The 65,355-nt window shown below is 31.4% G+C and overlaps 7 protein-coding genes across 7 annotated transcripts; 4 read left to right on the top strand and 3 right to left on the bottom strand.

Moving 5' to 3' along the window:
• Nucleotides 1–18,662: 18,662 nt before the first annotated feature.
• On the bottom strand, nucleotides 18,663–22,152 carry LOC126685884 (protein transport protein SFT2-like). Its single transcript, XM_050379870.2, has 4 exons — nucleotides 21,871–22,152; nucleotides 19,486–19,753; nucleotides 19,259–19,363; nucleotides 18,663–18,930 (listed from the first exon to the last, which is right to left on the bottom strand). Exons 1-4 carry the CDS (start codon nucleotides 22,071–22,073, stop codon nucleotides 18,820–18,822), a joined length of 687 nt encoding a protein of 228 aa, XP_050235827.1. The 5' UTR covers nucleotides 22,074–22,152; the 3' UTR covers nucleotides 18,663–18,819.
• Nucleotides 22,153–22,485: 333 nt separating this feature from the next.
• Nucleotides 22,486–23,870, top strand: LOC126688311 (agamous-like MADS-box protein AGL14). Its single transcript, XM_050382964.2, has one exon. The coding sequence runs from the start codon at nucleotides 22,627–22,629 to the stop codon at nucleotides 23,698–23,700; it is 1,074 nt and encodes a 357-aa protein (XP_050238921.1). The 5' UTR covers nucleotides 22,486–22,626; the 3' UTR covers nucleotides 23,701–23,870.
• Nucleotides 23,871–35,713: 11,843 nt separating this feature from the next.
• LOC126688236 (uncharacterized) lies at nucleotides 35,714–37,290 on the top strand. Its single transcript, XM_050382866.2, has 3 exons — nucleotides 35,714–36,189; nucleotides 36,278–36,347; nucleotides 36,562–37,290. Exons 2-3 carry the CDS (start codon nucleotides 36,290–36,292, stop codon nucleotides 37,161–37,163), a joined length of 660 nt encoding a protein of 219 aa, XP_050238823.1. The 5' UTR covers nucleotides 35,714–36,189; nucleotides 36,278–36,289; the 3' UTR covers nucleotides 37,164–37,290.
• Nucleotides 37,291–39,819: 2,529 nt separating this feature from the next.
• Nucleotides 39,820–40,906, top strand: LOC126654081 (uncharacterized protein At4g04775-like). Its single transcript, XM_050348136.2, has 2 exons — nucleotides 39,820–40,311; nucleotides 40,505–40,906. The coding sequence occupies exons 1-2, from the start codon at nucleotides 40,162–40,164 to the stop codon at nucleotides 40,856–40,858; spliced, it is 504 nt and encodes a 167-aa protein (XP_050204093.1). The 5' UTR covers nucleotides 39,820–40,161; the 3' UTR covers nucleotides 40,859–40,906.
• A 30-nt stretch (nucleotides 40,907–40,936) lies between these two features.
• LOC126654080 (uncharacterized) lies at nucleotides 40,937–46,119 on the bottom strand. Its single transcript, XM_050348134.2, has 5 exons — nucleotides 45,615–46,119; nucleotides 45,391–45,525; nucleotides 42,768–45,136; nucleotides 41,522–42,634; nucleotides 40,937–41,434 (listed from the first exon to the last, which is right to left on the bottom strand). Exons 2-5 carry the CDS (start codon nucleotides 45,497–45,499, stop codon nucleotides 41,147–41,149), a joined length of 3,879 nt encoding a protein of 1,292 aa, XP_050204091.1. The 5' UTR covers nucleotides 45,500–45,525; nucleotides 45,615–46,119; the 3' UTR covers nucleotides 40,937–41,146.
• Nucleotides 46,120–47,911: 1,792 nt separating this feature from the next.
• Nucleotides 47,912–50,793, top strand: LOC126653970 (heat shock cognate protein 80). The gene is made up of 3 exons (XM_050347979.2): nucleotides 47,912–48,167; nucleotides 48,594–48,735; nucleotides 48,837–50,793. The coding sequence occupies exons 1-3, from the start codon at nucleotides 48,045–48,047 to the stop codon at nucleotides 50,669–50,671; spliced, it is 2,100 nt and encodes a 699-aa protein (XP_050203936.1). The 5' UTR covers nucleotides 47,912–48,044; the 3' UTR covers nucleotides 50,672–50,793.
• Nucleotides 50,794–52,593: 1,800 nt separating this feature from the next.
• On the bottom strand, nucleotides 52,594–57,543 carry LOC126688196 (calcineurin B-like protein 3). Its single transcript, XM_050382812.2, has 10 exons — nucleotides 57,424–57,543; nucleotides 56,058–56,132; nucleotides 55,822–55,967; nucleotides 55,482–55,564; nucleotides 54,002–54,061; nucleotides 53,769–53,877; nucleotides 53,540–53,592; nucleotides 53,348–53,428; nucleotides 53,080–53,192; nucleotides 52,594–52,914 (listed from the first exon to the last, which is right to left on the bottom strand). Exons 3-10 carry the CDS (start codon nucleotides 55,934–55,936, stop codon nucleotides 52,857–52,859), a joined length of 672 nt encoding a protein of 223 aa, XP_050238769.1. The 5' UTR covers nucleotides 55,937–55,967; nucleotides 56,058–56,132; nucleotides 57,424–57,543; the 3' UTR covers nucleotides 52,594–52,856.
• Between the last annotated feature and the right edge of the window lie 7,812 nt (nucleotides 57,544–65,355).

Raw genomic sequence — 65,355 nt, 5'->3', positions numbered from 1 at the left:
TCAAAAAAATTAAAAAATATTATGGGCTTTAATGTTTTCACGAACTGGCCGGAAAAAAATTCGGACAATCCGCAGCTGGCAGAAACGGAACTAGAAATTTTAGAACGAAGTGTGTAGTTGGTACAAACTTATTTTTAGGAGGTAAATTGTATAGAAATTAAACTATAATAACTATTATAAAAATGCTTAAAAGTTGAAGTATTAAATTTTACTTTTTAAAAGGTTTGAGGAGGCGGTCGCCACCTCAGTTACAAGGCTAGATCGGCCCCTGTCAAATAGATTTGTTCTTTTTTTTCAAGAATATACCTGATAGGTCTGTTTCTCTTTAAACTGACACAGGATCTGTTCTACAACGAGGAGCAGATTTGCTCCTTGCCCACGGGTCTGTTTTTTTTGTGAAGAACAGACCGGTGGGTCTGTTCTTCAATGAGGAGCAAATCTAGTCTTTATTTTTGCGAGGAGTAGATCTGCTCTTCGAAAAAATGAGGAATCGCTCCTCACTGCAGCAGCAGCTCCTCTTCTCAGGCGAGGAGGAGGAGGAACTCTTCTTCGCCTAAAAACAAAAAAAAACTGAGTTGTTTTTTGTGAAAAATTTCAAAAAAAGTCTTTTACATTTTTTTAATTGATATTAATTTTATATAAAAAAATTAAATTATTTTTTAAAAAATAATTATGAGTTAATTTAAAAATAATAAAAGACTATTTTAAAAAATTTACCATTAAAAATCACTTTACCAAAAAGTAATAAAGAACTTTAGAGGAATTTTTTTCATTTCAATCGATAAAAATGTTGTTTAATTAAGTAAATTAGATAATAATAATAATATATTTATTTTAAAATAACTATAGCATTTTATTAGAACACTAGAAGTTGCATTACAACCTCAAACATATAGCTTGATTGTGAATATATTAATAAATAAATAAAAATAAATTGTTACAAACCTACAAATGATGAAATCAGAAATTCCCGATAATAACAAACTAGAATCGAAAAATTGTAAATCATTGACTAAATATCACAATATCTTCTGCAATCAACTACTGTATATTCAATTAATCGATAATTGAGTATTAGATTCAAAGTGCACTTTATTAAAATATACAGTCTACATTTATGACAGCTTTAATCTGAATTACTCAACTGGATTTTGAAAATTTATATTTTTGTTCTTCAGGCGTTTTGACGGAATTCTTTTGATGTGCATCTTGAGAGTTTGTCCCTTTCAATCAGTATTCTGAATAAACCACATATGAATTTTTTATCTTTAAATAAATTTAGTTGAAAACTAAAACCAACAATTTTAGTAGAAACAACATATATCATTGATTTCTTTTATATATATAATTGAAAAAAATCGTAAAAAAAATTAACTCATAATTTTAACAGAATTTTATCCAACCCTTATATAAAATTAGATTTGCTTTCATAGTTTCCCCCAAATAGAAAATAAGGAATCCGGTGGAAACGTAGTGAAATGCATATGCAATAAATGAAATGAAATTAGGTTTGTTGAATAAATTATAAGCTGCAAATCTGGGAATGCTGTCGGAGGGTACTTTCTGCAAAGAATTAAATTTAGTATAAAAATGGAAATTGGCCTTTCATTTCAGGGACATTATCACATCATCTTGTTACACTTTCTATTGTTAATTTGTTGGTACTAGTCTCTAGCATTCAACATCATCACTTAAAGGCAAATTTATGATTTATTTAACTATTACTAATTTGTTAAAAAATAAAAATTGGTTAATGATATTGTCAAGTTTTAAAATTCATATTATTGTAAATTAGTGTAAATTTCGTGATTTAATTTGCAATTAACCCTATGAAATAATCAGTTTTTGAATTTAGACTTTAATTTTGCCATCATATTAATTTCTGTACAAAGCAATGAAGCATTTATAGGCTAAAGCATCAATATAGTTACCTTTGAAATGCATGCATTCTATTTTATGCAGAAAATATAGGAAATCTTTTCAGGAAGCAAATTTATTATGCTCTATTTAGAAATAATTTCTAAAAATATGTTACAAAAACAACCATATTTAATATTGGGTACTAATAATTTACAGAAAATAATGTAAACAAAACAGTTGCTGAATTAAAGATTGACCATGATAAGTCCTTAGAAATTTATTGAACAAGTTTGATGCTAAGCTTTTATCAATGAATCCTGATGATAATAAATTCACAATCATGTGATGATTTTGTGATCTGGTTTGAAGACTCTTACCGCCATAGCAAAAAGAATTTCAGCCAATTTCTTTTGTAAGAGTTAATGTTTTAGAAATATAAAATCTTTATTTTTTTTTGTTCAATTATAATCCAACCTTTTAAAATGCCATGACCTACTTTCATAGATCGCGAGCGGCGTTAGGATATGGATATTGGTTATATTAAAATTCATAGCAAGTCTTGCGGGTAACAAACAATAATCATATAAAACAATATACCTGCATTAAATCACATTCTCGGGAGCAATCGAGATTTCAGCCTTCTAACAATATATAGAAGCAGTAAAAATCCAAAGCATAATCGTCTCAAATCATAAACTCCAATAGTATGCCAATATGTATAAATACCATAAACAATGTGAACATGATGATAGTAATAAATAAACATTTGAACCAGTACTCCAACAAAGTATCAGTCTAACCAATAACATAAGTCTAAAACATAAGACATCTAGTACTACTGCGGTCTAAGAATTTAAAACAGTTTGACAATTTATTCAAAAAATATAAAGAACCTCTGAAGAATGAACGAATCGGAGATCAACCAAAACTCAAATCATAAACCTGAAAAATTGGAAAAATAACGGATCATATACACTGAGATGAGTTCATATAACCATTTACATTTATTTAATTATAAAAATTTTAAAAATATTTATAAAACATTCATTCATTAGGGATAAACATCGAAACTCTAAACCACAATTCTAAATCCATTTGTCATGTTGGTGAGACGTGTCTCCATAGCCGATATCCGACTGTCACTTAAGAAACAAGCGAGTCTAAGGAGACGTATCTTCCATCGGTACTCTCACTAAGGCGAGACGTATCGCTAACCTACCTCAATACCATATGATCATATACCGGTGCGCACGCAGTCTCGATGATGCGCATCGAGTAGCTTGTTCTAAATCAAATCCATAATGTCGAAAACAGTTCGAAAGCTGTTTATATAATATACGTACAAAATATATAGTTTACTTAATAGAGCGGTAAATAGAGATATAAACTCACTTCTTGATAATTCACGTGATAACCTGGCAAGCAATTTAATCCTGGTTCGTCTCCGAAGCACGAACGGTCGACGGGACTAAATAAGGTATACATAATAATTATAAACAGACCCTAACTTTAAAGAGTATTAGACACCACATAGGACTAGCACAAACGACAAGTTAAGATAAAGCATTCAGAGTAATCACAATACTCAAATAATAATAAAGCCATAAACAATCAAGTCTATTGAGTTCTCGCTTTAAATATATTTAGAAAAATATAATTTAAATGAATATTAAATAATAAATCAATTTAAATTTCGAAATAGTGGTTAGCCCAGTTATCGATAACTACCAAGCTAGCCTCACATGTCGGGCGACCCAAGTCTAACCCGACCCACATATTTAATCAAATTATAAACCATAGTTTATAATTAAAAAACAATATGATAAAATAATAATCAAAATGAAAACGGAACCCAATAACTTTAAATTCAAGTAATCCAAATTACAACCAAATACTTAACTAAAATAAGTGAAGAAAACGTTTTAAAAGTTAAAACGTAACTTTAGCCAAAATGGCATGTAAAGCCAACATTTAAAATCAACTATAATTACCCAAGTAATTATATGAATTTAGGTTATATAATAATTCGAATTATAATCAAAAACAATATTATTTTCAGTTTTAAGCAATGCTAGCAAATTGCAATTTAACGATCGAATCAACAATTAGATGTTCGACCAAGTGCTCGGAAATAATTACAACATAAAATTTCATATTTGAATAACATTAACAATATTGGGTAGTTTAGGAATCAAAACGAAAACAATTAACTAAACACAAATCCCTATCAAATCTCACATACTATAGCAATTGAACTAAGAAATTTCAATAGTCACAACATGAACATCCATGTTGACAATACAAAGCCATAAAATGAATTTGGTAAGCATTAACCAAACCCAAGTCACATAACATTTAAAATCAAGCATTCCCGCCAACACCTATCCCATGAAAAGTGAAACAAAAGAATGGCGGTGACCCTAAACAAGAATTCGGCAATTCTCATGAAGAACAAAAAGATTGATTGAAGAATCTCCATAACAATCTCAAACAATTCAGTCATCAAATCATAACCTAATCAGTTTATAGCCTCAAGAACAATAACTACCAAAGGCAAAGAAACAAATAGATGGCAGCAACAATATACAACGACAGAATCAAGAAATCGACTTATCGTTCGAAGGTAGCGAAGCTAGGTAATCTCATAGGTGAAAGTTCAGATTGGACGCGAGATATAGGGCATAACGACAACAAGATTCATGCCTACCATAAATCAGAATCGCGGCAGTAACATAAACCAAATGATAAACTGTAGCGTCGTCTAAACGGATAAAACTTATGTACCGAATTAAGGTTTAGCGCTTAAGGATTGAAGGGAATGGGATTTAGTGGTGTAACGTGAAGACCCACTTCAGATTGATACGAAAACGATAGAGATATGAGTTAGAAACGGCAACGAGATATCTAATGAAATAATGGTGAAGGAGACGTGAATTACTTACCGGATGCGAGAGCGAATGAAAGGAATGAATGATGTGATGTGTCATAGTGTTTTTATCAGTAAGAGTCAGCTAGAGTTTGATAGAAAACAATAGAATGAAATAGGGTTTGGAAAAGAAACGTAACAGGTCTATTTACATACCTGTTACCATCACCAGAATAGTGCACGATCGTGCACACAAGTGCACGTTCGTGCACTAAGACAAAACAAGTGCACGGTCGTGCACCTGAACTGCACGATCGTGCACTCCATATCAAGTGCACGCTCGTGCACTTGAGGAACACGGTCGTGCCCTGATGGCAAGCACACTTGTGCTTGCTTCAGGTGCACGGGATGGGCCAAACAAAACTTCTTTAAACATGGGCCACAAGGTCAACCCGAACCTGCAAACGAAACACAAATCTTACCGGAAATTCATCGTAAAACGACGGAAAAACACGGGATATTACACAAAGTCATCTCATTTAGCACGTGTTAGGAGTTTGCGTGTTAATTATAGCCAATTTTGAAAATAATTAGATTCTTTGTCAAATTGAGGTCTTTCAAGTGGCTGTCACATTGACAAAAAAAGAATTAATTATTATCGAAATTGGCTATAATTAACACACATATCTCCAAAACGGGATAAATGAGGTGATTTCGAAAGGTCTGATTAGAATTGACCTCAAACATAAAAGTTTGGTCATTTTAAGATACTAAGCATTCCTTAATTATGATAAAAGGAAAAGAGATTCGAACTTAATTAAAAATGATATAATTAGGGGAGTAATTGAGTCGAAATTTTATCAAATATGAGTTCAATTTATACTCTAAAAAATTTAAAATTTGAGACTCGGCTCGTATTCAATTGAATTACATTTTTAGAGTTTGAATTCGAACTCGACGTAATAATGAGACATTCAGTCTCGATTACGTTCAACTTAATTCAATTTAGTTTTTAAAAATAAAAATTTTAATTCAGTTCTGTTCTCTTCTGTTCAAAGTTTAAACCAATGACAACCCTGATAACAACTTTATAGTACAATTTTCTAGTTGGTATTAAGTGGAGCCAAATTTATGTATGGACCCCTAAAGAGAGAAGTAGTCATATTTTGAAGGGGGAGACAAACCTTTTTATCTTCAAATGGACCACCATATATGATAGATAGATACTACACATGAATATAAATGGTAGAATACTGTCTATGAAATAAATAATGTAAATTAATAAAATTTTGGAAAATGCAAAATATCTTACTTTTCATAAATGTAATTACTTATGAGTTTTTTTAACTTTTAAAAACAATTACTTTATCAATCTGATGGTATATTATTGATGATTTAAGGATTTCATCCTCCATAATTATTTTTGAGAAATCTCATCAATTATCTTTTATTATTTTAATGGCAAAGTTTGATGGAAAAAAATATATCTTTTTATCATGTAATTCAATAATCAATATTATATCGGATCCTTTGGTTCTCGTTTTAATTTTAAAACAGTAATTAACTCGATATCTATATAATGATCGGATAAAAATTCCAACTAATTCAATTAAATAAAAAAATTATAGTTTAAATGTTTAATAGTTTGATTTTCATTTGATTTTTTTAAAATTGAATTATTAGTTATTTTACCGGTTCATGATAACTTAATTCCAAATAAATATTATTTAGGTAATTTTATTTTTCAAAAAAAAATTATGTAATTAAATAGTAAGATATTATAATATAAAATTTATACAGTTTATTTATATGTTAGTTATTACGACTATTTTTCTCGAAAAAAATTATAAGTGTTATATTTTAAGTATATTTTATACGATAAATAAAATAATTTTACACAATTTTATCTAAACTTTCAATGTAAATTCTAATATATAATTATTATTTATTAAATTATTGTTCAACTTTAATTTAAAGAAATTTATCAAATCAAACTACTCTAGATGTATTTACTTAACATCTTTTTACTTTGAAAATTAACAAATATATCATCCAGACTTTGATAAAGAAAGAGACAAGAACAACATTAAAATAAGAGACAAGGACACCAAATATAAAAAATAATATCATTGGATGGTCCCTCTTTCTCAATAAAAGGAGGCTTAAAAGAAAGCCTGTATGTTCTGTTGCCTTTAGATACAAAGGGTACATTTGTATGACATTGAAACTCTTAAATACAAGTGGAGGGGCTTTTATGTCACCTTTTGAAAACTTTTGCAGTCATAGTATCTTTTTCAGTTTTTTACAGTATTAGTAAATTAGTAAGTTCAATTTAGTTTTGCTGCTGTTACTTATTGAACATTTACATTGGTATGTTTAGGGTTTTTGAGTTTTTCATCTGCATTTAAATGGCTGAATATTCATCATTGTTTCATTGGCAAGTTATTATTATTACTGTGAATATCTAAGGTTCTTTTTAATTTTACCATGCCCATAATTACATAAAGGTGCCTACAAGAACATGGAATTTTTATCAAGGATTTCAACCAGGATTTCCATAAAAATGGATCATATAGGGCTGATGTGGAGTCATGTTGGAGGTCACGTGACATCGTATAGGCGTATAGCCTTTAAAGGCAATATAATTTAAAAAATATTAATAATTTATTTTTTTGTGTTAGAATCGCATTCAACGTCACATCATCCATTTTTAACGGATACTGAACTAAATTGAAATAAGAGATTTTGAGTTAAAAAGTAAAATTGAGGGAGATTATTGTTGCACATCATCGAAAAGGGACTACGATGGAAAGTAAAAAAAAAGTTGAAGGACTATTAATACAAATCATCCCATAATTTCTTTTAGAACAATATATTTTAATCATAATCAAATCTTTTCAATGTGTCAAATTTTTCCTAAACAAAATCTCAAAACCAAATTGGTCTTACATTTAATATCTCATCTCACATGATTATGATTTCAAGGACATGATGCTAAAGATTTGTTAATTAAATTCATTTAGCTTGACAAACATGAAACATAGATATGAATCAATTAAATTTGGAAGAGCACATGGAAATGATTACAAAATTAGCACAAGTAGTGGAAGGTAACAAGCATTTGTTTTAAGCTAAAATTAAACCTATTTTTGAATTTTTCTAATTATTTTAAGCCTCTCATATTCCCCAAAACATGTTCCTTAGTCATGCAAGATTAAATTTTATAGTTGCTTCTCATTATGTCATGTTTATTTTTGGAATGGAGAATTGCACATGAAAGAGAAAATGCATCAAGTGAAAGAGGATCCACCTACTTTGCCATATTAAGGGATAAATTAAATATACATATTGAAACAATACCTACTTTGCTACATTTGAACAGTCATTTGAACTACCTACTTGATAAAAATACAACAAAAAATTAAATATAAACAATCCACTTAATAAAAGATATAATAAATAGTTAACATAATTTTAACTAAAAAGGTAGTGTTTTTAATATATGCAAATCAAATAAACCTACAAATGAAATATTAATTAATCTCTTTTGATTAAATAGAAAGATGTGGTAGTATAAAGGTTTGAGTTTCAAAATTTTATAAATTCTAACAAAATGATTTTGGTACATTAAAATAGTTTTAGGTATTATCCTAAACTGCTAAAAGATATGAGATTTTTCATTTTTTAAGGGATATTTGCATAATACTCCATTTTTTTAAATTCAATTACAACATTTTAGATCATCTTTTATAATTCCGAGTTACCTTATTCTAAAATATAATCTAAGAATACTTTTTTAAATTAGGGTTTCATTCTCATTTCTCTCATTTTTATTTCTCATTTCACGGCTGTCACTCTCATTCTCATTTCTCTCAAACCTCTCTCTTCTTCTTTCCTTCTCTTCATCCTAAAATCTCTAGCTTTTAATCCATGGTGTCGATCACATTAGAGTCATCATCGTCGTCTCTCTTCCGCTACAAACAGAAAAAAGGGGAGTTCTACCCGTCCTCTCATGGAGAATGGTAGCAGGTCCCATAATGGACGAGGTTGGTGGTGGGTACGAGGGAGGTTGAAACGATGGCCAAACATTAGGGGTTTAACTTACTCAAAGAATGTTACTGAGTCCATGATGGCAATTCAAGCTGGAAATTAATGAATTCCTAATGGCAAAAATAGGCGGAGATCGAAACGGTGTTTAGAATAAGGGCTTATATGATACGATTTACTAGCGTTAGGAGTTTAGTTGCATATTTCCGAACATTAAGAGTTTACTTGGCACATTGGTCAAATGATAGAGGCTTAACTGACCCTTTTCCCCTGTGATTCATAAGAAATAATTACAAAATTGTTAAGAAACATATATGAAAATAATATAAATCGGATGAGATTTTAACCGTGTAGTTGTAATATCTTTTAATATAATTTATTGTTTATTTATGTAAAAATTTAAAAACAATTATAAAATTCTTATGAAATTCATATAAAATTATATTTTATAAAACTATTCTTCATTTTCTATGACTCTTTATGAAACAATTAGAAAAGTGTTATACATAAGTATGAAATTGTTACGAAATTGTTGTCCTAGCTTTTTTGGAGAGTAATTTATACGCGTTTCATAAAACATCATAAGAATTTCTCACAGATTTTACCCACAAATCATAAAAATATTCTAATATATTATGTAGAACTTTAAAAAAATTCAAATAAGTTTCATTTGAATTTTGTAATAGACTTTAAAAGTTTAGATCAATTTTAAATAATATGATGCGAATTTTTATAAGTTTCATATTGGTTTGAAGATATATAAAAAATTATAAGTTAAATGGAAAATAAATAAATTAATTTGACCTTCTTTTTATTGGCTATAGTATTATTTTAATTATATTTTAATTAAATAAAAAATATTAATTCAAGTCTATTTTTAATAATTAAACTAATAATTTGATTCTTTTGTTGAGTTCGTGTGAGCCATAAAGTATGAAATTGATGAAGTATAAACCAAAATAGAAAAAAACATGAAAGTAAAATATTTTACTTTTTTTAGTGTGATTTATTTTTCTAGTAAATTTTAATATTGCCAATTTCTTACTATTTTTATGTTTTTTTATGAAAACCATTTTTATGTGTTAATAATAAGCTTAATCACCAAAAAAATCCTTCAACTTTCGGCCTTTTTTCAGTTTCATCCCGACGTTGTAGTTTTGTTCAATTCACCTAAAAATTCATACTTTTGGTTTCCAATTTCACCCTCAAAATCAAATTGGACTCTTTTTCACTCGAAAAAATTTACAAAAATCCTTATAAAATATTTGTTTGAACTTTTTTTCTCACAAGAAGTTAAAAATGAATGACTTATTTCAACGTTTTTCAAACGGGAGAAGCGATCAATTTAGTACTTGAGGATGGAATTGAAACCCAATAGCCAAAAGTGCGAATTTGGGTGAATTTGACAAAATTATAATGTCAGAATGCAACTGAAAAGGAGCTAAAAGTTGGGGTGAGAGTTTGGTGATTAAGCCGTTAATAATATAAAAAATAACAAATGAGCTGTAGCTCAAATGGTATAAGCGCTAGACAGCAAACTGCTAGATCGTGGGTTCGTTTCCTCCCACAAGCGCTACCCCCCTCCCTAATTATCAAAAAAAAATATAAAAAGTATGGGATAATTTTTATCAACAGTGTCTAAATTTTTTTACATCCAACCGACATCTTTAATCTAATTCGTACCCTAACTGGATCAGATCACAAAAAGGGAATATTTTATCCGATGATTGTTTTTTTAATGATTTGATTATAAAATGTCTTGAACGGATTTCTACTAAAAATTGATTTCTCATTTTTTGTTGTCATAAAAAAATTGCAAAAATGCTTGCGTACCCCCAAAAAATAAAAAAGAGAAGTTAAGTTTGCAGAAAATAGTGGACCCAAATGGTAGACAATGGATCAATAACTAAACTTTCTTATTGAATGTGTTGCTACACGTGCACTGAAGTTGTAAATGTTTTTTGAGAGAACTCTAAGATGTGAAATTGAATGTTCTCTCTCTTGTATACATTTTGTACTATCATTATCCTCTTTAATAAATTGTTATTATTATAAATCCAAGATAGATCCCATTATTTTGATTAATTAAAACCCCATCATTTGAAACCATAGGCTTTCTTTACAACCCACACAAACTTGCCATCTAATCAGAAGGATTAGCTGCCTAATTTAATGCTAATTCACACTTAGCTACTAATTAGAGGTCACAAAATGGGCACACGCATTAGGTGTGAGAAAAAATCAAACCAAACTGCAAAATTAAACCGAATCAAATTTTAAAGTGGAGTAGTTAAGACGGTTTTATTTGGTTCCGGAATTTTAAAAATTAACTAACCCGAGTTCACCCTGATATGTGTCGTTCATCAACATTCTTTAAGGCAAATTTTGGTTTGTCCTACTAATAATTCGGCTAATTTCAATCTTAGACAATGTTGAATTATAATTCTACATTTTTTACAAAATTTATATTTTTCTAAAATTTTAAAAATACTTATTCTATTTTTAATGAATTGTTATTTTATACATTGACTATTTCATTAGTGAACCATTATATCTGTAAAGAAAAAAAAATATCGGAGAAACAAAAAAATCTTTCAAATTATTTAAAATAGTACATAAGTTTGTTTTTTTTCTTTTGTTTTTTTAAACTTCAATTGTCTTAAAATGGTAGAAATAAACATCGGCATTTGAAACAAACCACATAAATAACTAAAAAGATGATGGGTTAAGTGTCAAAAAAAAACTAAATTAAAGAGTTCAGATTGTTTTCCAAAAAAAAAAAAATTAACAAATTTTCACCGTTTAAAATAATTAGGGCACAAGTGACCAAAAAGAACTAAAAGAGTTTATATGCTTTTATGAATAACATGAAGGATCTTTTTATACTTTTCACCAGAAAAATCTTTAACAATAGAAAAAATACCATTTATATTAGAAAGTGCGACCATGTGGTAGGAGCTACTGATCACAAGTTAACTAATAATTAAAGTTGTTTAGTGATTAAGACATGAAAATTATTTATTCGTGTAGATTTTGAATAATAAAAGAGCAACCCATCACTAATGATTCTTTTAATTTGGAGATTAGGACAAGCAAACATCACAATTTATATATTATAGACTTTGAATCAAAAAGCACATTCTCTATCTTTTATTCAATTGTCACTTCAATTACATCTATGATATAACATTTGTATTATTTAATTGTATAACCATCATGATATTTAATTATTATATTATATGCTCATTAATTTGAATTTTGTTTTTATACACTATATAGATGATTAAAGTGTCTCTATCGGATACTAATGTGTATTATTAATCCTACATTGTTAATTATTTCTTTACTTTGATTTTTTTTCTTTCTAAATAAGTACTCCCTCCGTCCCGTTTAAAAAGGGATAAATGAGTTTTGTATAAAGATTAATAAAATAAGATAATATTTCATTTTGTCATGTCTACCCCTATTAATTAGTATGGTTTCTTTTAATAATAGAATATATGTATTGTAAATTGAGTTGCATTTAATGCATATTGAAATAACTAAAGGGATAAAAGTGGAAGTTCAATATAAATTGGCACAGAAAACACGATATGACCTTCTTAGATGGGACAATTAAAAATGAGATATGTCTCTTTTTAAACGGGACGGAGGGAGTATATTTCTTTAATTTAAGGGAGAGGGACCAACATAATTAACTAATTAATTAATGAGAGCTATTAAAAAACAAAACTAGTAATGACTTTATCTTTTTGATATCTCTCACAATCAAATCATTGCATCTCCTTATTTTTTATCAGAAAAACATTATTTTTTGTTTATTTTCTGAATTAATTAAATTTCATTTTCTATTTTTTAATTAACTTTTACCTATATCTTTTTAGAGAAAAAACTGTTACTCTCACTTCTCTCTAAATTCACTCTTTTCTCTTCTTTGAATTTGGAAACTAGAATAGCAGAAGGTAATTTATTCAGTTTTAACCAAAAAAAAAATATTGTCCGTATTTATTACTCTTCGTTTCTACATTTTCTTTTTCTTTAATAAATCTTCTATGATGTAAAATTTATTTTGATTTGATGTGGTTTTTAAATTTTGATTTTGAATATCATGTGTTGAATCTTTGATAATTTAAGAATTTGGTGTGTTTGTTCTATTTATTGATGATTTGAATTCTTTTTACAATAAATTGAAGTATGATCTGAAATGAAGAAAACTATGGAAGTTTTCGGTTGTTAATGACAAGCAAGTTAATTTTGATTATTATTTATAATATTTTATAAGATAATTTTAATCTTGAGTTTATCTTCCAATTATCATTTATTATTTTAAAATTTACATTTCTTCATCTTTGTACTCTTTATTTGTCTCTATAATAGCACTTATTAGTATTTGTTTATATAGAAAAAATATAAGTAAAATTTTTATATTTATTTTAGATTATATATTTCAACGGCTACGGTTTTAAAAATTAAATCTAATTAAATCTAATTAATTTTTAATATTTTTCATATAGTAAAATAATCAATTAAATTATCAAATTTAGAGTTTAAACGTTTTAGTATTTATTGTATTAATTATTCAAAAGACTACTTAATTTTTAAGCTTATCAAAATATATACCACCTAAAAATAATTTTATTATTATATCTCTAAAGAGTACTTAGTTCTTAATCTTATCAAAATACATACCACCTAAAAAGAATTTTATTTCTATCTCTATTTCACTTTTATTTTCCTTGGCCTCATTGTCATATTGATGATGCAAAGGGTGGTAGGCTATGAATTATTTACACTTTGGACCTTTTGTTTTTAGCTTTGTTTTTCTTATTATAAGCTTTTGCTTTCATTTATATTAAAAAAAAACATTACTACTAAGTACTTTGTAATAACCCTCAAAAAGGTCAATTCTTTGCTCCCGTATTTCAGTCTTTATGCCCTAATCTTTTCCATAATTCCAGGACTTCTGTTCCCAATTACTTAATCTTTTTTAAATATTTTAAAGAGTGGAATGAGTCATTAATCTCTTCAATAGTGGAATAACTTTTGTATTTAATGTCTTTAATGTGTTTTTTAGGGATAGTAATGGGTGTAAAGTGGAAGGATTCTTCTTGGACTCATTAATTAAACTCTGTTTTTTAGCTAAAGTACAATTACTTGCTACATCTTAATCAAGGTCAATAGTCAACAATTCTTGTGATTAGGCTTTAATTTTATTTTTCCACTTATATTTTAAATAACATAAATTGAACATATTGGTTAGGTTAGATGGAGTGAAGAAAGTGAGATAAAGACTTACGTAAATTTGGACAAAAATAGAATTTAACGATCTATCAGCTTTTATTTAATTTTTAGCCTAATCACTCAAAAACCCTCCATTTTTAAACTTTTTTTCGATTACACCCTGACGTTGAAAATTTCTTTCAAAACCCTCCCATCTTTAAATTCCTTTCCAATTGCACTCTAACGTTGAAAAATCCTCTCAAAATTCTCCCACTTTTAGATTTTTTTTCCAATTGTACCCAAATTAGAAATTTTTATTGTTTTGATTTTAAAGAGTTATTGGATATAAATTTAGGAAGAATGTTTTTCTACATCATTAATAATATTAGCGTTTAATTAGAATATAGATTAAAAATAAAAGATTGTTTCAAATTGTTTTCCATTGGAAAAGAGGTCAATTTACTATTTTGGGGTACATTTGAAAAATAATTTAAAGGTGGGAGGGTTTTGAGAGAATTTTCCTATGTCGGGGTGTAATTGAAAAAAAAAAAGATGGAGGACTTTTGAATGATTAAGCCTTAATTTTAAAAATAAACTTCATATAGCTGATCCTATTTAACTTGAAAATAAAACTAAATTGAGTTGGATATATTTATAATTACATTTCTGAGTTTAAATCTCAATTACAATGTAGAGAAAGAAAAGAATTGATGGTTTATTTAACCTTGAAAGCAACTTGATTGCCTTTAATTGGTTAGAGGAAATTGCTTGATTCAAATGCTTTGCGGATCCATTCTAAACACTCACTCAAACGATTAAATAATACTAGCTACTAGCAATAATTAAAATCATTAATAAAGTTAAGTAAAGAGAAAATAAATTATATGGTTTCTTTACTTTTGATTTCATTTCATAAGTTTTATAGTTGAACCTTTATTCTCATAAAATAAGATGCAAATCTACTTTCAATTATTTATCTCGAATAACAAATAAGTTTCTAAAATTTGTATCAAATACATTCTTAAAGTTTTTAAAATAAAACAACTATACCCCTATTTCAATGGATATTAATGTTCCATTGCATAAGGAGACACAATTAAGGTGTATTTGAGATTAAAAACAGTTTTACTTATTTTTTTAGGTAAATATTTGGGGATGTATTTGTAATTTCTCAAAAAAAATATTTCAAGTAAAAACTAATTGAGTAAAACACCTAAATTTTCAATAAAATAATTATAAGTAAAAATCAATAAAACAATTCAACACGAAAAATATTTATATATATTTAAGTATTTAACTGAATAAGTTAATTCTTATTTTTATAAAAAAATTATATAGAATTTAATACTTATAAAATCAATATAACACTTTTATGTCATTAAATAATATAATTAACAATCATTCAAAGTAAAAATAAGTGATATCTTTTTAAAATTAATTATTTTAATTATTAGCGGCAAAACTCATTCTGAGACCCATGTACTTTATTAGTTTTATTCAGGATGCCCTACTGTAAATTTTTTCATGTCCAGGTCCCTTTATTTGTCCAATTTTGAATTGCATGTCGTTCTGTTCGGAAAGAAAAAAATACTTTGTAAGTAGAAGGATTAGAAGAAAATTAAAACTCGGATATGAAGAGGAATTGGAACACAATATTTTTACGCTAGTGACTTTTGAATAAAAATAATAAAGTATAAGATCTTTTAGATGGGTTTAATCATTTATCAACTTATTAAGCACCGATAAATACATGTAAGGTTTAACTCTATATAAATAAAATTAAAGTTTTTGTAAATTTTATGTCTATACTTATATATCATTAATATAATTAAGCATTATAAAATACTTTTAAGCAGGTAATGATTATTTTTATAACTTTTGTAAACTTTTGAAATTATAAGATAATTTTTTTATGAATAATAATTTTATAAAAAGGCCATAAGAAATGGCTAAAAAGCCATTCCCTCTAATTTTCCGCATAAGAAGTGACACAGATAAAGCGGCACATTAGAGATTACAAAAAAAAAAAAAAGAACAACCAGTCACAAAATAGAAAAAAAATAACAAAAATTTCTAAAGAAGTCCAAATCCAAATAATAAAGATGGCTTTTTATTATGAAAAACTTATATTTATAGAATTGTATATGTATTTTGACTTCAAATTTATGATATTCAATGAAGAATTATACATTATATATTTTTATAAAATATTTAAATTTTGTCTCTTTAAAATAATTTCTATATAGAGCATGATGTTGGTGGTTGGATGCTACCCTCTTGCACTCTTAAGCCATGCCTCCTAAGTTGGAAATGATTAAAATTGTATTTTCTACAATTATGAGTATAGCTCTCTATACTTTTATATATACCACACTATGTTCTTCCATGGCCTTCCACACTTTGCATGTGCCTCGAAATCTCACATTTCCTTACCTACTTATTATGGAAATTTTCATCAAATCACATGAACATTTGATTTGATTTTATTTAATATTTTCATATCATTCTGTTGAAACACTATTTACGAAAATATGTTTTTTGATTTTTATATAAAAATATGATTTTTATATAATGTTCATTTATAAAAACACGCTTGTAAAAAAGTACATTTTGTGGTAGATTTTAATTCTGCGTAGCTTTTTAGCCAATTTTGTGGTAGATTTTAATTTTGAGTAGCTTTTTAGCGAATTTTGTGGTTGTTTTTATTTTTAGTAGCTTTTTAGAAGTTTTGTGATAGCCTTTTAATACAACATTGATATAGTTTTGGTAACGTCTCGCTGACTGAGGCTCTCCAAATACATTTTTGAGATCTCAATTTTGAGTTTCTATAAAACTTGTAGTTTGAGACTAATCTAAAAATAAAAATATCTAACACTAACTAATTATATCTATGACAAAAAAACATCTCAATAGCTATGTAAAAAAAGTACTTTTGTCGTCTCATTTAAAAAAATTCATTTGCTTTTACACATAAATTAAAAAAAAATTGTGTTTTTATATTTTGCCCTCTATTGATGATAGTGAAATTTTTCATAGAGTTCTTTTAAGATGACTAAACCAAGAATAAAAAGAGAAGTTTAATGGAAAAATATTATAAAAATAGAAATGGAACTTTCTGAATAGAACATCGTAAAATGGAATATGAGACTTATTAAATGGGACGGAGGGAGTATATTGTTACAAATATCTATTTTCTTTATAAAAAAAACTGAATTCGAAAAAAAGGTCTATATGGTATAATTTCCCTTCTGATGTAGTATAAGGTTTTAAAGTGGGCTTATATGGATTTGGATTTTGGATTCTGCACCTTCGATAGCTAGCTTTTGGAGTAATTGTCTCATCAAATATGCATCAATTGAAATTAACAGTTTAATCTGCATTTTGTGATTTTTTTTTTCAAGTACTAAAGTATCTTGAACGAAGATTAAATAATGAAAAAAAAATGTTCGGCAATAAATCACGTCTGTACAAAATGTAAAATATTGAATTTGTACAAATGTAAGTGTAATGTAATGCTTATTTAGTGAGTGTTTGGCATAATATTTCTAGAGTATTAAAAAGCAAATTATTTGAAAAAACTTAACTTTAACATCTCTAAACTACAAGTTCTCCCGATAGTCAAAGAAAAAAATGATTCTGAATTTTTTAAAAAAAATCACAAGCTAATGTAAAAAAGAGTTGATATTATAAATTAGAATTCACCAACTTTACATGTTTTCTCATTTTAATCACACCGTTTAAAAATCGTCATTTTCATACACGAACTACCAAATGTTGTCAAATTCATACACCGTTCAAAAATCAGGTGAAAATTACTGAGTTGGCAACCAGATAGTGACATGTCATAACAAATCAGATAGTGACATGTCAACAATTTTTGCCACAGATTTGAACGGTGTATGGATATGAGAAAAAATGTTAATTGGTGTATGAAAATGACGATTTATAAACAGCTTGATTAAAATGAGAAAACGTGTAAAGTTGGTGAATTTTTATGACATTACCCTTATAAAAAATATGGACAAATGTTCATTAAACTCTTCCAACTTGCCACAAAAGAATAAAAAAAGTTGAAGTTCACGGTTACGGACCCAAAAAATTCATAATTTGTCAATTTTGAATCATTTTACACCCTACTATGACTTCGGTTTTTATGATCAAAAGTATATATTGAGCCAAGATTGACAAGTTGTCGGTGTTTTCATCTTAAAGTAGAACTACAAACTTATACGCCGAGTTGCTTTATTGTTAGGAAAACAACAAATGTTTATCTTACCCCTTGAACTTGGCCCGAAAGATCAAATAATGTCAACCTTGTTGCTTTAGATAAAAACACTTTCCAATAGACATTACGACTCGTTTTACCCCATCAATGGAGGTAACAGAAAACAATTGGAACATTATATGGAAATTGAAACTGAGGCAGTAGAAAATTATTAAATAGTTTCAAGCTGAAAGAATAAAATGACCAAAAACACAAATTTTTAAGGTGTTTTTATCCAAAGCCATAAGATTGTTCATATTTGATCTCTTGTGCCAAGTTCAATGGCAAAATCAACCTTTGTTGGTTAGAAATATTATGCTAAGTAGACCATAGCTTCTCTAATAATCTCTTCTTATTTTTTAGATTATGTGCAAATTGCTATGCCAATGGGGGCTCATACGGCCATAAGGACTAACAGAGCTGCATTTAATCAACATCCCTACTACATCATCCAAGTTTTCAACTATCATGGAGCATATGTAAAAGAGCAAAAGAAATTAATGTCATACAAAAATGGGGGGTGAGAGTCAGAAAATTTACAGGTAATATGAACAGAATGCTATCACCTCCCTATACATCTTGTAACTGACGATATAAGCGAAGACGACAGGAATTTCATCCCAGCAGACCCGCCAGGGAAGTAGGAAATTGCATAATATGCAAGAGCAAGAACCTGCAGAAGTTCATCCAAAACATTAACATTGTCGTCTATGTTGCACGGAGAAAAACTTATCGAGCATTACATTTTGGTGTTCCGTTTCTATATTCGGAAACATTTCTGAAACTCCAAAACTTAATATTTATATCCTATATTTATAAAAACATGTTTCACCATTTTCTATTGCAGCCATTTTCGTTTTTGTGCAATATAGATTGTCATCACATATGATATATTCATTTTAAACTCTTTAAAATAAATAAATATTCAGATGAAATGGAAAGTGCGCATAATGCTAGGGGAAGGTCTCAAAGCTCCTTAAAGAAAGCATGATATGCCATACCTGTATTACGGAGAAAAAGACAGAAAGAATGTAGCTATGAAGCACCATGGAGACATATAAAGTACCCACCATACTGCCTAGGAATCCCAGTGTCAAAGGAAGCCTCTGATAAATAGTAAAGACAAAATCATAATGAAATAACGCAAAAACGCAATTAAGTTGATAAACTTGGAGAAACTATTTCATGTATAATCCAAAGAGGAAACTGCAGCAAATTATCACGGTACCTCTGGTGATATCATATGATCAAATTGATTTTTGGGACCCTTGAGTGCCACAAAAGAAGCAATAATGAAAATGCATCCTAGTGTGAAACAGATCGCAAATTTCTGGGGCATCAACACGATGACTGGTAGGAACAACGCAAATGCAATGAAGATAAAGAACACTCCAGTTGCCAGAAATAAACCAAAATACATAAGAGCTTTTCCTGAAGGAATACTGCTGGTAGCAGACTGGAAATTCCCTGGTATATTACTCACTCCTTTAGAGACCCTGACAGAATGTGCAAAAAGAACATTAGCACATTGCTCACTTGCTCATATCACTTGATCAGTTGAGATTGCTTCATTATAATTTGAGGTTAGATATATAAATAGAACAGGATCAATATTGTCAAGAAAAAAACTAGAACATAACAGAAATTAGAAATGAATTATGCCACATTAATGGTCCGAATCAACATAGAAAACATTACAGAGTTATATAAATTCTAGCAAGGTAAAATCAAGGATTGACTCAGGGTTTTAAATAACACTATCATGAACTTTAAGGGTATTGGAAATGTCTCAAGGGTATCAGACCAAAATGGCCTCCACTGAGGAGATTTTTCAGATTATTCCCTTTCAAATATGTAAATTCATAAATAATTTGGAAACTCGATGAAGACTGAAGAGTCCCTTTAAATTTGGGAAGCTACATAGAAGAAACGGTATTAATAAGAGTAGGTAGCGTATGATTAACACAGAGAAACTGAAATTCCCTAGAATGTATCAGTACACAATGTATTGGAAGCCCAAAATCACATTACGATACAATCCATATGTAGTAAATATGGGACATAATTTAAAACCATAGGGTGATTCCAGAATTTAACAAGGTGCACTTGTTGAGATACTGACATATGGCAGAATTCATATCTAAGCTAAACATAATTATTACCCAAACGCCAATTGAGATTCGATCATGAGATATTTTTCCCTAGGAATTCAGTGAAGACAATCACTGCAAATTCTTAAGTGAAACATTGCATTTAATTTCTTTTAGACCAATACTAAAACGGTGACAAAGCAACAGTTGAATTTGATAAATCAGCTGAATCAGATCTCAACTGAAGCCTAAAGTACTGTTGAACTGTGTATTGTTCCTATTGAACATAAAGCAATACATAAGCTCGCAAATGGTAAATTCGGAAACTGGAATAAATGATTTTTAATTCAAAAACAAGTGAAATATGCCAATCTTTTGCCAATTGAAAAGACTAAATCACACTTCTTCGATAAAAATAAGTCAAAAATTCAGCTCCGAGACTACATCAATAGCTAAATGCAGAAAACACTTAGCTCAGCTAACCCTTAGTCCTAATTAGTTGAGATGAGCAAAGTAGCTTCATTTGCTCCATCCCACATGGATAAAGACTCTAGATCCTCTTGACCCTAAGACTAGTTGAATATTTCAACTTTAAGAGTAGAACAATTGTCTTGAGTGGGTGCCTTCTGCACTTCACTAATTTGATAAAAGTGCAGCCCGCTCAAGAAATAACCCAAGAAACTAGCATCACAAATTTTAAGAGCTTTACAGAATACCAACTTATCAACTTACGAGGTTCTGACGAATTAACAACGGACGCTTTTCCTTTCTTAATGGATAAAAAGCTATTGACCACACAAGATCTGCAAAATGAATGAAGTCATCAAAATTTTCTTATAAGACTCTCATAGATTAAGGGGGCTTTCTTTATCCTACTTATTCATGTATTCTTACTTTCTACAAGCCCAAAGAATTGCTCTACCCGTAAGTTTGGTAAACTAATTAAAACACATGCATTTGCTTTATCTCGCCATAGTCCATATCCATTATCCATGATAAACTCATCATCCTGATTCTATTTAGCAAGTAGGCGGTCAATTCCCCGATACTTGAATGCATAATAACATAATATTACAACATTTTATACACAGCATCTTACAACCAAAATGCATCAAGAATCGCCGGAGACAAATATACATCAGAAAGATAATTCAAATCTCCACCTAGGATCTACACTGTCAATCACTGTTGACACTAATTAAACATATTACAACTATCTATTCTACTTTATAAATGCTATAAATTAGTTAATACCGCGAGATAATCCATTTCATACATGAATTATACAATCAAATCTGTTTCAATTTATCAATTATTTTAAGGTATCTCCTTTATTCAACTTCTCAACACATCTAAGAAATTAACTTGAGCAGAAATTCAAGCTAATCAAGCATTACAACATACCATAATCAAAATCAAAAACCACCCATAATCAAATAAATCATACAAATCACAAAGAAACACAAACCCAGTGCAGAAAACAAGCATAAATAACAAAATTGACGAAAACCCAGTAAGCTTACACATTGAAGGTGCCGGAAACGGTGTCGTTGGCAGAGCGAACAGCAGCTTCCAGATCGAATCCAAGTCCCAATCCGGAAGTGCCATCTGTATCTCTAGATGATGCATATGAATTCCAATCCGCAAGTAGTGATGACTCACTTTTCTGTGGATTTTCTTCGCTACTATTTCCAGTGGAGAACCAGCTCTGTGCCATTTTCTGCATTTTCTCCTTAATTTGTTTACCAAACGCGCCCTTAAGTTTTATGAAATATATTGAAGGAATATTTTTTTTATGAATAATTATAGTTTGTTTTCGCAAGACGTTTTTTTTTTAAGTAACATTGTGAGTTTAACTTTAAATAAATAAAATTGTGAGTTTAAACCGTATTATACAACCGTAAAAATCAATATAATTTGAGTAGAGACAAGTAAAAATAAATTTAAAAAATGTTATCTTTTAATAAACAAATAATCACTAGGCATCAATTCTAATAGATCGTGAGTTTTATTTTCTCACAAATTTTTTTCCTCCCTCGATTATATATATAAAATAATGTTTTATTAACAAAGTTGGACCAATTAATTGTCTTTTTCTTTCTTTTTTCAAATTTTTTACTTACCATAAACAACCCTCGCAACTTACTTAAATCTTACAGGTTATGAGTTATTTAATGCAATTTTAGTCCCAATTAGGGTGGGTTTCATAAACCGCCTATAAAATAAGCTTAATATCATTTAGCCCTAATTAATTTTCTTGCTGTTTGGTTCTTTCCACAATGGCAGAACTTAACAATGAAAAACCCCAAGAAAATCGAAAAAGAAGAAGAAATTTCAACGAGAGAGTTCAAGAAAACGATGAAAAACAACGATCAGTCAGTTTCACTAAACGCCGTTACGGTTTATTCAACAAAGCAGCCGAGTTATTCATGCTTTGTGATGCTCAGTTAGCCGTTCTTGTTTCTTCAACAAAAGGAAATCGGAAAATCTACTCCTTCGGTTATCCTTCCGTTAACTCCGTTCTTGATGACTATCTTAACGTTCGTAAACCTAACCCCATTAACGACGGCGATAAAATGTACGCGCTCTCACTGTGTAATCAAATCAAAGAATTAGAAGATGAAGTTAAGAATATTACGGAGAGAAGTAAGAAGTTAAAGAACGGTGAAGTAGGGTTATCTTCGGTTCTTGATTTGTTTGAGAACTCGGAGTCGGTTGAGGAATTGCAAGCTCTTGTGAATGGGTTAGAGAAACTGAGAGATGATGCGAAAACTAGGGTTGATAGAACAGTTTCTTGTGTTGCAAGTAATGATCACTGTGTCGGGTCGAGTTTGTTTTCGGAGAAGGGGAAGGGCAAGTTGATCGACAGCAATATGATCACGGATCTTAATTTACCTAGTTTCAAATTTGATTATGTGAGTGATTACAAGAAGAATAATTCAAGTCAAGATCATGATGAAAATTGGAGCCAATTGAATACTTCTGATTATTATCACAGCTTCTTGGATGCGAAAACTAGGGTTGATAGAGCAGTTTCTTGTGTTGCAAGTAATGATCACGGGATCGGGTCGAGTTTGTTTTCGGAGAAGGGGAAGGGTAAGTTGATCGAAAGCAATATGATCGCGGATCTTAATTTACCTAGTTTGAAATTTGGTTATGTGAATGATTACGAGAAGAACAATTTATCAAATCAATATCATGATGAGAATTGGAGCCTGTTGAAGAATTGTTCTTTTACTTCTGATGATTATCCCAGCTTCTCAGATGATCATAAGTCTCCATTAATTCATCAAAATCTTACCATTGATGATGATCCATTTGGGGATCTTTTCGATGGATTTTGGTCTAACTAATTATATGTTTAGTGCACTAAGTTCATTAGCAAGATTTTGTTCTATTTTTTGTAGTTTTTTCATGGTACTTGAAGAGGTTGTATAAGTAATTAGTTTATGATATAAGGGAATTTTAGAAGAAAGATTGCATAATGTGTAGAATATATATGATAGCATCTAAACTTTTTGAGATCGTCTAATTAATTGTATCCCATTGTTGATATTATGATTTTGATTTGATTCCATTTTATTTAATTTTGATACTATATAAATTTCAAAAAAATTGTTCAATTTGGCTTTGGAGAACAAAATTGCAATTTACTTTTGATTAAAAAAAATCAAAAATTGAATCAAACAAAAAGAAAATCAATCAAACTAGCTAAATTAATAAGTTTGGTTTGAAATATTGCATGTCCTTATAAATTATTATTCGATTGGATTGTAATTGTCTTTTTTAAAAGGGAAAAGGGTCAAATAAGCCCCTAAAGTTTAGCCTATAGATCAAGTAGGCCCTCAACGTTCGGAAAGGGTCGACGAGGACCCTAACGTTTTTAAATCGTATCATCTGAGCCCTCCATAGGGGTCCTCGTTGATACGATTAAACAAACGTTAGGGTCCTCGGTGTTAGTAAGAAGGGCTTAGATGATACAATTTAAAAAACGTTAGGGGCTTATTTGATTTTTTCCGAACGTTGAGGGCCTACTTGATCCATAGGCGAAACGTTAGGGGCGTATTTGACCCTTTTCCCTTTTTAAAAATATACAAACTTGCATTAATCAATATCAAAATATGTTTATGGTGACTTGACACGTAACTAGACGTTTGAGTAAGTAAAAATATTTGAATATCGTACCAATTTGAGGTGTGGTTAAAATGGTATATATAATGTGCGCAAGACAACATTTTGTTCAGGTGTGTGATCAAATTTCTCCCACCAACACCAAAAATTCCCCTTTCTAAATAATCCAAAATTATATTATACATCATAGCTTACATATTGCCTAATTAATTCAAGAGTCCAGTTACATTAGTGCTTACCAAAACAGTAAGATTAAGTTTTTAAAAAAAATCATGAAGGAAGATGAATTGAATTTTTGTAAAAAAAGAAAAAACAAACTATCGTAAAGAAAGATAAAATAGTAACACGTCACCTGCTTAAATCGGACGGGTTACTATTTTATATTCTAACAATTGTTGGATTTGTTTTATTTTTCCATATAGGTTTGGAGACTGCAATTGCAAATGGTTGATCAATTAAGTAAAATCTATGCTTGAATATATGTGCATTATCGAACTAAAGGGCATTACACGTTTCCAGCAAAATTAACGGAAAATATTGTTTTCTTTGCTACGGGGTGGAATAAGAAAATAACTGGAAATTAAAAAGAAGAAGATGGTGAAAATGGTGGTTAAGATATGTAGATGTTAAGCGGATGTAGCTCTTAAAATTTTGATATAGGTATTTTTAGTTTATTTGTTTGACTGTCGTGTCATTATAGTTAACGTTCTTTTTTACTTTAGTTAACTGATGTGTCTAATTAATCATTTTTGAAAATGTTAATTTCTTTTTTCCATCGAGACAATATCAATGTTTTAAGTGAGACATGAATAAAATATTATAATTATTTTTACTCAGTCTCTTTTTTATCACAGGCAGATTTAGGACTTCAGTTTAGAAGGATCAAATTTTTTGTGTTCGATTATTTAAAAAATTAAACGACAGTAACATGATGTGGGTGTGGTGATTACCGCCCCTATAAGGAAAGAGCCGCCCCTAGCATTTATAGGGCGCCCCTTGCTTCTTATAATGAGTTTTCTGAAGATTTTGATCAGTGAAATATAGGGATCGGTTACTACACCCTTGCGTGCATGTTTCTCCCTCGCTCGTAATCAAAATTAAATTTTTGAGAAAAAATTTAAAATTTTGGCAAATGATAATTTTTTATGAGATTAAAATCCGTTATTCTAAATCTGAACTAGAATTCTATATTTTATTATCGCCTTTTTCATCACAAAATTCAAAATTTGAATTATCATTCTCGTTATTGCTTTTACAAAGCAATTATGTAATAACTTTATGTTTGAATATATAATGCTTTTTAATATTTAAAAATAATATGCTAGTTTGTTTGACTCATTTTTCTGTTACATACTAATTAGTCTTAGATAATTTTTTTTTGTTTGTTTGTTGGATAACTTATTGCATGTTAAGCGTGTATTAATAGTGTTGAAACAGTAAAGAGAAATAAAATCCAAATCTCATGTGCTGAATGTGTTATAAAAATGGGTTAAATGCAAATTCATACACCAATTTTGACATAATTTGCAATTATAATATAAATTTTAAAACTTGATAATGTGAGTAACCAACTTTACACTTTTGGCAAATCGATACACCAAACTCAAAAAACACTAACGTGCACATTATAATAAACCGCTATTTGTCGGTGTACCAATTTGCCAAGAAGTGAAAGTTGGTTACCGACATTGTCAAGTTTAAAAGTTTATGTTGTAATTGCAAATTAGGTCAAAGTTGGTGTATGAATTTGCATTTAACTCTATTAAAATTACATGGCAATGCTAAATATTTTGTATTTATCAAATGGTCACTGCTATTGAGTTTTTTTTCATTGTATATTATGTATGAGTGCATTTTTTAGACTTTCCGGTATTAAAATCCTAAAGGGTAATGTTATAAAAATTCACGAACTTTATATATACGTTTTCTCATTTTAATCATGCACTTTAAATTTTTTCATTTTCATGCACCATTTTTTCTCAAATTCATGCACGGTGCTGAGGTGTCACGGCTCCATTGGTGTAATTCGCCGAGGTGGAGGTCATTTTACACCAATGAATGAGTGTCACCTCAGCACCGTGTATGGATTTGGGAAAAAGTGGTAGTTCGTGTATGAAAATGAAAAAATTTAAATTTCGTGATTAAAAACGCGTAAAGTTCGTGATTTTTTTTTATATTAACCCAAATCTAAATGAGTGTTCTCCTTTCTCATGTGCAGCCAAATAAATTAATACATATGTTTGTGCTATCATACATTTGGATACCACAATTCATATTGCATAAAATTCTACTAAAATCTGTATAAACATGCTTCAGCTACCTAAACGTGTACAAAATTATACAAAAATACTCTTCATATATAAACTAGTCATGCAAACTTGTTACCGACCAATAACATTCATAGTTTTAATAAACTCAAATTATCACAAGATGATAACTTGACTTATAAGGAATAAATATTTAGTTGTTGATCAGAGCATAACAGCGATCACGCTTGAATCTCTACTAACTTGTTCATTTGTAAAAAAAAGCAATAAATAGTTTGTCAATGTTATATTTAGCAATAACTTAAGCTTCAAACTCAAATTTCATATTGAAAACTGTACATACTTGAGCCTTAATTCAGTTGAGATTTACATGTAAATTATACTTTACCATGCATTTTTAGTATATATATAAGTTTACAACATATTCATGGTTATATTTATTTAACTAATTACACAGGTTTGGTGTTACACAAGTTCACATATAATTAGTAATAGTGGGATTATGATAGTAACTTGCAAAAATGTTTTGTAATTTAAACCAAATTCAACTGAAGATGTGTGGTGGGTCTAACATATGAATAGACTAAAAATAAAAAATATGTCATCAAATTCATTTTATATGTAATACCCGTTGAATATAATTTGATGGTATTAACAATTTGTGATCTTTTTCATTTTATGTATCCTTAATTTTGTACGATATTAATATTATTACTAAAATACTATAAACTGCAACTTACCAATAAAAAAGCAATTAACTAACAAAGAAATATTAAGTCTAGTAACTAAGCAAGCATCTTCAACGAGAACAACTAAATTTAAAAAAAATGAATTCAAGTTAGCTATTTTGACCACAATTGATAACAATATAGATGAAACAGATGTAAAGGCCGAATATAAAGCTCCAATCTCTCAGACCCAAACAATATATAACCAAGTACATTACTTAACTCAATATAATACTTAACCTAGTGTATTACTTAACCGAGTTCATTACATAACCGAGTACAATACATAAAAAGTATAATGCATAATCAAGAATAATACTCACGTTGAGTATAGTTAGCTATTAACCGAGCACAACCACGAGCAACTAAAAACCGAGCATAGACTGGCTCGACACCGAGATAACACATGCTCAAATAAAAAACATTCCCTGATACTCTGTACTTTTGACAAGAGGTACCCTGGCACAATATGGTGCATCTCATTGCGTTGTGATAGGAGTAAAATACTCCTATGTTTTCTAGGTGTCTTCCGTATGCTTTTACATGTTTTACCACGCTTTTCGGTTGTTTTGTATACCTTATTGCGTGTGTGTGTGTGTTATAGGTAAAGTGAAGCAAAACAAAGTCTTTTTGGGCTAAAGAAGGAAGAATCAACGAATTGGGAATCAAGCAAAGTTTTGGAGCGTTTGTGGTGAAAAAGTCCCCCTCTCAGCATGAGGGCTCGATCGAGCTCCTCTGCTCGATCGAGCACTATTCAGTTTTGAAGGTTGTGAGCCTTGGGTTCAATCGAGCCCCTCTGGGTTAAATGAACGGCTCGATCGAGCCCTTCTGTTTTGACACATGGGAATTGCAATTTTTGAGCTAAAAATGAGAAGAGGCCCACTTCCGGATTTGGCCTAACACACCTATTGTACTAGGAGTTCTATTTCCTCTTTTGCAAGACATATATAAGGCATTTTATCTCTATTTTAGGTTAAACAACATTCTCTAAACATAACTCTTTTTAGCTTTTTAAATATTCCTCTAGTTTCAGTGATTTCTAGGGCTTTGAGCCATCTTTACCAAGTAGACATTACTCCATTGTTGAATGCTTAAGTTATTTATTGAAGATTGATTCTCTTATAATATTGAAGCTTTATCTTTATTGAATGAATGTTGTTGGATTTTCTACAAAAGTAACTAGTTCTATCACTTTAATGTTTTGTTATTCTTGTTGTTTGATTATTGTTGATTTAGCCATGGTCGGCTAAATCCCCTTGTTTGGGGGTTGAAATGAAGGTTAATTAACTGCATGATTGGGTTAGGGTTTAGACTTATTGTTGTTTTAATTGACAATCCTAATGCTTGTTTTAGTTAGCTACCTAAAACATGATTCTAGGTTGGTTAATACTTTGAGAGAAGGTTAATTGATTGGATAGATTGATTGGGATCCTAATTGATGATACCATGAGAGTGGGTTAGAGATTAGAAAACCTTAGAGTTGATTGTTAATCACTAATTGGCTTGTTAATCATGTTTGGTGCCACGAGAGTGGATTAGGCTTGGCTAGTTGGTTTGTTTGTGGTTTTATAGCTCTTTGAGGCTTGAGAGAGCGGGAGTTATGATTTAGGAACGCTCGGTTCACATTTTGTAGCCTTAGACCCGAATCTCAAGATTGCATGACCTAGGTAGATTCTTGACCTCCAAACCCCTTTATCATTTGAATTCTCGTTAATTGTTAATCGCTTTAGTTTTATAGTTGTTAATTTAGTTGTTGATTGCAAGTTAGTGTTTAGTTGAATTGTTAGTCGTTTAATTGATACTTGAAACCAATCTCTTTTCATTGCTTTCCGAATTGAATTTCAAAGTCGACTTCGTTCACTTTAAACCTCTAATTCTTGTGGGTTCGACCTCGACTTGTCGAATATTACGAGTTGGCATTAGCGATAAGTGTATATTTTACGTCATTTAGAGGTCATTTATTTACCAATTTTTAGTATTTTATGATGTAAAATATACGCTTATTTAGTTAATTTCACTTATTTGTTAAATTATTTGTAGAATGTTAATATTTAATGTGTCTTGAGTTTTTAGGAATAAAATAGAGTTTAAATGCAAAAATAGTCAGAGTCAGAAGGATTCAAGTCAAGTTCAAGAAAGCCAACCAAGTTTTGGGGTCGAACCGAGTCAAAATCGAACCAAACCAGAAATGAGCTACAAGCAGAGCTCAGCCGGCCTTCAGCCGGCCCACGACTATGAGCCGGCCAAGGGCCGGCTGACTTCTGATCTCGGAGTTCAACTCCGATTCTTGAGAATCGCGTGGGGATTCTTGGCCGATACACTCACACACCTTCCATAAGCAACATATATTGAGTTCACACTCAAAGAGATCTTTCTTGGCTTGCACTCAAAGTATGTATCAAGATGAGATTTAATCAAGCTATCTTTAGAAATTAGATAAGTGAACCATGATTCACTCAAGACGGTTATTGAAGAACTTGCTCCCTACTCCGCTCTACATGGAAAGAAATCCAAAGCTTGATCATCACTCAAATTCCATGAAGAGAATAGAGCTTCTTGACTTGAGCTCCACTCCTAGCAACTCTATAAATAGCTTGCATTTGTGTAGAGAAAACATATCTTTTGGATCTTAAACATCTTTAAGATCACACATTTTGTTGTTTATATTTTATATCATAGACAAAGCCATTAGAGGTAGTCTACTTTAGTATCATTTCTACTCTATCATTTGGGATTATTACACAAAATATATTGGAATTCCGTAGTAAAGGTACAACATTATTGAGAGATCAATTACCGTTGTGTTCTTGTTAATCATGAATTCCACATATGTTATTGTTGAATTTCCTTTAAATATGAGTAGCTAAACCCATTTTCGGGGATTATTAATTGGACTTATGTATACTTAATCATATTGAGATATTGGATTATTATTAAAATGATGTGTTAATTAATGCTCATAATGCTTGAATGTTTTTGGCCAATTCATTCACCGCCCTATGTTTTAATTATTACTTGAGAGTGCTTAATTGAAATAGATCAGTTAATTAACAATGTATGATTTAATAACACGAGAGTGAGTTAATGAATACGTGTTCTTGAGGTTTGCTTAATAAATATCATTTAATCACTTGATTTGGTATGTTATAACACGAGAGTGAGTAATTTGCCTATTAATTGGTTATTTGTATATTTTTATCTATAGCGGTTTGAGAGAGAGTTATAGATGCATTAGATTAGGCTGAACCATAAATTGATAACATAATCCGTATATCTCATGAGATTAATGACATAAAGAAAATTAATAACTCCTGATCTTTCTTATTATTGTTTAAACCTATTTTTATTCAAAGTTTAATTTTATTCTAAATTAAAACTGCTTAATTTAATTTTATTAATTTAAAATCACTTCAACCAAATTATCTTTTTGGCTATCCAGATTGAGTATCTTAATTGGGTGTATTTAGTTGCTTTCCTTGTGGGTACGATATCTGGACTTCACAGTCTATATTACGAGTTGACACTGTGCACTTGCAGCAATTTTCTCAACAATTAGCGCGTGAGCGTTTTTACCAACACGTGGCCATAAAGTACAAACATATGAAACTTGTTTTATACCAACTCATACCACTTCAAGACCACATATAAATATCCAAAAATAGGTAAGTTGAAGGTTAATACTCTTTTTCACTTTACACTATTCCATTTGACTTCTTTTTTCTTTCTATCACTTAAATTGGCTTGACCGTTGGAGCGGCGATCCAAAATCAACTTTCGGCGTCTCTCTAACATTGTTTTCCTTTGTTTCAAGTGGACTTCTAAGAGTTTAACAAGCCTAGACCCACTCCGATGATTCACAAGTTATCAATAATGATTCCACATTAATTTATTTAGAACTCAATAATCTTCTTGACCGTATTCACCCACAAATGTTCAATAATATAATTTCGTAGTTTAAAATATTAGTCGAAAGATCGAATCTTAAGACGAGGACTATGAACTCACCAAAGCATAGTGTAGATTCATGTGACATTTGAATTAATGGCGATAAATTTGATACATCAAACTCGACACGCAATGGTTGTTCATGCTTATTTTTAATAATCATATTGTGTAAATTAATGCAAATTTTCATAATAGAACTCAAATCCGTATGACTCCAAAATCTTATAGGCTCCCGGATGATAACAAATCATGCTTGAAGCACTCCAAATGCTCTTTCCACATCCTTTAAGCATGCTTCTTGTCTTATTGTAAAATAATATTTCGTCAAACCTTGAAGTTGTAAAATTGATTGAATTATTGTCACCGACTACAAGTAAATACCATCAACAAGATAGTATTCTATATTATAATTATGGTCGCCCAAAGTGTGATTAGAAATGAGAGTTCGTCTTCGGCTAGTTCAGAAAATTGATGAGATCGATCAAGGACATTGATATCATTGTGAGACAAAGGCATTCCATAGAAGACATTGTCATATGCACAAGTCATAAGAAGCCATTGCCTCAAGTATAATTATTGGGTTTTGAGCATGTGTCGGTGAATTGTTCATGCCATTTACTTGGACAATTCTTCCACTGCCAATGCATACAATCTAAACTCTCTAATATATTCGAAAATTCATTGCTTTCACCTTCTTTTCGCAATCTTGAAACATCCTCTTACGTAGGAAATTTTAAATATTCTTTTTAAAATAATTTATATTTTCTTCATAATTTTTTTTAGAGATTTAATTGCATGTTCTCTTTAATTCTTACATACTCATCGACAAAATCAGCAAACACCAAATGTCAACATTCTAAAACAAGCTGTCATTTATAGTAGTCTAAATAGCCCAATCATTCCTAACTCATCATTCTTTTGTATTAAATTAGCCATCGTAGTATTGAATTACATTCAACATATGGAGGAATAACGAATGATTCATTCAAAAACGTCTTTGAAAAATATTAGAGAAAAAATATGTTTTTTAATAAAATAATCTTTACATAATCTATCATTCCTAGAAACTTTATAAAGTTAATATATATTCAGTATATTGAAGAGTCTAGACACTTAAGAAACTTTTGCATTTTATTCTTCGTCGTCAGAAGAATCATAATCAAACATCGTTATTAAAAACTTATTAAATAAATTGTTCGTATTGATATTAAGGACAAATTAGTGATATGGACGTTCCTGATTTCGTTGTTGTAGCTGACTTTGATGATTGGTACTCAAGTAACATCGCACTTAATCTGCTTCAAGGTGGATCAAATATCCCAAAAAAAAATTGGAAGCTGATTTACCACAAGGGGATAAACTAACCCTTTAAACCCCATAAGCCCTAAAAGACTTAAAAAAAAGTCATTAAACATGTCGAGATAGAAAGCACATTGTTTAAATAGTGGGATCAAGATGTCATTCTCTCAGCACAACAAATTGATTACACTTGCCAAAATCATCTATAACTTTAATGCTCATATAATTGAACAATTGATGAATTAATTTCAATAATTTATTCATAAAGAGAAAAGTTTATGCATTTTATTTAAAAAATAGACCGAGTAATTATCTTTGTTATATTTAAAATGGGTAATGTCATAAAAATTCACCAACTTTACATGTTTTCTCATTTTAATTACGCCGTTTAAAAATCGCCATTTTCATAAACGAACTACCAATTTTATTCAAATCCATACACCATTCAAAAATCTTGCGAAAATTGCTGGCTGTCACTATCTAATTCGTGTATGAAAATGAGAAAATTTAAATTTCGTGATTAAAATGAAAAAATATATAAAGTTCGTGATTTTTTTTGATATTAACCCAAATCTAAATGAGTGTTCTCTTTTCTCATGTGTAGCCAAATAAATTAATATATATGTTTGTGCTATCATACATTTGGATACCACAATTCATATTGCATAAAATTCTGCTAAAATATATATAAACATGCTTCAACTGACCAAAGATGTACAAATCTTGATTTATCAATAATCTAGATATCTTGTTTAACCTCTAATTTCTAATGGTTCCAGATTGTATTCGGTTTGTCCACTTTTGCCACATCTTGTGACTTTTATAAAATCTTGATTCATAAAAAAAAAACTAAAAAAAATTTCAGCATTTTATTTTTTTAAATACTATAAGCTCAATCAATTAATTTGGTACAAAACTTTAATTTGATTTCATTTTGATATATACGAAAGAGTTTCCTCAAAAATAGAATCTACTATATATATATAAAGCAGGACGTTTTTTCCCACGGATTGACAAGTGGCATTCCCTCATTTATTCTAATATATTTTCTTTTTCCTTTTAAATGTCAAATGGCATTCATATACTAATTCTCCCATATTTCCTTTTTTTAATAATTTTAAATCATTAATTCTCTAATTAATGTCCCTATGAGTGTTACTAGATACTAACTAAAAAAAATCACTAATATATTTGTTTATAAATATACTAATAAAATATTTAAATAATTTTAAATGTTAGTTAATTTGAGTCGTAGGATTGAATAAGTTCATAAAAATAGAATAAACTATTTTTCTCTTCATTTAAAATATTATTATTATAATTAATTCAAAATTGAATTTTTTTCTCTTTATCATCACATTTTCGATATTCTCAACACAAAGCTATATTTTAATTTTATATCTAATTGGAATATATAACTATTATTAATTTTGACAATTAATATTCACAAAAGTAGATAAAATATACATTTAATCTACTGATAATTATGATATTACGATAGTTTTAAATTTTATAGCAAAGGATAAGAAAAAAATGACATATTTAAAAGATAATTTAAATTATAAATAAATAAAATTAATGAAAAAGGTTTTGACATTAAACATTCCATAAAAAATATGGTAACCACCATTCTTTGGACTTTATTGATCTTATTATGGTAAAAAAATAATAGAATTATGTGTCATTAATAAAAACACTGGGTAATGAAAGAGATTTAGTATAATAAGCAACATTTACTAAGATAACAACAAATGTATACAACTGCTAATAAAAAAAACGTTAGAATATTTTAGTGGTCTATGTTTTAAATGGAAAGATTTTAGAATTAATAGCCAATAAATTATGTTTAACACTAATAAAGGAGTAATTATCAAAATTTATAATCCGTTACAAAATTAAATGCTCATTATTTATAAAATAATTACAAAATTTATCACACATTTTCATATTTTTCTAAAAAAAAAAAAGACTTTTTATACTCTCTTAGATCACCATTATAAATACTCTTATTTTTACTCTTTTTCAATGGAGAGCTACATAATGCTCAGGTAATTTTTTTTATTGTTTTCTCTTATTCATTGTAAAGTTTTGTTTATAGTTTTTGAGTTGTTCTAATCTTTTTTTATTTGTTCTATTTTTCAAATGTTATGCTCTAACTAATAATTTGTATGTAGAGATTAAAAGGCCTTGCTATTGACAGTAAAACAAATAGGTTTTATCACCAACTTTCATCTTTAAAATTTTAATTTTTTGATTTTTTTGTTCTAATTTATTTCTTTACTTCACATTTGACGTTCTCATAATCATTCTCATATTTATTTCTTTGACATTTCTACACCACTTCTTTTAAATTAATATAGTACGATGTAATGTTTTTTCTTTAGTTGATATTTGGCATTTTCATAAGGGACGCAAAAAGAATGTCGTTGTGCGGGGATGCGATTCGCCAAGGTGGGGAAAACAAAGACGTCCGGCACTACCAGATTCCTTCTCTTTTATATTTTTTTATAAATTATTACTTTTTTATAGTTAGCATAATAAAATTAAATTGATATGTTAATCTAATTTGGTGTTGTTTTTTTCAAAAAAAAAATTATATATTGTTTTTGATTTATATGGTAACATTTGGGATTTAATATATCAATTGATTTGCTCAAATTTGGTAACATTTTTTTAAGTTACTAAACAATTTCTTTTTTAAATTGGTATGAAAAAATTAGTGAATTTAAATTATTAATTAATTTTTTAAACTAATTTTGTAACATGCTTTACCTTTAAATTCTTTATTTTGTATAGCAAGATTGGTCAAATTTGGTAATGTATGGGAAAATTAGTGAATTTAAAGTATTAATTAATTTCCTAATCTAATTTGGTGCAAATTTGGTAATGTTTGTTTGTAAACAATTTACATTTTAACTTGGTATGGATTAGTGAATTTCAAATATTAATTTATTTTTTAATCTAATTTGGTAACATATATCCTTTACTTTTGGCTAATAATCATGGACGGTCCTCGACCTTTGCACTAAGCTTCCCTAAACCCCCTCACCTTTCAAAAACTTCACTAAACCCCCTGACCTTTATGGCGGCGCCATTCACGGCCCTTCTGAAAAAAAAAAACACAAAATCGCGGCGCCGCCAACGATTTAATCGTTTGCATGCGTTTTCCTCGCCACCTGTCGACCCACGTGACTTGTCCACTGTCAGTTGCAACAGTCCCTCCCTCTGACATGTCGGTTGACTTTTCAAATTTTAAAATCAAAAAAAAAATTAACCGCTCGGTAAATTTTCTCTCTCTTTCATCTTCTTTCTGACATACTCTTTCTTCTTCATTATATTTGTTTTTGAAATCAGTCTTTTTCTATTTCCCATCTCCTCTGACCTAGACGTTTGTCATCGTCGTTTGGTTGCTCTTCATTTTCTCTCGTTCTGTAGTTCGCCTGCGTTGCATTTCGAGGAAGAACAAATCCGGGTATGAAAAAAAATGGTTGATCAATTTTTGTAAAGTTAGTGTCATGTGCACACTTTTTTGGTATTGATATCTTTATATGGTAAAACAGGCTAAGAAGATAATGGGAAAAGAAAAGATCTTCTTCGGCAGTGATGAGACGAAAGGGAAGAAACGGCCAGGTTCGAATTTTAATTTTAGTGTTTAGGGTAATTTTGTTGGTTTTTGGGTATGTGTTTTTGGGTACTTGAAATTGTGATTTTAGGTTTATTGTAAATTTTTAGGTTTATGGGTATGTTTTTTGGGGGGAGTTATTCTCAAGTTGGTTGTAAAATTTGTTGATTTGTTTTGCATAATGTCTGTGAATGAATGTCTCCATATTGTTTGTTTGAACAGCCCGTACTGTGGAAGTGGATTCTCAGATCCTGGAAATTGTTCTGCACTATGATGGAGAATTTGGAGAAGGTGGTTATTTGTGGGGCGACGTGTGTGCAAGATGTTTTGACATTTCCCAACTGTCACTGAATAGGCTTGATTTGTGGGCCAAAAAAATTGGAGTGAAGGGGCTGGTTATGTATTATTGGAGGCAGCCAGAGTTGGACTATCATCGAGGGATAAAACCTCTTGAACATGATAGAGATGTTGAGGAGATGGCAAGGGCTGCACTAAAAGAAGGTGTGGTTGATGTCTACGTTCGATATTTAACCTCTGATGATGTGCATAATTTGGTGCCTGAGAGTGGACCCAAGTTAGAATTGAAAGAAATTGAAGAAGATGGTCCATTTGAGCCAGTTGAAGATGGTCCAGTGGAGGCAGTTGAAGATGCCGCGGGAGTTGAAGAAGGTCCAGGTGATGAATTATTGTTGCTAGAGTGGTACGGCACTGAAGATGAGGGCCAAGTAGAAGCCTTGGAAGTGGAGATTGCTGCTGCTGAAGGCCCATCTGATGTGGCTGAAGGTCCAGAAGAAGGGTGCAGCAAAAAACAGAAGAACAAATAAAAACGAAAGAACAAATAAATGTAGCGTTGTTTTGTATTTCCGGATATTGTTGTTATTTTATTTTAAAACACTTATATGTTTTTTATATGTGCTATTTCATAATTTAGCATTGTTTATTATTTCCTGATATGTTGTTATCTTATTCAAAGACACTTATATGTTGGAAATTTTATAAATTTATTTTTAGAGAAATGAAATACGTATGGTTCATGCATGACCACTGTCTTTCATTCTTATACTTTTGTTCACATAAGGTCCCTGACTTTTTAAAATGGATTGAGTAGTGGACCCTGATATTTGTTACGCTGGACAAAAAAATATACATAAAACATATAGAACATACATTACTTACACTACTTACAGAACATGTAAAATATAATTCGTAAAGACATATAAACAAGCATAAAAGTAAGATTAATAATTGACTTCATTAAATATTCAAACATTTCAGAACGTTTAGAAAAAAATTACATTAACATCCATCTTCACCAAAATTAACCCTGAACAAGAACAAAAACAAGAACAAAAATATCCATCTTCACCAAAATTAACCAAAAAATACATAAACAAGACTACATAAACAGGTCATCCTCTTAAGCAAGCTCCGGTGCGCGATAAACACAAAACTCCATCTTGATCATACCGTCAGCAAAAAATTCGTGGTCACTATCAAGAAGGAACCCTGAAAAAGAACGATAGTAATTGCCGGTGCCTTGAATGTTCTGGGTAGTACTGTGAAACTTGTGACTTGAGTTGGCATTCACTTCAATTTCATAGGGGCAGCATCCAGCTTGTGACGGTGCAAGACAACAGATTGTAAGAATATTCCCATAAGAACACGTTGTGTTGTTCAGAACAAACACAATGTCTGTGTTTTCCTCTTGGAGAATAAAGAAATTATCATTCAGCCGAACAGAAACAGGGAATTTACGACCAAAAACAAACGGCTTCACAAAATCTTTATGCATCACTTTACAGTGAGCATAAATCATTTCAGAGGTTCCCTTAACATTGCAAACTTCAATGGGGCATGAGCACTCTATGAAAGAACAGAACTTTTCGTGGTTGCTCTTTTCGGGGTACCTCACAGTTGCTGGGCATCCATAATTCTTGAACGAGCAACAAACTCTCAAAGAGTCAGCAACATCTTCAAGAATCCGGTTCCTCATTCTTCTGATAGGCAGGGTGCAAGAATGGCACTTCTGAGTCTTCTCCGAGCATGAGTTGCATGTTGCATGCCCATTTTCACACTAAATTTAGTTACAGAAAAAAATACAATTATTAAACAATACAATTACAGAAATAAATAACAGTAAACGGTAAAGATAAATAAATGGGTAAAAACCTGAATAATTGGAGTTGTTAAGGGTTCACAGCATATTGGGCAATCCATGAGTTCCATATTAAGTGAAGACACAACAATATTATCGGACATCTTCTGGTTTTTCTGAGAATAAGAACAATTTGTGTAATCTGAAATGGTTGAATCAGTTGCTGTGGTTGCCTATTTAAATAAGTTACCATCATGACTCTTCAATTTCTTTACATGCCCTTTGTGTTAGTGGTTGTGGTTAACGAAGAGGCTGCATTGGAACAATACAACTGATGGAACGGGTGTAATGAAAGGGTTTCTTGGAAAACCCATTGCTAATCTTTGCCATTAAGTTTTCATTTTTTTGGCGGTTTATTTCTCTGTGAAGTCTAATATAGCCCTTGACATTTCGACCAATTATGAAAGACAGCACCTGAACTTATATTTAATTATGAAAGACAGCACCTGCACTTAAATTATGTAATCAACGACAGTACTGTAATTTAAATTTTTGAATCACACAAAGTTTTCCCAACAAGCAAATTAAATGAGTTTAAGATAATACAAAAAATTATTGGAACGCAGTTTACTAACAACACTGCACAAACACAAGCCATTGTCACTTAATAGAAAATGCATCATTTTTTCTTCAAACAAGCAACGGATAAACTGCAACCGGCAATTGTAAATGCCACAAAAAAACCAAGCCTCATGATCTTGTTTTTCCTCTCCATGTCTGAGCACTTGACTTCCATCAGCTTGACGTGTTTCTTCAGAGTGTTTATCTCCATAAGTTGCAGACCACTATCCTGGATCATAAGCACATTTTCTTCGTGGTACATCTCAATGGACTCCTTCAATCCCTCGAAGGCCTCATTAAGTTGCTCCAGTTCGTCAGTTTTAGCCGCCACCTGAGTATGGGCATGAACTAGTTCCAGTAGAGCTTTGTTGCGTTCTTCAGTCATGCCATTAACCTCACTTTTCAAATTCCTGACCATCGTCATCTGATAGGCCATGTCGTTATCCACCCACGCAAAAAAATCGCATTGATTCTGTGTAGTGTAGGTCAAACGACAGTTAAATGGCAACAAATGAAGATTAAGTTTTAAAAAAATACTTACATTTCTCTTCGAACAGCCGTAAAATCTCCGTCCTGGATTTCGTTCGGTGGAGGAAATCTGCATACGGCATGGAATTCCACAGTCGCACACAACTTGTTTAGCTTGTCCTTCCATTGTCGTTGTGTCTTGGGAGTGGAGATCTATGGGAAGGCTGGTAAGAAAAAAAATGAGACGAGGGTTTTCAGAAAGGGGTTGAGTGTTCAGTTGAATAATGTGTTGCACCTTCATTTATGCAGGGTTCAGATTTGCTTTTCGTTGTCAGGTGTGACAGATGTCCCTTTTTTAATTACCAACGAACCTTTATTGTTTTAATTATCAAGATTAAGTACTTTAAGTGATAGTTCATTAAAAGTTGAAGTACCATGGTTGATCCTGAAATAAAAGAATGAGTACCGTGGATGATATTTAAAACATAGGATAAGTACCTTAGGTGATTATGTAAAATGTTGACCTTATCGTTGCTAAAAAACAATAGACAAACATAAACTGTTATAAACTGTTATAGACGTGACACCTTTCCATTTGTGTCGATTTTAGGGTTCTTTCTTGTGTCGATCTCCTAATTATGGCCGAAGGATTTTCAGAAGAGGATTATGTAGATGGATTCCCTGTGTGCAATGTTCCTAAATGCAAATGCGGATTGGAGGCGAAGGTCATGGTGTGTTGGACTGAAAAGCATCCTGGGAGGCGATTCTTTCGATGTCCAAATGCTAAGGTTAGTTGTATGAAATTCTTCTTCTTGTGTAAAACGACAATTTTTTGGGTTTCTGATTTGGGTCATTTGGATATTAGGGTTTGTAAAACGGTAATTTTGGGGTTTCTGATTTGAGTCATTTGGATATTAGGGTTTTATTCAATGTGTTTGTATTTTTTATATGGCATTTTCTAAAGCCAACTGTTGTGTATAGATGCGGGTGAATCGATGCCCCTTCTTCATGTGGTATGACGAGGAATATGCTCCTCACCTGAAGCACATGTTGTATACTATGAAGAGATCAAATGGAGAGCTACAGAAAGAAGGGGAAAAGCTCAGAGGAGATGTATTCGAGCTGAAGCATTTGATTGACAGAGCAAGTATAATTGATGCAATTGAAGTGGAGGACGAGCTTCTTAAAGCTGCTAACAAAATTGAGGGGATGGAGCTGGAGCTAACAGACTTGTATGCTGCAAATAGGGGACTGCAGATGGAGATTAGAGAATTGAAGAATGAACTCACAGCTGCTCGGATTAGAGAAAATAATAGGGGAACTGAAGGCTTATAAATCATTTGTGAAACTTGTCTTATTGATCGTTTTTTTATGTAACTCAACTTTTCTGGTGTTAATTTCGATTCTGAAGTCTTTAGTAGAGTACTTTTATATTAAGAATTTTCATGTCTGTACACTGATTCAAGAATTAATTACATAACATTCCTAAGTTTCATAACATTCCATTCCTAAAACAACCACAACATTGTGGCTCAAAACAATCAAAAGCATGGTTCAAAATACTGCCTATGTGCACCACAATAATAATTAGCAAAATAACTACCACTAATCCATGTTCCAGCACTACATTTTTTTGGATCTCTTCCTCAGGATGTTCATGTATCTAGAGGGAACATCTTTAGCTCTCCGCTTCCCTTTTCCTTTTTCAGCTTGCGTCGGGATAGGTTGGGACGGAGCTCCATCGTCAACACTGCTCCGTTGGCTGTTGAAGGCATTCTCTTCTGCATCACCTGGGTGGTTCTGGTCTGGTTGGCCTTGGTCAGCAAGCGGAGGTTCCGCCGGAACTGCTTGATCCACAAATGGAAAGGTGTCACGTCTACTCGGTGACCTATGAACGACTTGACTTGTACCCTGCCATGGAAAGACACAGACCCAAAATAAAATTAAAGGAATAATAAACCAAAAAACTAAAAACAACAAAACCACACATTCACTTACATCCATCATCCAGCGGAGGGTGACTGGAGAGTCATGAAGCACAGGTTCTCGTTCAGCAGACTGACCACCAGGCTCTCTTTCAACAGACTGACCACCAGGCACTCTTTCAGCTGACGGACCACCAACCTCATGAGTTGACTGACCCCCACTCCTCTTTAGGCAACCCCTCTTATTGTGTCCATATTGACCACATAAACTGCACGTCATTCTCATATTTCCTTTCCTTGGCAACTTTTCCCTACCTGCAGCGGCTTCCTTGGCTTTTTCAACCCTTTGTTTCTCTAGTTCCTCCGCCTCTTTTTTCCTGGCCGTTGGTATTCTGCCCCTCTTCTTCTTATGTACTGGGGATGGTGGGAGTATGATATTAGCCGGCTCAGGGTCTGTTTCCCACATGTCTGGCCCATTCATAGGGTTGATTACATAGCTGTATACCCTCTGATACGTAGCTACACTGTAGCAATCATCCACAAACTCTTCAGGCCGTTGATTATTTCCATATATGCATGGTGTAGCGTGCGAACATGGGATTCCACTAAGCTGCCACCTTCGACATGTGCATGTTCTGTTAGCCAAATCAACCACGAACTGGCCCCCTGGGCCCTCTACCTGCCACTGAGGGCTACCACCAGGATCTGCGGTGAACTTCCAACCATAATCAATGATTTTAGCAAGCTTCTTTCTGATCTTTGGGCACAGCTCACCCTCCATGTTTCCCCCAAACTTCTGCTTGTCATTAATCCTCTTCATAAGCTGCGTCCTTATCATTTCGAACATTGTCAACACTGGCTTCTCTCTTGCAGCAAGTATGTACTTGTTGAATGCTTCAGCCAGGTTGTTTAGGAGGATATCACACTTAACTTCCTCTTTGAACAGCGCTCTACACCAGTGTTTCCTGTCCCTCTCTTTGATCCATTTGTAGCCAGCGTCATGTTTGTCTTCCAGAGCTTTCATTGCTCTATCCATGGCTGCTTTGTATGTTGCTGTTCCAATGTTCCAGATGAAGGGCTTCATGTGTTGCGTGTGAAATGTGCTCCTGAAATTGGCCCACAAATGCCTCCAGCAAAATCGATGCTCTGAATATGGGAACAACTCCTTCACAGCATTCAACAAACCCTGCACAAGCGCACGAAATATAATCACCCATGCAATCAATAACACACCCTATAGTTTGTACATTATTCACCAAAGGACCCTGATCTTAATGTAAAAAATCTAATACAGCACATTAATCAAGATAGGATTGTACCTTTTGTTTATCGGACATGAAAACAGCGGCATTCGTAAGGTGCAGATCAACTGATAGTAGCCCAATAAACCACATCCAGGTCTCCGTGTTCTCCGTTTTAACCCAGGCATATGCTAAGGGGTACATACAGTCGTTTGGATCAATCCCTGTTGCAGAAAGAAGTTGACCACCGTATTTACCCTTCAACCAGCACCCATCCAGACAGACAATCTGTCTCATCCCATTCACGAAGGCCTGCTTCAACCCATCAAAACATACATACATTCCCTGGAACTTCCCCCTTGCTTCTTTAAACTCCACCGTGCTGCCTGGGTTGGTTCTCAAAACCTCCCTCTTATAGTCATACAGCTTCTCATATTGCCGGTCTTCATCACCCTCCAATTTGTCCAATGCTGCCCTTCTTGCTCTTCTTGCCTGCTGAATGCTTATTGATTGTTTTAGGTCCGTCTGAATCTTCTTCACAAACACTTCAGACTTATATTCAGGATCGTTTCTAAATTCTTCTAAGTACTTGTCGGCGAGGACTGCACTAGTCAGGTGGAAGTTTTTGCTCACTTTAGGACATGTATGGCGCAGATCAAGGGTCTTCACTCGGAATGTGTTGTCATTGGGATCTTTGAGGTGCAGCTTTGAGGCAAACACGTAGAACTTACATTTGCTCTTTGAGTAGCACTTTGCCCTCACCCTTGTTATCTCATTTACAGGGAAGTGCAGTTGGTACCTGTGGTGTATCCCCCACTCACGGCAGGCCTTCTTAAACTGCTCCCTGTCAGTGAACAACATTCCAATAGAGAAAGTTGGACCCTCATGGTCGTGGTCTTCATCAAACACATTAAAATCCTCCCCCCCCTCTTCTTCTGAATCTGAAATAGATCTATTTCCATCAGACTCTACGTACTCTGAATCACCACCCACAGTGTCCTGGTGAATTGTTCTGTCAACACCACCAGACTCAAATTGGGCTTTACCTTTGGGTCTCCCACCAGCCCTGTTCTGCGAAGCACCAATATTCTCTTCGTTCTCTTCATCCTGTTCATTCTCTTCATTCTCTTCAGGCAACTGACCGTTTGACCTCAACTCGGTAGTCAAATCTTCATCACCATCCAAGATGTCATAATCAGGATCCACAATGTACTCATCTAGATCATCATCCCAATCTTCAACTTCAACCCATTCATGTGAATGATGAAGCTCTTCTTCAGTGGGCATCGGTGGCTGGTCTTCACTTTGCCTTTGCGGTATTTCCCTGTTCTGGTCCTCAAATAAACCCTCAAAAGGGGGCTGATGTTGGGTCTGGAAGAAATTGTCGAAGTCCACATCTTGAGTTTGTTGAGTAGGACCCTTATCATGCAGCCCCTCAACCTCATCCATGTGCGGCCCATCGTCAGCCCCCAAATCCTGAGCTTCCTCATGTGGCCCCTGAATTGGAACTTCTTCCTCTTGTGGCCCATGCTGTTCACTAGCCCCAGCCTCAACCCCATTCACTTGCCAATCTTCAGCAGCCCCAGCCTCAGCCTCAGCCAAATCCATAGCCACATCCATATCCTCAGCCTCAGCCCCATCCATAGCCTCAGCCTCAGCCCCATCCATAGCCCCAGCATCAGCTTCAGCCCCATCCACAGCCCCAGCCTCAGCTCCAATAAGTTGGCAATCTTCAGCAGCCCCATCCCCCTTATCATGGCAATCTTCATCAGTCATCTGAACGCTTGCCTCTTCATTTGCCCGCTCACCAGCAACCTCATCATTCCCAGTGTCAGTTTGTCCCAAAAAATCTGCCCCTTCATTCCCCTGAGCCTGCGTATTTCCCTGGACCATAGAAGCCCCTTCACTTACATATTCACTTACATATGGACTCATCCATGACCCCCCACTTTCTGAAGGACCTTCACCAACAGCCTTGGTACCCAGTGGTTTACTCCCACCAGCCTTGGTAGCCAATGGTTTACCCCTTACTTTTTTCACGGGAGTGGGATACACATAAGCTAAATCTTTGGGATTTGGTATCTCCTCAATTACAACATGTGGGGGCGAGGGGGGCGGAGGGACTAAAGCCTCAATGTCTTTAACGGTCAGTTTCCTAACATAGACATCCACTTCTCCGTCCCTCTTCCCAGCACTTGCCATTTCCATAGCATCATCGTCGTGATTTATCGGTCTAATCCAATCATGAAATTCCTTGTCTTTTTCTTTCCAGTAATAATCAACTAAGCCCTCAACTTTTTCTCTTTTCATCCATCTATCTAATTTCTTCATAGTCATACCAGACACAGAATAAACGCCGGTGGACACTTCCCCATCATGGTAACCCCATTCCCCCAATGACCCATTAATGTGAAGGTTGATTTGAAAAAATTCAAAACCTGGTGACACTGCAAACAGACAAATATTTAAACACACCAACAACCATCAAGCAACACAAAAATAATAGTAAATGCCAACCAACAGAAACGTGAAAACAATAAACAACTCGTACAAAGATTAAACAAATCAAACCAACTAGTGGTCCTACAGCAGTAAACAAACATAAAGCAACTTGTAGTCCTATGTCCAAAAGCGGCTAATAAATCAAAGCATAGAATAACAAACATTTACAGAAACCAAAGTACTATGTGGTCCTACATACCTTCCACCACTTCGTCACTATCGCTCTCATCCATTAAACCCCATCCAGCAGTTCCAGGTGGTCCCGTTCGTTCTCTTTCCTTTGATTTTCCTTTTCCTTTCTTTCTCATTTTTGTAATTCTTTCACTATAAAAACCTGTCACACAGAGAGCGTAAATACACCACGTTAATCAAACCCTAAACCACATGAACCAGATAACAAGAGTAAAAATCAATCTTTCTCACTCTAAATTTATGTTTTGTTCCTTCGTTATTTTTTCTTCTTCACAATGCAAAAACACAGAAAGCACGGAAGATGAACAGGCAATCGACGAGACAATGGCGGTGTGAAAATGAGAGTTTCAGAAGAAAAAAGGGAAGAGAATGAGTTTCAGAAGAAAAAAGGGAAGAGAAGAGAAGGATGAAAGAGTATGTCAGAAAGAAGATGAAAGAGAGATAAAAGTTACCGAGCGGTTAATTTTTTTTTTATTTTAAAATTTGAAAAGTCAACCGGCATGTCAGAGAGAGGGACTGTTGCAACTGACAGAGGACAGGTCACGTGGGTCGACAGGTGGCGAGGAAAACGCATGCAAACGATTAAATCGTTGGCGGCGCCGCGATTTTGTGTTTTTTTTTTCAGAAGGGCCGTGAATGGCGCCGCCATAAAGGTCAGGGGGTTTAGTGAAGTTTTTGAAAGGTGAGGGGGTTTAGGGAAGCTTAGTGCAAAGGTCGAGGACCGTCCATGATTATTAGCCTTTACTTTTAAATTGTTACTTTATATTATTTCTTTTTATTTGCTATGGTAAAATTGGTCAAATTTGATACATGCATTGATTTGTTGATTTAATTTGATAAAATTAATAACTTTATCTTATTTGATTTTGTTAACATAATTATATGATATTCAATAAGTGGTATTGAAAAGAAAAATTTAATAATAAATTAAACTTTTTTAATTTTAGTATCAAATAAAATGATACTCTTCATTCCGAAGAAGAAGCAAATTTTTGGAAATGGAGAATTAAATTTCAAAATAAAAGCATCATATGCATATGAGATAAAATTTGGCAAACAAGCAATAGAGGACATTGAATTGATATAGAGGAAGATAGACATTTTATAACTTGTAACAAATCTTGATTAAATGTGGTATTTTATTCTAGATTAAATGTGTTTAACCTGTTATGATATTTTAAATTTATCACTTTACTCTATTTCCATATTTATGAAATGCAATTTGTTATTTTTATAACAAAACATTTTGAAAAGCATGACATTATCACTAGCTCAAATAATATAAAATTAATGAACACTAAATTACTCAATATAAACAGAAGTAGTGCTCAAGAAATTAACAAATCATATTAAAATTACTACAAGCACGAAGTTCATAAGGACAAAAACCGATTGGTGATTAAATGGCATAACTGAATTTTTTTAAAATCTTGAGGGTACATTCAACATAAACAACTTACACTATTAATTCTTTATTCATGATACAAATGTAATATTTATATAAATATTAATTTATAATCATTGACACTCTAATTTTTTAATAATATATTTTGCAGTTGTCATTTTTGAATAACTTTACTAATTCCTTGTAAATGATAGTAATTAATATGAATGTTAATTTTTTATAAATATTAAGTGTTTTAATTCGAGAGTTAACCTTCCATTTTCTTTCTTTAAAGGTTAAAATTCATGAAATAAATGCATTTTAATTGCATTTTATGCTCAAATAACAGATAAGCTAAATGTAAATCAATCATTAATATTTCTTTACACTATAGTATCTTTTTTAAGAAAATATCTAAAATATTAATTTTAGTTTAATTTTCTCTCTCTTAAAGATAGCAATGCCAAAGTATTTTTTTGAGCTAATTTTTTACAGTCTCATTATTTGTAATTTTTTTATTTCATTAATAATACTAACATTAAAAATGTATAAAACAAATATTACTTTAAAAATAAAAAATTATCCAAACAAAAAAATACAAAAAGCATTATTAGTCAATTTTTTTAAAAAAAGATTATAAAAATTAAAATTAAATTTGTATCTTGAAAAATCGGACTTCATAATATTTATTAAATACATAATCAAACTTTTTAAATTGAAATATTAATTTATAATCTTTTAAAAATAATTTAACAAATTCCGACACTTATTGAACTATATATTAATTTTTTTTAAATACCACATAAATATTTGCAATAAAATTAAAGAAGTATTAGTTATCTATCAATTTAATTATAAATAAAAAACTATCTAAATAAAAGATAGAAACAAAATTTCAACAATTCTATTCTTTTAAAAATTAATAAAAATATTAAATAAATATCGTGCAACGCACGGGTTAAAGCTAGTGCCTTCAAATTGAGCTATCTTACCGTTCACGCCCTCCACGTGTCCGTTTGATACCGCGTTAATGCATCTGAAGGTAACCCAATCAAACTCCGGTTCAAATTCCTCCAAGATAACACTAAAAACCCGAAAAGAAAATAAAAAAAGACGGAGTCTAGTAGAAGAATCTAGAAACCCTAACAGAGAGACTCTCTATAAAACCAACGTTTTCATTTTGTTGGCTCAGCCTCTCTCACTCTAACAATCTCACCGCCTCTCTCTCTGTATTTTTCTCCGATCATCGTTTGATATTTTAGATCTATTGTTGAACAATGTCAGAGACAGAGACGTTTGCCTTTCAAGCTGAGATCAACCAGCTCTTGAGTTTGATCATCAACACTTTTTACTCCAACAAGGAGATCTTTCTCCGGGAACTTATCAGTAACGCCTCCGATGTAAGTCAATAACTATACCCTTTTGCCTTAATTTTTGTGGGTACTCAGTGTTTTTCGTTTAGATTCGTTTGTTTGTTTAGGGTTTATTGATTGAATATTCCTTCATTTTAATTTTAATGTGATATTGTTATAATTTCATTAGTGGAATGATTTCCTAGATTTTGAACTAGTTTAATTTGAGTTTAAATAGGAATTGTATAATATTCGAATTTTGTCGTTTGGGAGTTTTACTAATGAACACATTAGGGTTTTGCTTAGGGTTTATGAAATACTTAATCTGATGATTTGTATTTGATTATTGATTATGTTCTGTTAGGGTTTATGAGATGCCTAAGCTGCTAAATTGTATCTGATTATTATATATGTATTGTTTATTGTTTGTTGTGTGTTGATGTGTTTGTTTCTTTGTTGTTTGGGTATGTCCAGGCCTTGGATAAAATTAGATTTGAGAGCTTGACAGACAAGAGCAAGCTCGATGGACAACCCGAGCTCTTTATCCGTATTGTTCCCGACAAGACAAACAATTCATTGTCTATCATCGACAGTGGTATTGGCATGACCAAGGCTGGTGAGTTTTTGTGCTTTCGAGTTCTATGTCTTTGTCTTTGTCACTGTGATTGATTTTGTTCGTTCCTTGCTGATATGCTTTGGTATTATGTGTTGTTTCAGATTTGGTGAACAATCTTGGTACCATTGCAAGGTCTGGAACCAAGGAGTTTATGGAGGCATTGACTGCCGGTGCTGATGTGAGCATGATTGGACAGTTTGGTGTTGGTTTCTACTCAGCTTACTTGGTTGCTGAGAAGGTTATCGTGACCACCAAGCACAATGATGATGAACAGTATGTTTGGGAGTCCCAGGCTGGTGGGTCATTCACCGTTACTAGAGATACTTCTGGTGAGAGTCTTGGAAGGGGTACAAAAATGACCCTTTTCCTTAAGGAGGATCAGCTTGAGTATCTTGAGGAGCGCCGCCTCAAGGATTTGATCAAGAAGCATTCTGAGTTCATCAGTTACCCAATTTCCCTCTGGATTGAGAAGACTACCGAGAAGGAGATTTCTGATGATGAAGATGAGGAGGAGAAGAAGGATGAGGAAGGAAAGGTAGAGGATGTCGACGAGGAGAAAGAAAAGGAAGAGAAGAAAAAGAAGAAGATCAAGGAGGTGTCTCATGAGTGGTCTGTTCTTAACAAACAGAAACCCATCTGGATGAGGAAGCCAGAGGAGATCGCAAAGGAAGAGTATGCTGCTTTCTACAAGAGTCTGACCAATGATTGGGAAGAGCATTTGTCTGTGAAGCATTTCTCGGTTGAGGGCCAACTTGAGTTCAAGGCCATTCTCTTTGTTCCTAAGAGGGCTCCTTTCGATCTCTTTGACACAAGGAAGAAGCCTAACAACATCAAGCTTTATGTTCGTCGTGTGTTCATCATGGACAACTGTGAGGAGATCATTCCAGAGTACCTTGGATTTGTCAAGGGTATTGTTGATTCTGAGGATCTTCCTCTTAACATTTCCCGTGAGATGCTACAACAGAACAAGATTCTTAAGGTTATCCGCAAGAACTTGGTGAAGAAGTGTATTGAGATGTTCTTTGAGATTGCTGAGAACAAGGAAGATTACAACAAGTTTTATGAATCTTTCTCCAAGAACCTAAAGCTTGGAATCCACGAGGATTCCACCAACAAGACAAAGCTTGCTGAGCTCCTGAGGTACCACTCCACCAAGAGTGGTGATGAGATGACCAGTCTCAAGGACTATGTGACCAGGATGAAGGAGGGCCAGAGCGACATCTATTACATCACCGGTGAGAGCAAGAAGGCTGTTGAGAACTCTCCATTCCTTGAGAAGTTGAAGAAGAAGGGATATGAAGTCCTTTTCATGGTTGATGCTATTGATGAGTATGCAGTTGGTCAACTCAAGGAGTTCGAGGGCAAGAAGCTTGTTTCTGCTACCAAGGAAGGTTTGAAGATTGATGAGAGCGAAGACGAGAAAGAAAAGAAGGAGAAGCTCAAGGAGAAATTTGAGGAGCTCTGCAAGGTTATCAAGGATGTCTTGGGAGACAGAGTTGAGAAGGTTGTTGTCTCAGACCGTGTGGTAGATTCACCTTGCTGTTTGGTGACTGGTGAGTACGGGTGGACTGCCAACATGGAGAGAATCATGAAGGCTCAAGCTTTGAGGGACAGCAGCATGGCTGGTTACATGTCAAGTAAGAAGACCATGGAGATCAACCCGGAAAACCCCATCATGGAGGAGTTGAGGAAGAGAGCTGATGCCGACAAGAACGACAAGTCAGTGAAGGACCTTGTGTTGCTGCTGTTCGAGACTGCTCTTCTCACATCTGGATTCAGCCTTGATGACCCCAACACCTTCGGCAACAGAATTCACAGGATGTTGAAGCTCGGATTGAGCATTGATGAGGATGCAGGTGAAGGTGATGGTGAGATGCCCCCTCTTGAAGATGCTGATGTTGATGCTGAGGGAAGCAAAATGGAGGAAGTCGACTAAGCCTCTGCTTTTAATTTAGTTATCTGATAAACTTTTACTTGGTGGTTCCTCTTTTATTTTTTTTTGTCGTTGTTATGGTACTTTTTAAGTAGTTTAATTAATATATTTTGTTACTGGCTCTATTAGAGTGTAGGTTTTTTGTGGAACTGCCCCGGATTGGTTTTTTATTTAACAATATTGTTTTTCGCTATTATGCAATTAAGTTGGTAGCTTTCTCTCAGTTCCCAAGTTAGACTCCCCTGTTCTTACCATATCGTTGCAGGTAACGGTTGGTGCAATCTTTTTAATTTTTATAATTATAATATAACTTGACGTATAAATTTGTTTTTGATGTCAAATGATTATTTTAACTATTATATATTAGTATTATAATTATGAAAATTTTCATTGATAAAGAAATTCTGTTAAGTAAAGTTTTTTTGATTAAATCAGATGTGGTCATTAATTTTTTTGTGAAAACAATGATTTAATTTGTTTACGTGTGACTCGGACAGTTCTGGCATTGCCTATGCAAATGCAAAAATTTAAAATTCAAAAGACCAAGTGTATAAAATTTAAGAAAATGTGATTAAATCACTAAAATCGTTAAAAGTTGTGTTTTTTACTTTAAAAATATAAATTATTCAATAGAAATAGATTGGACATTGTCTTGAATCTTTCTCAGAATGGAAAATAATAGAAAATGAAAAAAAAGGTACAGACACTTTATTAGACTCTGGTTGATGGTTTTAGCAATTTAAATTTAAATATACATAAAATCTTTTTATTTTAATAATTTGAAGTTTAAGTTAAAATAACAATATATATTAATTAATATATATTGCTATTTTAAACATGAGATTATTCACTAAAAAAATATAAAATTTTAACCTGAGTGAGGTTTTATTTGGTAAATACTTGTATATAATAATTTTTTTAATTAATAGCTAAAAATATTAAATGTTAAATTAGTTTATTTTGGCATAAACTTCTTTTTGATAATAATTAAGCATGAACTTATTTATATATGCGATAAAATTGCAAAATGTGTCAAAGATTGTGTATTTTTCTTTAATTACAAAATGATTGAATTTTCGTGGACTCGTCAGTTCCGTTATTGCAATATCACCAAAATTTGGTCAGTGACCAGTTATATGTAGAAATTGCAGAAATTTAAAATTGAAATGAAAAGATCATATAATTATTAAAATTAAGACGTGATACAAGCAATCGTTGGATGGGGATATTTTTTTTTTGCAATTAATCCTTTTTGAAGATAATATAAATTATTTAAGCAAAATAGATTGAACGTTGTCTTGAACTCGTTCCATTTTGTTCCTTCACCTCTAAAAATACCCCCATCCAAACAAAGGGTTGATGTCACAATTAGAGAGTGTCAAGCTAACCAAGAATTACATCACTGCACACTGCACTTCATTTATTGTTTGTTGTTCGTTTCAATACCATGTGTTGACTCCAATTATGTCAACAGAGTAAGTCATAAAATATAAATACGGACCAGCTAAACCATTTAAACAATCCTATGGAATTTGAATTTCCAAGTTTAGATTATTTTGTTATGGCTAATGACAAAAAAATCCCAAATTTTTATGATTTGTTGCAATTTAAATTAAAACTTTTAATTTTTGTAATAATATTTAAATTGAATTTTTATTGCAATAATAGCCAAATTGTACTTTTTATATGAAAGTTATTGAGTTTTTTTGCCACCTCTTGTGACTTTTAATATACTATTATACATCAAAAAATAATAATAATAATCTAATATCTTAATTGAAAACAACAATCTTAACCACCAATTTAACTATTATTGCAATAAAAAAAATACAATTTAGCTGTTATTGCAAAAATTAAAAGATTTTATTTAAATTACAACAAATTGTAAGGATTTGATTATTCGGCGGAAATAAAAAAACTAAGTGTGGTGCAACAAATGATTGGTTGATGGCATGGCATAAACTAATAAAAGGTTGATTACAACTTACAAAGGGCTACGAAACCAGGAAGTACTGAAAGATAAGCAAAATATGAGTAATTGAATATAAATGTACACAACCATAACCTAAACAAATAAATAATGCAATGCACATACTCCCTCTCCCGCCCTTTACATATCTGAGGGCCATTTTGTTCATCAAAAACCAACCCATAATTTAACAGTTTTATTCAACCAAAATCTCCAATTCTAAGTGTCGTCGACTTGTGAATGGAACACAAAGCTCGGGAATGTGGTCGTAATGTCCCTGTTCAGAAACGGAAAAGGGAGGTCAGTTATTGCCAATTTTGTAGGGAAAAAATATTCATGTCTGGTCACATCATTGCATCTACCGCTACCGCATTAAAGAAATTGCAGAAATCACGATATCCAACAAAGAAAAGGACTGTATGTTTGGAAGTTGGGAACTCACTTGAGATACTGAAGGGTCATGTTCTTCAAAAGAGATGGATGGCGCAGAACGAGACTTCTCCACTCTTCCTTGTCAATCTTCCCATCGTGCTTTGTATCAGCTTCCTCAAAGGTCTGTAACAAGGTTCCAAGAATTCGGGGTTAAAGATATTTTATCAACTAATACTTGCAGAAAAAAGAAACAGGGTTAATCTTAAAGAAAAAATCGGCTTAACCAAAGATTATAGCCATTGTCGCAAAATAGCTGATTTCATCCATATAATACTCACCTTGTCAATTATACTCTCGATGACATCGTCGGATAGGTTCATACCCGATTCAGCAAGTGTAGCAACTACCATTTGTTTCACCTACATAATAAACGAGCAGAATAGTCTCAACCAAACAGCTGATAAACAATTGTTTCCAATAAAGAAATAAATAGAGTAGCAGAAAGCTAATCGTCGAAGAATAATACTAACCTCTTGTCTCTCGATGAAACCTTGCTGTTTAAGATCATACAGTTGAAAAGAAACTGCAAAACAACCCATACGGTAAAAAGAACTAAATCATTAGAAAGAAAAGCTCATCTTACGAGATGCATGCCAAACTGTAGCAAATATATAAAAAATCATGAAGAAATGCTTTTGAGAAGTACAAATTGCCAAGTGACAAAGGCAATGCTTAAGTTGAGTGAGAAAAAAGACATACACTCGATCTTATCATCAATTGGAGCATTTGGATGAAAAACAGATAGAGCACGAGCAAATTCCTCGAAACCTAAGATCCCATTGTGTTTTGTATCAAACAAGTCAAAGACCTGCAAACCAGCATCAGATGCAAGATGATTAGCAAATGGATCGAAGTACCGATATCTCTTAAATAAATAATTATTTAAAGACATTCGGAAGTAATATTCATAAACAAGGCAGTTAAAAATATACCCGGTCAGCAAATAAGCTCTCTTTTTTGTTTGTCTTGAACAACGCCAATTGAAACTCCTCCTATTAAAATGATATTGCAGAATAATGGACATAAAGATTTTGAACAATTATTTCTCTAAAGAAAGCAGCACTGAATGAAGAAAAAGATGCACATAAAATAGATCATTAAATTCATATGATGTATAATTATTTTGGTCAATTGGGTGTAACTTTACTTTTGACCATTAGAGTTTGTAGATAAATAAATAATTTATTTTCTGCGGATTAGATATAAACATGATATATATACTCTAATTTTCACTTTTAATGCATTATAAGTATTAGTTAACATTGATTAGGAAAAGGCAGAGCTAAAGTAAAAATGCAAACATGGAAGGCTAAAAACCAAGATCTTGCAAGTTTAATTCGTCCTAACAATACAGCTACTAACAGATCCGGCTTTTAGATTCAGTTCAGCTTGCATCAAAAGATGAAAGAGCATTAAAGAGTCTCCTCAACTGTACATAATTAACTAAAAAGTAAATATTGTTGCAAGTGGCAGAAGAAGAGAGAAGAAGAAAAAGGAAGCAATAGAATTTAAATTAAATTTCATCCAGCATATAAAAAACTGAATGAGTTGTATGTTGAGATTATCAGAATCCAAGAGTAACCAATTTCTATTAGTTTCTCTGGTAGAAACATGGAGAAATATATTGGAAGACAGCAGACCAAACCTTTAACCTTCGGTTGAGTCCAGTGGAAACAATTTAAGGACATCAACACTCAAAGCATACACCAATCACAGCTTTGATCACCATTTATTGGCAACAATTATTTCAGCAATGGTTGGAGAAGCAGGAGAGATGGCAGCTTTAAAAAAAGGGCCGACGTTGACTTCTTGTTTGGTTTGTTTTAATACTCAAACAATGGTAAGGTGTTGATGGTAATTTCAGGTGGAAGTTGGAGTAATAATAGATGGTTTATCTTACTCCATATGTCATTGATCCTATAACAGGAACTGAGAACTTTTATCTAGTATTTATTTTGTTGGTGAATCGACTCAAATTGATGATTTGACTTGGCGAACTGTACAATTCTAACAATAGAGCTCTTTTGTATTATAAAATTCAAAAATATGGAGTTCAATTAACAATTTTAGTCAAAACCGAACCAAAATGTGCTGGTTCAGTTAGGTTTGGCTATTGGTTCAGTTTGGTTGGTATTTTAATAAGCTTAAAATTTTGATTCATAAAATTTGGTTCAGTTTAGTTAAAACAAAACGCACTCCTAGATGTAATTTGTCCAAGAGATAAGGTTTTTATCTGAATGAAGAATTTAATTAACTTATCTGAACACATTAAAAGGAAGATATCTTATGCAATGCTATAAATACTTGACAGGAAGGTTCCCAGGCCACATGAGAAAATGCAAGCAGCAGACAGCACATAGAAACATACATGGATGAACAGTAAATTTAACAGGTTCTACAAAGAGTACAAACCTTGTTGATAAGGCCATCATCAATTACGGCGCTGCTGATCTTCTTAAAGAGCTCATACAATGCTTCTATTTCACTTACACTAACTGCACCGACATTAGCAACAGTGCATCAATACATGCATATAACTAAGACCTATTAGCATCAGTAGATACTTGTATGACTTGATTGAATCTGATCCTAAATTTACAATCTCATCTGCATATGTTTGTTTCACTTCCTTTTGGCAACCAATATAAACAAGAACATAGACAACACATTAAATAGAAACAACAACAAAACAATGGAAGTCGGTTTAACTAAAATGCTCAACAATATTATCATAAACAGATCAGTAGCATACACACAGTCTCCCTGGCAAGACGTTCAGGATCTTCAAGGCCTCTTGATTGTTTGTACAAATCAAGATCACAACACCGGAGTAGGGAAGTGATGATTCCCTCTATGCACCGCAACATGATAATCTATGCAAATCAAAACGCCCCATGCCTGTGCAGCAGAAAATAAATAAATTAAGATAATCTTTTCAAGTCACAGTACGGAGATAAAACCTATTAGCAGGAATTGAATGAAATAAACCTGTTAACCATTTCCCAATTCTTCTCCAAGAACAAGTTTCAAGATTTCTGAAAAGTGGAGCTCCCAATAGTATTTCTGTTTCGCATGTAACATAGTATTAGTACATGATCACTATTTCCAAATCCAGAAACAGATGCTTCTCCACAACTAACAAAAGCAAGACCTGAGAACATATCTACACTCAAGTAGCTAATGTAAAGTAAAGAACAGTCATCTGAATTTGATTGACAGACATAGTAAAAAGCAAGCTTTATATAGAATTTCTCAACGTGCTTAACTGAAACAAACAAATATCCTAGGAATTATGCAGCAACAAGCAGGACTAGCCCAAGATCCAAAGTAACAAAAAACAACAAAGCGTTTAAAAGAAAATTCTACAAAATGAATAATATTGTTTGAAGTACTATCAATTAAAAATTATATGCCTTCAGCAGCAGAACATTGCCCTAATTGTTTTAGTACCTATTTAGGTTGCATCGTTATGTAATATAGAAAAATCAACCATTTAACCATCATAAATCACTAATCTTCAATTTTTTATTTTTATTTTTCGCTTAGGAAAAAACAAAACTGCACCATTGAACCCCAGTAGCATAATTCCCAAGCTAATCAATTCCTTGTACTTATCCTTTTCAATCTGAATGCTCCATAGCAATTTCCAGGATTCCTTACCCAGCCAATAGAGAAATAAACACGCAGTCTTAGTTACTGGCAAACTAGATAGCACGGACACGGACAAACACGACACTTGGTCACAGTAAAACAGTGTTATTTACGGTTTCCTGTGATAAAAATGAAATCCCATGTCCAAAACGCCAAGTTCCCGACGCGTTTCCGAAATGGAAAACATTGATAGAATGAAGTGTTAGTCCTACCTAAGTGGCATCCAACATCTAGCTATCAAATTGGCAGTTTTTCTCAGCTCAAAATACAAACATATTTCGCCAATTAGCTTTCTTTTTGCAAAAACATGTATTAAAAGCTTCCATATTTATTTGATTTTCTCAACCAAAAACTAGAAAGACACAATCTTTATGCTTTCAGAGCTCTAAGAAATTTCAACCAACACACCCCTCAATCTAACACTAAATTCAATTCCCATAAAAAAAAAACTTCTTTAGCCAATTCAATAATTAAATCTGATCCAATATCAAACACACACAAAAATTAAATTTCAAAACAGCTAAACATAGATCTATAAGTAAGCACCAAAATTCAAAAATTAAAAAGAAATAAAAAATTGAAACACAGAAACATGACATAACGATCCATTCAGACAAGGAAAATTGAAATTGATCTGTTTTTGAGATTTGGCAAGAATCTTCAATTCAATTGAAGGTTTGGTTTTGTGTTCGATTCTGTTTACCTGATGGTTCAATATTTTCTCGGGAAACAAACAGAAGATTCCTACAGAAACTAAAAGAAGTAATAGCCTGGAGAGGAAAAGGAGAGTAATTGAGATTTGAAAGAGAGGAGTTTAATTTTTATTTAACTTAAAATGAATATAAATAAATAAAAAATAAGAGTCATGGGACCACACAGATAGACGGAGAGCTACTTATATTTACATGATGATGATGATTACCATGATTTTCATTCTATTTTTTGGCTAAAGATACAAATAAACACTTTAAATTATTTATAAAGACTGTATAAACTTTTTTAGTTTTTTTTAGACTTACAAATTTTAAATGTTTCAAAACCCCTCAAATTTTTTAAAGTGTACTGAAGCCCTTGTGGTATATTTTTTGGACAATTAACTCCTTTCATTTTTAGTTATTTCTTTAACTTTTTTCTCAAGTGCGGGTTTATTTACACCATTTAAAAATATCAAAAGTTTAAGTGGCAAAAAATAGAAACGTTTATGTACTCTCTCTGAATGACTTGAATGTATTTTTTATATTTCCGCCTTTTTAACAAAATTTACATTTAATTCCTTTAGTATCACATTTTTTTTTTTGAATTAGACCCTTCATTTTAATTTATTATAATTAAATCTCTGAACATTTTAATTTTAGAAATATTATGTCCCTTTATTAAGTAGATGAAGAGTGTGTTCCATACGTCGTTAACGTAGATTATGATAATTTCTTTTATTAATTTTATTAAAAAAATTAAATTGGATCGCTGCACTTTTATCTTTCTCAATTGTTTTTTTTTTCTAAATCTGATTTGACGTTGTTAACACTTTTATGATGAGCGGATCTATTGTCTATAAAATTGAAAGTCTAAGGATTTAATGTATATAAACTACATATAATTTTGAAAGAAATATAATAATACATGGACTATATATATGTTTTGCCTTATTTTTGGGCTTAGTGTAAGTTTATACCCTTGAATATTAACAATTTAATTACTTACACGCTTTTAATTGTATAATGATTATCTTCGCACTAAAAACTATTACTCGCTCTGTCCATTTGGACAAATATGACAATTAAAACAATATGGTTAACTTGTTTAAAGTTTGTTATTTTATCTAATTTTTTATATATATATTCTTTTAACAATTTTTTAAATATATTGATAATTAATTTGTTTATTGATATAGTTTACATTGATATTAAAAATTTACATGTATTTTATGTCTAAATATGGAGCAATTAATTCAATTAAAGATAACAAGACATATTTATTAAAGATAAGTGAGACTTTTAGTTTCAAAAACTAATTCTCAATTATAGTATGTGACTTTCAGTAATTGAGCGTTTATTTCATGAATTGATTGTGCCAATGGCATATTTATAACAAGTAATGAGCATTTGTAATAGAAAATTATTAAAAAAAATTATTATCAACTTTTCTACATGACTAACGCATCATTGATTTGTTGCACAATTATCATGGCGCAACAGTTGCGTGCGATAATTTTTCCTAATAATTTAAGATGCCAAAAATAATAAAATGACCTATATTTTTGGGATGGACGGAGTATTAAAGTTTCTTTGGAAATGTATATTATTTCAAAATAATAAAAACTCTTAGAGCTATAATTTTACTGAAAAAAATGCCAGGTACACATTAGTTTTTTCATTAAATTAGTTTATCAGAAAATTAAAATATAGTTAATACGGTTTATTGATAATAGTTAAAGGTTTAGTTACATATTTTTCTAGCAAATATGGAGGAGTCGCGCACACGTGGGAATTTTTATGTACCACACCCATCTTATAATTATAGGCTTAATCACAACAAAAAAATCCCACCTTTTAGCCCCTTTTCAGTTGCACTCTGACGTTACAATTTTGTCAGTTGCACCTTAATTTGCACCTTTCAATTTCAATTCTACCCTCAAAATCAAATTGGACTCTTTTTCACTCGGAAAAAAATCATAAAAACTCTTATAAAATACTTGTTTAAACTCTTTTTCACACAAAAAGTTAAAAATGAATGACTTATTTTAACTTTTTTCAAATGGAGAAGAGATCAATTTAGCACGTGAGGGTGGAGTTGAAAACCAAAGATGCGAATTAAGGTGCAACTGACAAAATTACAACGTCAGGGTGCATTTGAAAAGGGGCTAAAAGATGAGGATTTTTTTGGTGATTAAGCTTATAATTATATAATCTTTTAGTTCTTTTTGACTTCCACATGAGTTAAAAATGTCACTAATGCTATATATTCTTTTGTAATATTTTAAAAGTAAACTTTAAACTTTTTTATGATTGATATTTTCAATAAATTATTTGTAAGTATATTTTTGTTAAAAACTAAAGAAGTGCATTTAAAAGCATAATTAAAACAGGAAAAAGATATTATGAGACAATTTAAAATTTAATTTTTTTATGATCATTACGCATAGAATAATTTTTTTACTAATACAAATATGATTTTTTTTAGAAAGGATAGTATTATTAACTCATAACGAAAGCAGTTACAGACGTAAGATATTTAGAAAAGTTCGAGAATCATTTTTTATAACCTGACAGGTAACAGACGTTTTGCGCAAAAACGTGCGCAACCTGATTCGTATATCGCTTTACAAAAACAAAATCAATATTATTAAATTGTTTCTCCAAAGAAGAACAATCCTCGATTAACATATCGGGATCATTCGTCATTGGATATCTAATGTCCAATATGACCTCCATAGCGTCCCCTCGATTATCATGTTATCGATGTCTTTAATCCAACTCACAGCCTCTCGGATATCCATAATTTCAGCCAACCTGAGAGAGAAAGAACCCCGAATTTCCAACTATCTAGCTTGAACCAAAGAACCGTGACAATCACGAACAGCAATGTTGGTTCCTCTCCAACCCGGTAAAAATAGCCGCATTTACGTTAACCTTCAATTTGCCCGCTTCAGTGTTTCTCCACCTAATCAAACAATCCAGGAGGCCGACTTGCATATCACGACGTTGAGGCTCATGGGAATGAGCAACCAACCATGCAGACATTTGATTACTGGCTGCATCAACCAACTTCTCTGCTGTATCTCCAAAATTATGTCAAACAATCTTGTTTCTATTTATCCAAAGAAACCAACAAATATGTTAAATTATAAAAAATGATAAATTTTATATGTTAAAATGCTTATAGAAATATAATTAATTATATAAATAATTTTGAAAACGATTTGATACCTCATTTTCAAACGATTTGGCACCTCACATTTCATTTCGTTAACGATTTAATACCTATATTTAACAGAAAGGCCATATAGTTTACAAAATCAAGACTGAGATACCAAATCGTTTGATTTTTAAACAAAGGGTACTGAGCTATTAATTATAACAAACATGAAAGATTTTAGAGTAATTTATTCTTAATATATATCGTGACATTCTTTTAGATACATCATCAAGTGTGAAAAGTGGCGAACACAATGAGACGTAGAGTACATATTTAATTTTTGGCTTAATACCTTAAAAAACTAAAAACCTTTTATTATTTTTTCAATCCTATCCTGACGTTGAAAATTAGCAATTTGTTAAAGATAATCTCACATTGCTTAGAAGAACAAATATAAATGAGTTTATAAGTGTAAAGGTTCAACCACCTATTAACTAGTTCTAGTTATTAGGTCATGGTTGAACCTAAACACTCTCATAAGCATGTGGGTGAATTATTACATTCTCACCAATTTATAATTAATTACTCCCACCAATATTTCTAATATGATATCAAAGCGGGTCTGGCTCGGGTTCTTAATTTGCCGGTTGTCCGTCTGGATGTCCAGTCCCAGCGGCTCGGTCCGGTATTGCCGCTGCGTATTAAATCAGAAATTTCAGTGGGTCTGGCCCGGATTCTTAATTTGCCGGTTGTCTGTCTGGATGTTAATTCCCAGCGGCCCGGTCCGGTGTTGCCGCTGCTTGTTAAATCAAAAGTTTCAATTTCAGGGGGAGTCAATTTCAAGTGACAACCGGATGTCCAGTCCCGGTTGTACTTGAGGGGGAGTGTTAAAGATAATCACACATTACTTAGGAGAACAAATATAAATGAGTTTATAAGTGTAAAAGTTCAACCACCTATTAACTAGTTTTAGTTATTAGGTCATGGTTGAACCTAAACACTCTCATAAGCATGTGGGTGAATTATTACATTCTCACCAATTTATAATTAATTACTCCCACCAATATTTCTAATACAATTTTACCCCATTTTGCATTTTTTTCATTTTCATTATACCCTAAAGCATAAAATTGACCTTTATTTATTTGATAAAACTTCAAAAGAATTCTTCAAAAATGGTCAATTTAATATAAAAAATTAGTTTAATGCAGAAAGGATCAATTTAGAGAATTTTTGATAAATAAAAAAGGTCAATTTTATACTTTAGGGTACAATTGATATGAAAAATACAAAATAGGGTAAAATTGACTGATTTGCAACGTCAAGATAAGATTGAAAAGGGGATGAAAGGTCAGGAATTTTTAAGATATTAGGCCTTAATTTTTTAAGTAAATCTTTTGATTGTTTTTTGGGGTATTTCGGCCTCACTAAAAACCGTTAATAATTTTTGTGGCAGATGAGTTTGATTCTATAGAATTAAAATATTAAAATTCAATATATATAAACTATAAAAGAGGAATTTAATTTAAAAAAGTATAGTAATACAGTAATCCAAATACTCTGTGTTTTGCTTGGTGAAACAGAAACAAAGCCATGCTTACATTTGCACACCACAAAAAGAGAAACTCCAATTAGTAGGTAAAATAAAATTACTTCATTTACTTTTATATTAAGGAAGTTTTGGTAAATCTGATTAGCTAGTGAACATTTGATTGTTGTGTTTTTCTTTTAATGATACATAAGACAAGCTAAATTATTTGATATATAAGAAAAAAAGTTAGCCTATGGTTTCCAATGCCATTATTTTTTGTGTGATATGTACGTTACTCTATCTTCAACTTATCATTTATTGATCTTTAGTTTTTTAATACATAAAGAAACAAAAGGTATAAATATCTTTATTACTATAAGGACCCATTCTTATGGAGATATTAAAAATCATCCATTAAGTGAAAATGGACAATCTTAACCCTTCATGGATACAATGAACTTTGTAAAGAAAATTACACTTTATACTATACAAATATAAAATAATTATAAAAATATTAACTGACTTTGTATTAATATTATAAATTTTATAATTTACAAAAAGATAAACTTATTTTTGTATTTACAAAAGCATATTTTTATTTCAAATGTATAAAGCAGATGCATTTATTTTTTTGAAACAAAAAAACAACAATTTATTTCTCCTTTTTTAATAATTTTAGGGTTTATGGTTATAATATCTATCTTTTTCTTTTTAAAATCTCTTGAATTCAGTTTAAATTATTCTTCAAAAAATAACCAAAAAATACCAAATACACTAATCTTTTTAAAAATGCCAAGTCTTCAAATTATTTTCACCTATATCTTTCTTTTTATATTTATATGTGTCCACTTAAAAAACGACATGTATCGATAGTATTAGGGCGTCAGATGCGTCAACGTGTTAACTTCTCCAACATGCCATCTCTTCATCATAAATATCTCAATAAGTTATAGATACATTTGTGATACTGATACATCTCTGATACATCAAAAATACATATTCTTTTAAAATGATTTAAACTCTTAAAACTATAATTTTGCAAAAACAATGTATTAGTCAAACATTAGATTTGTTTAGATGTCAAAAATTAATTTATCAAATAATTATAAATTAGTTAATATAGTTTCTTGATAGTATTTAAAGCTTTAATTAATATATTTTTTTCTAGCATAAATGGAGGAGTCTAGCACACATAAGAGTCTTTACGGAATTTTTTTCTTGGCACAAAAATGTTAAATCATAAACGAACTTTAATTTAAATGTTAAAATGCTTATGAGATAAATTTAAGGGTGCAAATGATTAACGATCTAAAATTTAAGAGTGCAAATATACTTTTTTTTTTCAAAATAAATTGATAGTAACAAGACCATCGTACATGGTCCAAAGACTCCAAACACTTTCGTAATCTTTTTCTTGATTTCAATCTTGTTAAGGAGTGCTGCCTCCCTCCGTACTGTATAAAAAAGAACATGTGTTATTTTTTCTTGTTTCATTTTATAAGTTCGTGCTAGTAAACTATTGAATTTTTATTTTTTTAATAACTTTTAATATCTAAATATAATTCCTTTTACAATACATTTAATTTATTGTTAAATGAGATTCTATTAATTAAAAAGGATAAATACAATAAAATATGATTATATTTTATTAAATTTGGTGCAAAATTGACACGTCCTTTCTTATACGGGATAAAAGAGTAGCAAATTTAATAAATTGACGAAAAGTCAAACATCGATTTAGATTGTTGTACTACTAGTATTTTTTTTATGATTTACTATTTTATATATATATATATATATATATATATATATATAAATTGAACACATCTACTTTTATTTATCAAAATTGGATTTTTATATTTTCAATTTTGCAGATATTAGGTTCTTCGATCACGTAAATAAAGTGTATGCACCCCACGTGTTGTTGTTGCAATCAGGATACTATTTTTATTTTTTTTTATAAAATTGGGAGTGAATTCTTTAATTGTTTTTTTCTGTCTAATTTGATACTAGTAATATTTTTTATGATAGAGAGATTTTATTTTGTAAAACTAAAAATATAAAAATTAATGTATAAAAATTATAGTAAAGAGATCAAATTTAAAATAATACTATATAATACAAAATTTAAATATCTGTTTTGCCTTGATGGAATTGAAACAAGCCATGATTACCTATGCACACCACAAAAAGAGAAACTCTAATTAGTATGTGAAATAAAATTACTTTATTTTCTTTTTCATTAAGGAAATTTTGGTTAAACTTTTGTAGTTAGTGAACATTTGATAGTTGTATTTTTCTTATTAATGCTGAATAAGACAGGCTAAATTATTTGATGTATAAGCAAAAAGTTGGACAAAAATTTGGTTTTCGAAGCCATTATTTTTCGTGTGATATTTACGTTACTCTGTCTTCAACTTATTATTTATCGATCTTAGTTATTTAATACATAAAAATAATAATAATTTATAAATATATATCATAAGGACCCAATCTCATGGATATTTTAAAAATCTCCATTAAATGAAAATGGACAAACCTTCTTCTGATTTCTGAATTGAATGAACTTTGTTAAGTGTACTATCAAAATATAAAACAATTATAAAAATATCGTATTAATTTTATATTTACAATATTTTTGTTTAATTTATAAAAATACAGCATATCTTTTGTAACTATTTATAATATATGACTTTTTTTAATGGTATTAAACATAGGGATTTATCTTCTTAAACTCATTTTTTTCTTTATAATGTCAATTAGGATTTAGAGTTATAATAGTGTATTTTTTCTATTGTAAGGGAGGAAAAGCGCTTATATGACTATAATATAATAGAATGTTGCCCATTGCTCAAACAGTTTGAATTATTGCTCATTATTATATATTTTTATCTTAAATTATGGCAAAATTATATTTTTAAAAAATAATTGTATTATTACTTGCAATGTTTTAAACATGTTAAAAAATGAATAAAAATATTTAAAATAGCGACGGGTTTTAGATTTTTAACGACGAATTTTTCCGTTGCTAATTCTCTTTGTCCGATTTGACCGGTCCAATCGCCGGTTTTAACCTTCGGTTTGACCAGGTCTAAACCGTTCAAATTCAATTCGACCGGAATCTTAGTTTTTTTTTTTTATACTTTTTTAGAACCGGACTACTGACCGGATTCCGGACCGCTTTTTAAACACTGATTGCTAGTATTTGTGTAAAGAACTCAACTTTGTAACCCAAAAAATGGCCCAGGT

This window comes from Mercurialis annua, linkage group LG6, assembly GCF_937616625.2.
Source record: "Mercurialis annua linkage group LG6, ddMerAnnu1.2, whole genome shotgun sequence".
Classification (NCBI taxonomy): domain Eukaryota; kingdom Viridiplantae; phylum Streptophyta; class Magnoliopsida; order Malpighiales; family Euphorbiaceae; genus Mercurialis; species Mercurialis annua.
The sequence above is the reverse complement of the archived record's forward strand: the minus strand, read 5'-3'. Positions and strand labels throughout refer to the sequence as shown.

Coding starts and splice junctions, on each gene's coding strand:
- LOC126688196 (XM_050382812.2), bottom strand. CDS start 55,936: ATGTTGCGGTGCATAGAGGGAATCATCACTTCCCTACTCCGGTGTTGT. Junction 53,593..53,768: donor AATTGATGATAAGATCGAGT/GTATGTCTTTTT, acceptor GTTGTTTTGCAG/TTTCTTTTCAACTGTATGAT. Junction 52,915..53,079: donor ATGACCCTTCAGTATCTCAA/GTGAGTTCCCAA, acceptor GTTTCTGAACAG/GGACATTACGACCACATTCC.
- LOC126688236 (XM_050382866.2), top strand. CDS start 36,290: ATGGGAAAAGAAAAGATCTTCTTCGGCAGTGATGAGACGAAAGGGAAG. Junction 36,348..36,561: donor GAAAGGGAAGAAACGGCCAG/GTTCGAATTTTA, acceptor TTGTTTGAACAG/CCCGTACTGTGGAAGTGGAT.
- LOC126653970 (XM_050347979.2), top strand. CDS start 48,045: ATGTCAGAGACAGAGACGTTTGCCTTTCAAGCTGAGATCAACCAGCTC. Junction 48,168..48,593: donor TTATCAGTAACGCCTCCGAT/GTAAGTCAATAA, acceptor GGGTATGTCCAG/GCCTTGGATAAAATTAGATT. Junction 48,736..48,836: donor TATTGGCATGACCAAGGCTG/GTGAGTTTTTGT, acceptor GTGTTGTTTCAG/ATTTGGTGAACAATCTTGGT.
- LOC126654081 (XM_050348136.2), top strand. CDS start 40,162: ATGGCCGAAGGATTTTCAGAAGAGGATTATGTAGATGGATTCCCTGTG. Junction 40,312..40,504: donor TTCGATGTCCAAATGCTAAG/GTTAGTTGTATG, acceptor TGTTGTGTATAG/ATGCGGGTGAATCGATGCCC.
- LOC126685884 (XM_050379870.2), bottom strand. CDS start 22,073: ATGCAGAAAATGGCACAGAGCTGGTTCTCCACTGGAAATAGTAGCGAA. Junction 19,754..21,870: donor GTTTCCGGCACCTTCAATGT/GTAAGCTTACTG, acceptor ACATTCTGTCAG/GGTCTCTAAAGGAGTGAGTA. Junction 18,931..19,258: donor TCTTTTTCTCCGTAATACAG/GTATGGCATATC, acceptor GAACTTCTGCAG/GTTCTTGCTCTTGCATATTA.
- LOC126688311 (XM_050382964.2), top strand. CDS start 22,627: ATGGCAGAACTTAACAATGAAAAACCCCAAGAAAATCGAAAAAGAAGA.
- LOC126654080 (XM_050348134.2), bottom strand. CDS start 45,499: ATGAGAAAGAAAGGAAAAGGAAAATCAAAGGAAAGAGAACGAACGGGA. Junction 45,137..45,390: donor TAGTGACGAAGTGGTGGAAG/GTATGTAGGACC, acceptor GTCTGTTTGCAG/TGTCACCAGGTTTTGAATTT. Junction 41,435..41,521: donor CCCTCCGCTGGATGATGGAT/GTAAGTGAATGT, acceptor TTTCCATGGCAG/GGTACAAGTCAAGTCGTTCA.